At 40.3% G+C, this 72,089-nt stretch overlaps 1 protein-coding gene across 3 annotated transcripts; it reads right to left on the reverse strand.

Moving 5' to 3' along the window:
• Window positions 1–230: 230 nt before the first annotated feature.
• Window positions 231–53,251, reverse strand: SMC3 (structural maintenance of chromosomes 3). 3 transcript variants are annotated; one of them, XM_073354389.2, is made up of 29 exons: window positions 53,116–53,251; window positions 44,580–44,655; window positions 43,108–43,146; window positions 42,164–42,231; window positions 38,862–38,933; window positions 38,600–38,679; window positions 36,022–36,100; window positions 34,254–34,371; window positions 30,131–30,306; window positions 29,830–29,910; window positions 27,383–27,547; window positions 26,505–26,626; window positions 25,589–25,802; window positions 18,802–18,905; window positions 18,451–18,550; window positions 17,567–17,727; window positions 14,372–14,513; window positions 12,926–13,076; window positions 11,251–11,403; window positions 8,206–8,357; window positions 7,552–7,710; window positions 6,681–6,788; window positions 6,079–6,187; window positions 3,783–4,030; window positions 3,438–3,650; window positions 2,515–2,706; window positions 2,159–2,336; window positions 1,442–1,548; window positions 231–641 (listed from the first exon to the last, which is right to left on the reverse strand). In XM_073354389.2, the coding sequence occupies exons 1-29, from the start codon at window positions 53,128–53,130 to the stop codon at window positions 570–572; spliced, it is 3,654 nt and encodes a 1,217-aa protein (XP_073210490.1). In that variant the 5' UTR covers window positions 53,131–53,251; the 3' UTR covers window positions 231–569. The 3 variants fall into 3 exon arrangements, with proteins under 3 accessions (XP_073210490.1, XP_073210491.1, XP_073210492.1); XM_073354390.2 differs by lacking the exons at window positions 42,164–42,231; window positions 53,116–53,251 and having other exon boundaries at window positions 44,580–44,661; XM_073354391.2 differs by lacking the exons at window positions 38,862–38,933; window positions 42,164–42,231; window positions 43,108–43,146; window positions 44,580–44,655; window positions 53,116–53,251 and having other exon boundaries at window positions 38,596–38,657.
• Between the last annotated feature and the right edge of the window lie 18,838 nt (window positions 53,252–72,089).

Here is a 72,089-nt window from a genome sequence, read left to right on the forward strand (position 1 = left end):
CATGCAAAGGAAAATAAATGGGAAGATAGATGTATACAGAAGAGAATGAGAGACATTATTTTGCCTCCTATTTCCTATGTGCAGCCAGATCCTACATGTCTACAGTCTTTACCTGGACTGATGGAAAGGGAATCCTGTAAAGAGAAGACAACTTCAAACAGCACATCTGAATTACAGCCATAAAACCAACTGTTTAATTGAAGCTATTTAAAAAAACAAGTGAGGCAGTATAAATGATAAAATTATAATTAGGAAGGAATAGCTAGCACTTTTCAAAAAAGCTTTAAAACAGCAACAGGACACTTTACAAAAAGATTTGTAGGGATAAAGTTTTCAAACTACAGGTATTGTATAAAGGTAACATGTATCTTATAAAAGAATACAGCAACAGAGACAAAATGGGTACTCAAGCTCCTCTGAAACTAATAATCTTCGGTGGTCTTGGTTAAAATGTATGTTCAAAAACTAATTTTAACAATGACTAAATATTTCAGATTTTAATTTACAGTTCCCCGGTGTAGGCATCACATTATACACATCTTCCAAGCAAACTGGCAATACATTTCCATTTAACCATGAGTAGTATCATCTTCCACAAAGTCTTTGGCCATCTCTGCTGTGATCACATCAATATGACTAACCTAATGGGGGGAAAAATATATATATATTAAAAGTAATGTCTCCTAGATAGTGAAGGCCTCACTTTGAGAAAGTGCCAAATGAGACCCAGTGATGGGACTATAATAGTGTCAATTGAGATGAATGGCTCTAGAACACTGAAGATTGGGATTCTGTGAACTGCAGGGTTTAACTCCTTTTAAAAAGAGACTGATGACAACAGTCAGAACTGGTACTCTTCAAGCGCAGACACCAACAGCTCAAATGCATCTCTGTTGTGAATGTATTACAGACATACAACAAATGAATCCTTGCTATTTTAATCATAATTCTGTCATGCAGGAAGTGGAGACTTCCAACCATGCTGCACAGTCCCAAATCAAGCAGCGGCTATGTGATGTGGACACAGATCCACTAGACACTGAGTAGCCTAAGGTCTCTGTCTACCACTTTTCAGAGTAACAGCCGTGTTAGTCTGTATTCGCAAAAAGAAAAGGAGTACTTGTGGCACCTTAGAGACTAACCAATTTATTTGAGCATGAGCTTTCGTGAGCTACAGCTCACTTCATCGGATGCATACCGTGGAATTTCATCCGATGAAGTGAGCTGTAGCTCACGAAAGCTCATGCTCAAATAAATTGGTTAGTCTCTAAGGTGCCACAAGTACTCCTTTTCTTTTTGTCTACCACTTGTGACTCTAAACAAAACTGAAAATTTAATTTTCCACCCCACTGGGTTAACTTAGTCTCACCTAATGTTCAATATCAACAACATAATTTTATATATTATGTTTATTTATATAGACATATTTAAAAATATTTACCTTGTTTCTGAATTTTACACCATAGAACTTATCCGCTGACTCAAGCAGTTCAGGCCTAAAAGTTGTTGTAATAAACTGGGCGTGTTCAGCTAGTTCCATAATCATATCTGAAAAATAAAGGACATCCTTAAGCCAGCTATCTTTTCAATAAACAGGCCACAATTCTTACTAAGAGGCAAATAACAGCTGCTCTTTTCTTGATAAACAAGAGTGTCCAATTTTTATTAGATTTTACATAGTAACATCAATTATGTGTTACAAGAAATACCACCATTTGGTGTACCAATGAATTGACCCTTTATGATGAGTCACGGGAGTTTGATTTAGTAAGCATTTACTCCATTTCAGTCATAAGATACGCATGCTGCAAAAAGTTGGATTCAGAAAAATCTGTTTTCTACAAGTAATTTGCCAATTTCAGAACCAGAGTAAAACTTTTCCCCAATTGTAATCTTTTAAGCTGATCTTTTAGAAATTGTATGCTATATGTAGACATTTCCTAAAATTAATTTTGCAGTGACTTTTTGAAGATAACACAGCCAAAGAAATACAATTTATATTCTATATTCACTGCATGCTGTCAAGTACATGGATACAATAACATATGTCCCTTTACTATGAAAAAAATATTTTATTTGAATATGAAATAAACAAACAAACATACATCATTTTAACCAGATTATTCTTTATTGAGGAACAAACAAACAAAACCTTTACCTGAAACAGCCTTTCTGTGCTGAGCATCCAGAGCTTGGTCAATTTCATCGAACAGGTAAAAAGGTGCTGGATCACATTTCTGGATAGCAAAAATCAGGGCTAGGGCCACCAAGGACTTCTGTCCACCTGAAAGTTGCTGCATTTCTCTCATTTCACCCTGTTTTCCTGTAAATGACACCTAAGAACATGCCATAAAAGGAGTTAACTCTACCATATTAGGACATCAAATATTTCTGTATGGTGTTTGAATTTAATTATTCATTATAACTGCAGTTTCTAGAGCTCATTTTTAGAAATGTAATTACTGGTCTACTAAAAGAGTACCACAAATATTGAAATGCAAAGATTTTCTTTACCCTAATCCCAACTCCAGTGAACTGGTCTACAGATGGCACACTGCTCTGAGATCCAGATCCCCTCTCACTTTCAGCACTGCCTTCACCCTCATCCTGGGATTGACTGCCCTCCACATCTCCTTTCTTCATCACTAGCGTGGCTTTGCCACCAGGTACTAACTTCTGGAACACCTCACTGAAGTTTTTTGACACCTTGGAAAACAAAAAAGTTAGTGTCAATTCAGGTTCATCTATATGCAAATAGATACAGTCTAATCTGAAAAGCAGATTAAAACAGCTATTTTTACATATTATGACAATAGATTATCCTTAAAGAACAGAGATATGCTTGAATACTATAATCTATAGCATTTACTGTAGAAATCCAGTCAACCAGAAAAATTGGCTTTTTAAAGTTTTTCATCCTTTTTGGAAGGTCTATGGAAAGGGACAAGACTCATAATATTGTAAGACAGTAAATACCATAGGATAAACTTGCGGCTTCCCCAGGGCACGATCCAAAGCCCAGTGAAGCCAATGGAAACTCATGGATGTCAATGGGCTTTAGAGTAGGCCCAAATTAAACAGGGTCTGGGAGTGCTGTAGAGAGAGTTCACCTTGCATTGTATGCAAAGTATGCCCTCACATCCTTGGCCAATATTAGGAGCAGCTTTGATGAGTTCCAAAAAGAATCTTACCCAGTTCTAAGGTGAATTCTGAAGGTAGAGGATTTAAACTAGGGGATTCTCTATAGATGGCTCTTATTCGTAGTACATAACGAGGAGTACGAGCCAAAAAGAAAAAGGTGTTTTAAAGTGCTCTGAGAATCTTACTGGTTCTTAACACACTCAAGCACTGATCTATTCCATCCTACAGAGCTACAGCATTGCAAAACTAATTTTCTTCTGACTTCATAGTCTTTATCTAATGGTTTCCAGTATTACCTGTTTGAAAGTAAGTTGGATAGCTTCATATTTTCTGAGTTCAAGGACATTCATCAGCTCCATAATAGATTTGTAGCCCCTGTCCAGCTCCTCCTGTCTTTTTATCAGCTTCTCCTTCTGCTCTGAGAAGTTAACAAACTGGTCTAAAGCTTTTTTATTGACATGGCTGTATTTTTTCAGCTCTGTGTTGCACTGCTCCAGCTTACGGAATAACTGAGGAAAAAACAACAAACACATCACGATGACTTTGGGTTCTGTTCCAGTTTGACATTCAACACGCGTGGTGCTACACTCCCAGGCAAGATCATGTTATGCTTTTGCAATAAAACCAAGCACACTTGCTACCTGTTTTAAACTCAATGTCTGATATTTTTCAAAGGCCTCCTGTGGAAGTGAGCCCAATTCCCTGATTTTCTTCATGCATTCCTCCTTCTTCTTGAGAAGCATGCCTTGCCGATTGGTCATCTTTTCAAGTTCTTTTGTGTCATGGTTAATTGCATCCATGTGTTCCTTCTCCATGTTCTTCCAGCGTTCCATACTTTTTTGGAGATCTTTAATCCCTGCTTCTGTTTTGTCAATCGAGTTATCCAGATCTGAGATGAGAAAAAGCAAAGTGGAATATGCCTGTGTAAAATTAGCAGTTATCCAGCCACTGACCTATTAAAAAAAATAATCAGAAAGCCCACAGAGTAAACATGTTTTTTTGGGGTTGTTGGTTTGTTTTTTGAATATAAAATTACCCATGAGGTTAAAAAGTTGAAAAAAGAAAAAAGTTTCATGGGTATTTTATATAATTAAAAATCTCACTGAAGAAAGTATACAGAATTCTTAGTCAAAATGAACATACTATGGGACTATTTCTTACATTAAAGAAACTCTAGTGTAAGGCTGTGCTAAACTTGGCTATTTGGCTTCACAAGGATTTATGGGGGAAAAAATCTTCAATTTTGAGCCTTTGGGGTTTAACAAACCCAAAATCTTGGGGTGAAAGCAGATTAAATCGATGAATTCTGCATGAAAACCACTGAGATCTGTGACTGTCACATGACTTCATGCAAAACCCTAAGACAGACCAGGTTTGCCTGAAACTGAGGTCATGATCACAAACCTTAAAGAGGCACACAGTGTAAGTCAGGACCCAGGTTAGACCCTTGAATCATTTAAGTACAGTATCCTGTCTAACACTGGCTAATATTATATAGTTTAGGAGAACATGTCAAGACTCCATAAACAATTACGCAAGAATGTGCCCATAAGGAAGGTTTCTTCCCAACTCCCAGGAGTTAGTGGCTGACTTGTCTTTAAGTCTGACAGCTGATATCTCCTTCACAATTACTTACTAGGATTAAAATATCATACACATTTTTATCCTTTATTGATTACTACAAAATTATTTGCTTCAATAATATTTTGTTAAATGAGTTCCCCAGGTTAATTATATATTGTATAAAAATGTTCTTTTATCAGTTTGAAATTTGTTTCAATGTTATTTGTTGACTCTTAATCTCATGTTATGCTCAATTCTTTAACCAAAATGAATACCATTGTGATGTTACACCCCATATTCTTCATAGAAATATAGTTATGGCATATTCATATCATAACTAAGATATACCTTATGCAAGGTGGCTCATGCAGGATATCACTGGAAAGGTTATGATTTAATGAATGTGATTATCCAATCTGTATGCATGTATCATATTCTGTTAGGAATATTGACTATGTAACAATTACAAGTGTGTGTGTGTACTTGGGGGAAAACACCCACCAGACAGTAAGCAATCATCCTAAATGACCCATTTAAGAAAGACAATAGAACTCTGAAGATCCTAATCTCCCACTTTCCTGAGGTGCTTCCTGGGATGCTGCATTGACACAACAAGGTCAGGTGATAATGTCACCCGATGAAAAATACCCCCCTTGGACACTGCAGGTACTTTTCCACTATAGGGGGATGAGGATCAAACAGAGGATTCCCCCTTATGTAAATCCTTTTTAAAGGCTGGAGAGGTGGTTGATCTGGACTGTCCTTCATTGCCTACCCAAGAAGACAAACTGCTGAAAGTACCTGAGGGGAAAGGTAGGGATGAGTCCAGACTGAGACAGGGGTCCAGTCTGTAAGAAAAGGTAACTGGAACTCTAATCTACAGAAACTCTGCATCCTGCCTAATTCAACATTTAGGGTGAGAAATTGCATTTTGTAACCTGTTTCTTTAGTGAATCAAGCTTGTTTTGTTTTATTTGCTTAGTAATTTGCTTTGTTCTGTTTGCTATCCCTTATATTCACTTAAAATCTGCCTTTTATACTCAAATTTGTTTTATTATTAGACCCAGTTTGTGTGGTTTCTGGGGGTGGGGGGTGGCAACAAGCTGTGCATACCTCTTTTCACATTGAGGGAGAGGGAGAATTTGTATGAGGTTGCGCTGTGCAGATTTTTCTATACAGCGCAAGACAGTATTATTTTGCTGCAAGAGGCCAGAGAGCCTAATTCAGCAAAACAGGGAGAGGGAATCCAGGCCAGTGGAGCAGAAGGGGCATCTCAAAAGGGGGGGAGGGAGGGAGAGTCCAACCCATTACAAACACATTTATAAGTACTGTAAAGTGTAGAGTATCTTCATTCCAAGAATCAGTATTACCAACCATCTGATCGTGCCAGGGTATCCTTCACTCGTTTGTTGATGGCCTCAAGTTCTGATGTTGTGGCAGTAAGAACAGTGCCCCCTTCTGTCTCTCGTAGCTCATTCAACTCCTATGGGACAAAAAATAAAACAGTAAGAATAACCATAGCAGGGAATCAAAGTACAAGCCCACACTGCAGATGACATGGGTTAGTTTCTACTACACTGGTCAATATGTCTGACTATAGCCATTAAAATTCTTTTCATAGAGGAACAGATTTTGTTTTAAATTAAATCTAAACCCCCAAAAAATCCACAGCCAGTGCTGTACAGTTCTGTTATAATGTGAACTTGTGTTTAATAATATACACTGTACTTCTGCAAGCTTGGATACACTGTCAGCCACACCTCAAATACGTCCTTAAAAAATTCTGCTTCAATCCTAAAAAAACCCAAAAAACCATAGCTCAGGTTGCATGTTGAATAAACAGACGTAGAAAAGCTATATATAATTATCAGCAGTATATCCGGTGCATATTTAAGAGAAGAATAGTCTGCCAAATCTCTGAAGGTGCAAGGCAAGAATATTTTACAAAATGGATCTAAGAAAATCAATAATCTTACTTGTTCCACTTGGTCTAAGCGTTTTCTGAGATTCTCATTGAGGTACGTCTCTACTCTTGTGATGATGCCTTCCAGTTTAATCCTCTCATTCAAAAGCTGTCTATTTTCCTGAAAGAAAGAAGGAGAGAATCTTAATTGTATCAAACAAAGGCTCCCAGTGAAGGTTTATTTTTTGAGGGAAGAAAACTTTGTAGAATACCAAAAAAATGAAAATATTACACAATTCCTTACATGCGTGGAATTATTTTAATATGTAAGAACGTTTAATATTTAATATTTGTACAGCTATCTAGAATCAAAACAGAGCAAACAGAACCCAACTTTTACACTATTAAACATGGAAGGCTATGTGAAACTTTAGCCTTGTCCAATTCTTTACCAAGACCAAAACAGTTCCAATATTTTATGTCCTTAAAACGTCATGTTCTTTCAACTGACCCAGATGAAACAAAAACTGAGTTGGTTTGTTTATTTCATAGCACAGTTCTGTCTCCCCACACCCTGCAGGGTTTGCTGAAGGAGATGCTGCCCGTTTCAAAACCAAAGCATGGGAACGAGTCAATTTTAACATGACGACTGCATAATAAAAGGTCTTATTGAAAAGCAAAATATACCTAAGTTAAAGAAAAAGTCTAGACAGTATCTGAAAAAAGCATAAATATAGAACATACAAATATATAGCACAGACAGCAATTAAAGAAAACATCTCCCTCATACCACGCAAAGATCACAGATCTACATAGCTGTGGATTATCAATGACACCTCACTTTTCCTACATAAGAAGAAAAAATTTCAATTAAAAGAATGTCTTCTCAGTAAGAAATTTTCCACGTTTAGTGTCATGACATCTTTCCTCTTAGTTCTCCTTACTTGTTGCAGTTGTCGAATCTCATCATTAAGTGCATCCACTCGTTTCTGATCATCTAGGCTGAGCTGAGACAGCAAGTCCGTTCCCAATTCTGCTTTTAACGATTCTCGAGTTGATTCCATGGCATGTAAACTTGCCTCCAAGCTTTGCAAGCTGCGTTGCTACAGAACAGATTATTGTATTAAATTGGATCATCATTCATATAAAACTGCAGGCTTCTCTAAACTTGTCTTTCTACTTGTATGGAGTAAATCCAATGTGGTAGTTTTACAGACAACATGAACAGTCCAGGCAGACCAGTTCAACTTGTAACCTGTCAGAAATGCCAGACTACCAACTCTTTTCTAATGACACTTCTATCAGCATGCATGCTACAGTCTCCAATGAGAAACAATTTTTAATTTTTTAAAAAAGACAGCTTATAGAAAGGAGAAAACTTCATTTTTAATTGAAAATCATCCCCTTTGATTGCCCCTCCTGAGCCCTCCATGATACTTTCCAACATATGGTTAACTAGTGCATTGTGTGTACCAATTTTTTATTTGTCTACTCAGACTATAAATTCTTTGGGACAGGAAGTATGTCTACTCAGACAATGATACAATAACAATTAACTAAGAAGAAGTCACTAACAAGTTCTTACATATGCTATATACCTTTGGCATAAAGGTTTTTTCAGACTGCTGCCTCTTCTCTTTCAGCATTTTCATCTCTGACAAGATGCTGTCCCGGGAAGCTTTGAATTTTCTCTGTTGGGTCTCAATCTGCTGCATCTGATTCATCAGTTGGTCAATTTCATTATTAATCCATACAGTGGGCTAAGGAAAATTCCAAGTTTTAAATATAAGAGGTACTTTAAACCCACACTATTACTGCAGTTTCTCATTTTTGCTCACTTCCCATCATACCACAACTTCCATAGATATAGAACCAGTCACATTCAGCTGCTCTCAGAGGTCAACACAAAGCCTTCAATTGACCGGAAGAGATTAAATAGGTCAGTTTAGACTCTTGTGGTGCTTTATCCCATTTCCTCTCAGATGTCAAATATGTTGCCTCAGCAGCAACCCCAAGACAGACATATCAGTAGCAGTTTTATAGCACTGTAATCAGTAGGCTCTAGAAACAAATGCAAAGAAAAATTAGTGTGCCTGATTTATTAAGTGCTATTAGGATTAGGCCAAACATTGATGGGGGACAGATTATCCAACATCTGCCCATTGTAAGGTTTCTTGCAACTTCCTCTGAAGCATCCGGTGCTTGTCAATGGTCACAGACTGGAATATGGAGACCACAGGCTGATCCAGTATGGCAATTCCTATCTTCCTCTGCCTTAGATCACAAGGATGAAATCTTGACCCTACTGAAGTCAGTAGGAGCTTTACCAGTTTTAATGGGACCAAGATTTCACCTACGTGTCCACATTACAAATGCTACCATTTGTTAGTCAGAGAGAGAGAGGGAGGGGGTGCCCAAAACAAAAAGACCTTGGAAACATAACTAGACTTTTTGATCCCAGAAGAGGTCCAACACTTTGGTCAGGAATTAGGAACACAGTAGAGAATTTTAGCGCTCTTGAACAGGGCCAGTATTAATTCGTCTCTTAAAAAAAAAAACAAAAAAAAAACCTTTTCTATAAACTGTAGTGTGCTAGTCTGGAATCTGATGCTGAAAGCAGGTGTGGGGCAGACTGGGAGTCTACACATCATTAGAAGCAGGAAACACTGAGCATTAGAAGTTTAATCTTGCTAAAGCTTTTGATTCTACTCCAAGTCTTTATTTATGGCGTTTCCCATGAAACTAAAAGTTTTTAAAAACTTCTTCAATGTTGCCAGAGGTGCTACTTACATACAAATGTTATTTACAAATGAAAAAATTAAGTCACAATTATTCACTCTGGCCTTAAAAGTCTCACCAATTCCTTCTGAAATCCTCCTTCAATAGCTACAATAGCATCCATGTTGTTAGTCATGTAATCTGCATCAGTTGACATATATTGAGACAGCTTGATAACTCTCTATTCTACATATCAACAATTTGAGAAAGCTATAATTTACCTGCTTATAAAGAAACAGCTGTTCTGTCATGACTAAAGAGGTTTACAAAAAGCTAGTGAAATACAGAGATTTAGAAAACTAACTTCAACTTCTCCCCTTTTCCATATGATATTCTTCTGTATTTTAAAACATCTTACTGCTATCCACCTACATATTAGTTTCCTTTCTATTATTTTAGACATGTATTAAACATACCATGTTAACAACTGACCTAATTCTATATTTACCTTACGGGTGAACAGAATATATATCTTGGCTAAATAATTACTAAAATCAGAAAAGACATCTATCTCAAAAGCTTATTTAGAAGAATGCAATAGACACCGAAGGAGAGAAATAATTAAGGGTAGCACAACGGGGTAGAAACAGAAGAAACTGCATGAGATTAAGAAAAGACTAACGGTCAGAAAAAGCTTCCAGACCATGACATCTAGCAGACAACGAAACAGCAGGATGTGGTAGAATCCCCGTTACTTTGTGTAGTTTAATCCTAAATGCCCCAACACTAAAAATAACTCCGTATGGAACAACCTTGTAGTGACTATGGGATACATCTCAAGAGTTAACAGACCCTTCCCAGCTCTAATATCTATGAGCCTCTATATAAAATAAATAAATAAATTTATATAATTCAACATAGGATTGCTTTTACTTTACAGCACTTTGCTATAGCAATATCCTTTACAATGTTATAATGTTGCTATAAGAAGCAGAGTTATGAAAACTTCACTCCAAGCACTGAAAATACTGAGGATTCTCAAAACTAGACTAAAATATTTTATTAGGACTACAATATTATGCACACAGCTTATGGTTTCAAGATGATTTTTTTTAACAATTGTTATAATCTAGTAGAGATGTTCAGAAAACAACTTTACTAATTTTTCCCCCTTTTAAATCTCAGGATGCTAGAGCCATAGTAATATTTTCTGAAAGGACATCATGCAGCTGTCTTTAAGATCTAGTCGCTAGTATCTAATAAAATTAACCTTGCTGACATTTTTTTATAGTATAAAATCATGTTTTAAGACCTAGAGATATTGGTCTCTTTATGTTAAAAATACAGGTATAGTTTATAGAAAGTTAATAAATTGATAATAGAGGACAAAAGCATGTCAGACATGAGCAGTATGTGTTAAAGGTGGTTATAACTATATCAGTAAAGGTGTTATAAGTAACCTATTGATCTGTTGGTGTCTATATCACTTAATCATTTATTAAAACATCTCCTGAGCACTGACTAATGTCAAACTCTATTTACAGATGTACAACTAATCAAGGGTAATTGAGAGACACGTTATATTAGAAATTAAATTCTCCAACAATATAAATCTGGCATAAAATTTATTAACAGATTCATTTATGTGGGCTCTGTTGCATTTTTAATATAGTAATTTTCCTGTTTTTTGTTTTTTTTAAATGTTGACTCTACTCTCATTAGAGCCTCTATACCAGTATATAGAAGAAAGCCTGCATAGGCAGCAATTACAACTAATACCACAGAAAATAGACAATCTGTAAAAATAAAGTATTAAAACAATTTTTCATTGTGTAATGAAGGTGGGAGAAAATAGAAAGCTCACGAGGCCTTATTACCATGCAACTTTTTCCACACAACATGCACAAATACATCAAAAAGGATATTTTCAATGTTTCTGCGCAAGTTTTCATTGAGTTTTGCTTCAAGTTCACCAAGTTCTTCTTCTGCCTTTCTAACATCTTTTTGTAGTTCAAGCCGAGACTTTCTTGTGTCATAATAACCTCCAGTCAGAGCACCACGATGGCTGACTTGATCACCTATGAACAGAACACAATTAAAATGGCACTTTTGTACTGCACACCCATAGGACATGTTGTTCAAAGCAATTCCTAGAAGCTAATGATTATTCTGCTAATATGTACTTTAAGTACTGTCAATTTCCTAGAGAGATTCTATACAATTCTGAGGAGTCATGCATGCACGTAATGTTTGCAATTAATTTACAAAATGTCACTTTCAAATGTTAACAAGGCAAAAAAAATCACATTTATTTTTGTAAAGCTTTTAAAAAGTGTATTTAATGCCTCAAGACTAGCAGATTCCTAGTATGATGAACTGCCTTCTCTCATCATCAAGCAGTTCAATTTCTTTTAACAACTTCTGAAAACATGTAATCTACATGAAAGTCAATTTATAGGAACAATGGGGACATCCAAACACCATATCACCACCAGTTTTTTAAAATGCATCATGGTAGAGCACTTTTGAGAAAAGTGGCCAAAACAGGCAGACACAACCAAGGCAAACTGGGCTAACCTGAAACAACTAGTGTGCGCTCTATTAAAACACTCCACTCAAAAAGGAGCAAGATCCAACCTTCTCTTAACATTTGCTGTTACACTGCATCCTTTTTACCAAGTCTTCTGCTGTACCTTGATCTGTAATTGCCGGCCCGGTTGATCAAAACCTTAGTCTGCTTTAGGCCTGACAGATCTTATGGTTAACTGTTTTGCCCAAGAAACATTACTCGTCACTAACTGGGATTCTTAAAGAACTGCCTCTGAAGATGCACTCTGGATGAAAACAGCAACAATGCTGCTGGACCCAGAATCTTCTATAATGCAATGACTGTTTGGGTCATGCAAGTAACATGTGTGGATCCTAACATTTGGACTCCAGGATATAAAATGGACTGTGGCCTCAACTGCCCTTAGTTTGTTCTTACACACTGAAAGATTCATTAAAGTACTCTGGAAAAATACAGGAAAGTGACAGAGTGGATTTGCAGAAGACACCCCACCACAAGAACCAGTTACTGTTAAATAATCTTTTTCTCTCAGAGTGGGTATCTGAGGAACATCTCAAAGGAGAGAGAACATAGCAGCGTAGCCCATGGGGAGCCACTAAACAGAAGATTGCTCTCCAAAAAACAGGCAGATATCTTGTCAAGACAGACATGTGTCTAGTATACCAAAGTAGCAAACTGCACTTTGTAGTCATTAAGTGGTACATAAGCATGCCACAGAAGTTGTTTTAAACTGAGTGGAATAAGCTTCTCAATTCCTCAGGGACATCAATACCTGATAAAATTGGATACAAGTCTAATCCATTTTGTAAGTCTCTGGGATGAGGAGAAATTCCTACTGATTTGTCACTCAAGTCACAAAAAACCTAGAGAACTTCGCATTTAGTTTGTTTCATCGAGCTTACCCAGGTAAATTACCATAGCATCAGGTTTTGCAAAGAACACTAGGAAAGTAATAGACTGGTTTCAATGAACCTCAATCTGCCAAAGACCCTGTTTTTCCATTAAATTCATTATATAATTATGATACATACCTTCCAAAGTAATACAATCCATAGTGAAAGCTCTGGCCAACTGGGTAGACACCTCCATGCTACGACAAATGAGTGTCTTTCCAAAAACATGTTTGAAGGCTTTGTCAAATCTGGGATTGTATCTCAGTTTACTGATCATAGGAATAGCGTCCTAAAAATGTAGCAGTCACATCAATAAAGCAGTACATACCAACAATAAGAACAAAAAGTTGCACGAATGTGTCACACATAGCCTGAAGCATCCTCTGAGTGCACTGTGCAATTGCCAGAGAAAAATAATTTACAGAGAACCCTTGGCAACCCAACAAAAAGAACAAAATAAAATAAACACTCAAATTTACAATAAGAACTTTTGTAATCTTTTGTAATGTAAACATTAGGAACAGGTCATTCCTATGTACTGAAAATTAATGAAGCAAGTCCATTTAGAACTGTGCATCCCATCATAATTTACATAAATGTCTGTGACTGTGAACCCAAATTATTGTCTCTGTGTATGGCCATGGTGTTCTTTAAACTACTGCACAATCAATTAGGGGGTATCTTATTACAATTTCCCAGACACACCACAAAATATTGTACATGCAAGTTAGGCACAAATAATTCTGAAAATCTGAAGGGACTGATTTAAGGTTTGATCTTACTCTCACTGGAGCAATGACAGGTCTGCCAGTAATTTCAACAGAAACAGGATCAGGTGCTAAGTAGCAACTGAGTGAGTTTAAATGATTTTTGTTACTGTAACTGTCAATTTAACCTTTTCTGTACAAGGAATAAGATATTGTGGGTGCCACCAGAAACAAATGTATTTCCAAAGTAAACGTGTGAGAAGAATCAGGTTATTCCTATCATTTATGTTTCATTGTTTATGCAAAATTAAATAGACTGTGTAAAAAGTCTACCTGACCTACCTCACCATAGGAAATCAGTAATTTTCTAGCCTACAATTTCAAATAGATATTTACTGTAAGTATAGTATATATTTACTAGTGGAAATAATGGTCTTAACAAAATTTTCATAGTGGCAATAGAGCACAACTTATTTCAAATAATAAATTTTGCTGTCTTATACTACGTCATACCATCCTCTTGTCCAGGTCTTGTAAAAAGGCTGCCTTCCAACTTGAGGAAAGTACATTTGACAACTCTTATAACAATTACCATTTCTATTACGATAACAATGAAATTCTTCCTTTCATTCTCACCTCTGTATCTTTTTAAATGCATGAAGTTTAACATTATTTTTTTGAATCTGCCAGGTGTTAGAGATTCTTGAAGAAGCACAATACTGAAAAAAATATTTAGTTGGACATGGCCAGCCTGAAGAAAATGGCATTATAGAGTAGCACCAGCAAGAGTACGTAGCATCTATGTGACATAAACATGCGACTTATATGTAATCTACTGGAAGAAAAAACAGAAGTCAGTATCAACACAGTGACTCACATTGGTTTCAGGGTAAGCAGTATCTCTAACATCCAGCTTGTTGAGAGGCAGAAAAGTTACTTCTCCAGGAAGGTTCATTTTATTAAACTCCATTAAGATCTTTGTACTGACCTCATCGGAATCCACAATATGATAAAATAACCTAATTTAACAGGCCAAAGAAAAAAAAACACCAAGGTTTTATTATGCCAAAATCATTGATATTTTCTACCCCAAACTCAAATTTCCAGGAACCATTAAACAAGACAAAACCACGTTTTATTCTCTCTACAGGTTTTGGCATTACCACACCTTAGAAAATACAAATGGAAAAAATAATGGTCACAGAAATTTTTAAAATAGGAAGATAATTTACACAATACTAAAATCTGCTGAAACACCATTTAAGCAGTTGGGACAGGGGTGTTTTTTTGTACTTTTTTTTTTTTTAAATAGTCATCTTATTCAGTTTCATCCAGATGAAGCCACCCAAGAACTTACTAGCATTGGTCACAGGGAAAGCCCAATAAACATTTGACCTCAGGTCTTTTTTCTCATCAGCTGTGCATACCTGTCACGTACCCCTGCAATAGCAAGCCTATTCAGTCTACCTTTCTTCCCTGTAAGAGTTTACACAGAAACACCTTGTCCAAGGATAGGATCATGGGTAGACAAAATTAAAATACTCTGTTCCATGCAATCAACTTTCAGCCAGGTGCTGAAAGGGTAATAAAAAGCATTTTCCCAGTGGCAGTTAATCATTATTATCATTACTATCATCATTAATCAAAGGGAGTCAAAAAGTGTAATTTTAACTGCTTCTGAGATTAACTCTCTTCCTATTGTTTAGGACATCGAACACAGCATCCCACTACGCTTTAAAAGGAAAAGAAAAAAAAATGATAAAAATCACCATTGCCAATAATTTTTATTAAAAAGGTGTGTGTTTGGACTTAAAGAAAATAATCAGAAAGTTTACAAGAATAAATACTAGAACAAATTGTGTATGGCTAGGAGATTGTTAGCCTTCTTAGGAAATGTGGACTTCACCACCAATACTCATGCCTTTGCTACCTCCAGATTGGATCATTGTGACATACTCTCCTTGAGGCTATTAACCACTTGGAAATTTCAGCTGGTCCACAGACGGCAGTTAAATGCTTGGTTAAATGCTTACTTAGTATTCTTTCTGGGAGCATATCTCAAACTCCTACTCTAAAGACAACAGTGGCTTCCAATTAATTTCCAAGTACTATTCAAACGATAGCCCGATGGTTTTGAGCCTATGTATCCTACAAGAAAAGGAGTACTTGTGGCACCTTAGAGACTAACAAATGTATTTGAGCATAAGCTTTCATGAGCTACAGCTCACTTCTTTGGAGGCATTCAGTGGAAAATACAGTGGGGGAGATTTATATACTTAGAGAACATGAAACAATGGGTGTTACCATAGACACTGTGAGGAGAGTGATCACTTAAGGTGAGCTATTATGGGGGGGCGGGGGGGAGAATATCTTTTGTAGTGATAATCAAGGTGGGCCATTTCCAGCAGTTGACAAGAATGTCTGAGGAACAGTGGGGGAGGGGGGGAATAAACATGGGGAAATAGCTTACTTTGTGTAATGACCCATCCACTCCCAGTGTCTATTCAAGCCTAAGTTAATTGTATCCAGTTTGCAAATTAATTCCAATTCAGTAGTCTCTCGTTGAAGTCTGTTTTTGAAGTTTTTTTGTTGAAGAATTGCAACTTTTAGATCTGTAATCGAGTGACGAAAGAGATTGAAGTGTTCTCCAACTGGTTTTTGAATGTTACAATTCTTGACGTCTGATTTGTGTCCATTTATTCTTTTACATAGAGACTGTCCAGTTTGACCAATGTACATGGCAGAGGGGCATTGCTGGCACCTATCACATTGGTAGATGTGCAGGTGAACGAGCCTCTGATAGTGTGGCTGATGTGATTCGGCCCTATGATGGTGTCCCCTAAATAGATATGTGGACATAGTTGGCAACGGGCTTTGTTGCAAGGATAGGTTCCTGGGTTAGTGGTTCTGTTGTGTGGTTGCTGGTGAGTATTTGCTTCAGGTTGGGGGGCTGTCTGTAAGCAAAGACTGGCCTGTCTCTCAAGATCTGTGAGAATGAGGGATCATCCTTCAGGATAGGTTGTAGATCCTTGATAAAGCGCTGGAGAGGTTTTAGTTGGGGGTTGAAGGTGACGGCTAGTGGCGTTCTGTTACTTTCTTTGTTGGACCTGTCAAGAATTATAACATTCAAAAACCAGTTGGAGAACACTTCAATCTCTATGGTCCCTCGATTACAGACCTAACAGTTGCAATTCCTCAACAAAAAAACTGCAAAAAAACAGACTCCAAAGAGAGACTGCTGAACCGGAATTAATTTGCAAACTGGATACAATTAACTTAGGCTTGAATAGAGACTGGGAGTGGATGGGTCATTACACAAAGTAAGCTATTTCCCCATGTTTATTCCCCCCCTCCCCCACTGTTCCTCAGACGTTCTTGTCAACTGCTGGAAATGGTCCACCTTGATTATCACTACAAAAGATTTTTCTCCCGCCCCCGCTCCCGCTGGTAATAGCTCACTTTAAGTGATCACTCTCCTTACAGTTACTACACTTGATCTTAGCCAATGTCTTTGGTAACACCCATTGTTTCATGTTCTCTGTGTATATAAAATCTCCCCACTGTATTTTCCACCGAATGCAGCCGATGAAGTGAACTGTAGCTCATGAAAGCTTATGCTCAAATAAATTGGTTAGTTAGTCTCTAAGGTGCCACAAGTACTCCTTTTCTTTTTGCGAATACAGACTAACACGGCTCCTACTCTGAAACCTATGTATCCTACAGAGTACCATTTCTGTCGTACCCTGACATTTACCAGGTTATGTGGGCAAATAACCTCTAGATATTTACATAATGGACTATGGGAAGGACTCAGTGAAGAGCTCTTGAGTCTGGAATTTGCTCTCCTCCCCACAGTTTTGCTCAGTACAGCCCAAGCCTACTGAGCTTTTGGGCACACAGCAAGGATTTTCCTAAGGGGACAGGTTGAGAGAAGGAAGGGTGTAGTATACATCAAAAAATAAACCCTCCTATGGCAAGCTTGTCCCAGCAACTGGCTTTCAACATGCATGAAGTTGAACGTCTTCCTCTTACCCTTTCAAACTCAAGAAGAATTCAATACGGTATAATTTACCTGTTCCCTGCAGTAACTTCAACACAAGTGTAGAAAGCAGGCTCACACTCAAAATTATTCATCACAATTCCATGGTACCCATTTAGAACATGTTGGTTTATGCCTTTCCGGCGAAAGTGCTCCAAGACTTTGTTTATGCTGTCTATACCATTTAGAATGGCCTGTCATAAAAAAAATATAATGAATAACTCATATTACTAGACTTTAAGGATCACATGACCTACAAATAATGCTAATCTAGAATTTTTTGTCCTTTGTCTTGCCAGTTTAAAACATAAACTGACAAAATATTTGTAAGCTTATTGCTTGGATTTTAAGTTTGTTAGTCATTTCTAATTGAAATCATGGGTCATTCACGATCTGCCTCTCAGCTGCTCAGTGTCAGCCATTGGGCCTTATGAAGGCCACAGTCACTGATCAGTTCTTGTTAGGACTGCAGACAACACATGGCTACCCCATATGGGTGGTGCATGTGAGCTGTCACTGACTTCTCTAAGGCCACCACAAGTTCCCTCCCAGCCACTGACAGCAAGCTCCTGCTTTGGATACAGGAACCAACAGGCGCGGTAATTTGAGAGTCTGAGAGCCACCAGTTTTTCAATGCTTTGATAAACTCAAACTGAATTTCAACAAAAAATTTCTCCCTCCAAAAACTGGCTTTAGGCTGAGAATAAATAGGAGATATTTCAGCCCAAAAATCATTCTTTTTCAGAGAGCAATAAGTATTTGAAAAATAAGGCTTATGAAAAAGTTCTGATACTGTGATCTGCAGCCATAGACTGTTTTTTCCCCTAAAAGATGTGGCAATTATCTTTAAAAGATATGAAACCTTTCCTCATGTCAGATAATCAATTAGTAACTTTCACAAATGCACAGTATCTCACCTTTCCTGTTGCTGCTCTAAGAAGTTGCTGTTTCTTCTCCAAATCCTCTCGTTTTGCAGCAAGAGCTTGTTGTTCTGCATTCTCCTCTCTCCATAGATAACTACAAAATGAGACAAAAGCCAGGTTAACATTATTAAGCACTTTGATTACCAGAAAATTCTTAGCAAGTAAAACTGGGTTAAATTCCTTCTAGAGTAGTAATTTTTTACAAATTGAAATGTAGATGTTTAAACCTCCAAAACATGACTGTATTTAAAAATACTTAAGTAGTTATGCCAAGTTAACGACTACACAGCTGGCACTCTTTACATTTTACACATAATAAAACAAATTTTAAATAAATTTACTAACTTTCTTTCACTCTGTAGTTCATCTTTTTTGTTTTTCACCTCATAATACTTTCTGTCCAGTTCTTCAACACGAGCTTTCACCTCATTAAGATCTTGGTCCAATTTCTAATGCACATAAAAAAAATACATCTTTCAACTGTAAAACTCTAGCTTTAAATCCCTCTATTATCCAATTCTAGCTTTAAATCCCTATATTACAATTCAGAATTAATTCCTGTAACTTTTTCCATGATTTGCACTTAAATTACTCAAGTGGTAAGAAAAACAGATCTTCAGAGGTCAGCAGCAGCAGCATGGAGCCTATGAAGAAACTGGGTGCTAACAGCCAGGCAAGAAGGACAAAGAAGAAAACGAGATTTATTTTGTTGATTTGGATGTTCCAGCCACCTTTGGAACTAAAAGGATTAGAGAATTGGCAGAAATACTCAAAACCACCATAGGTTACACTATTAACTGGAATCAAAGAGACACATTACTCCCATCTGCTTGGAAGTTTGTTCCTTCACAACACAAAAGTAATAAGCCTCTGAGGCTAAGAATATATTGCATGTTAGCCTTCCATGCTACTCTTGCTATAATCAAGGTTCTAGTGTGTTCCCCAATAAAGTCAAGCACTGGTATTACTTAGCTGCAGGTACTCTGCTAATGCAGCATATCTGGAGAACTTGCCAGTGGATATTCCTCTGTCCCCATTGTCTGGGAATTAAGAGCTTTCATTTATTTCAGCAGCTCAATGACTAGGAATTTACAAGTAATAACTTTATGATTCTTAATATTAGTACTACTATTTTCTGCAGTCTTAAAATCTCTTATTTTTATTGCTCACTTTTCCAGTCTCCAGACCAATTTCTCCAAAACACCTCCATGTTACAAAAAAGCCAGCCAATTATTTCAGCTTGGTTAGAAGCATTTGTGTATATGCTGGAAAAAGGCTAATGTAGTGCCAATCTTTAAAAAAGGGAAGAAGGAGGATCCTGGGAACTACAGGCCAGTCAGCCTCACCTCAGTCCCTGGAAAAATCATGGAGCAGGTCCTCAAAGAATCAATCCTGAAGCACTTGCATGAGAGGAAAGTGATCAGGAACAGCCAGCATGGATTCACCAAGGGAAGGTCATGCCTGACTAATCTAATCGCCTTTTATGATGAGATTACTGGTTCTGTGGATGAAGGGAAAGCAGTGGATGTATTGTTTCTTGAGTTTAGCAAAGCTTTTGACACGGTCTCCCATAGTATTCTTGTCAGCAAGTTAAGGAAGTATGGGCTGGATGAATGCACTATAAGGTGGGTAGAAAGCTGGCTAGATTGTCGGGCTCAACGGGTAGTGATCAATGGCTCCATGTCTAGTTGGCAGCCGGTATCAAGTGGAGTGCCCCAAGGGTTGGTCCTGGGGCCGGTTTTATTCAATATCTTCATAAATGATCTGGAGGATGGTGTGGATTGCACTCTCAGCAAATTTGCGGATGATACTAAACTGGGAGGAGTGGTAGATACGCTGGAGGGGAGGGATAGGATACAGAAGGACCTAGACCAATTGGAAGATTGGGCCAAAAGGAATCTGATGAGGTTCAATAAGGATAAGTGCAGGGTCCTGCACTTAGGATGGAAGAACCCAATGCACCGCTACAGACTAGGGACCGAATGGCTAGGCAGCAGTTCTGCGGAAAAGGACCTAGGGGTGACAGTGGACGAGAAGCTGGATATGAGTCAGCAGTGTGCCCTTGTTGCCAAGAAGGCCAATGGCATTTTGGGATGTATAAGTAGGGGCATAGCGAGCAGATCGAGGGACGTGATCGTTCCCCTCTATTCGACATTGGTGAGGCCTCATCTGGAGTACTGTGTCCAGTTTTGGGCCCCACACTTCAAGAAGGATGTGGATAAATTGGAGAGAGTCCAGCGAAGGGCAACAAAAATGATTAGGGGTCTGGAACACATGACTTATGAGGAGAGGCTGAGGGATCTGGGATTGTTTAGCCTGCAGAAGAGAAGAATGAGGGGGGATTTGACAGCTGCTTTCAACTACCTGAAAGGGGGTTCCAAAGAGGATGGCTCTAGACTGTTCTCAATGGTAGCAGATGACAGAACGAGGAGTAATGGTCTCAAGTTGCAGTGGGGGAGGTTTAGATTGGATATTAGGAAAAACTTTTTCACTAAGAGGGTGGTGAAACACTGGAATGCGTTACCTAGGGAGGTGGTAGAATCTCCTTCCTTAGAGGTTTTTAAGGTCAGGCTTGACAAAGCCCTGGCTGGGATGATTTAACTGGGAATTGGTCCTGCTTTGAGCAGGGGGTTGGACTAGATGACCTTCTGGGGTCCCTTCCAACCCTGATATTCTATGATTCTATGATATGTGATTTTACACACACGTACGTTTCAGCACTGACAAGATCCTTTTCACTTCCAGAAGAAACAGAGGCTTGAGAGTGGTTTATTGCAGGAACTCTGCCAGTAAAAAATAGCCAGACTGGTATGCCATTTCCCTCACTCAACCAACTGAAGAGAATTGCTCGAGTAGCATGGCTCTCTTCCAAAATATGGTTTACACTGGCAGAACACCTTCTTCCTCAGTGTGACTATGTTCATAAACTTTATCAGGTTTCACATTTATCACCAAGTTCAGGAGATTTATTATGCAATAGAGATTGTAAAAGCTGCATCTGTCAGCACATCAAGCATATGGCATTAGCAGTGGGCATACTCCCTGCATGGCCATGTAACTGGTTAGAACTGATTCTTCATTTGTATGGTTTCTCCTGACATACTGGGGGGTGTTAAACAGTCTGGAAAAATCAACACGATTAGAATAGGCCACCGTTCAACCTTGATTAAAGGCTCCAACAAAACAGCCAGCATAGTGCCATCACAGCTGCTGTCAATTCTCCCATCCAGAATCAGCAACATTCCTTAACCCTTCATTAATACTCTGCAGTCTTGCTGAACCTTTAGAAAATATGCACGATATCTCAGTTGGACAGCAACACAGGACAGACCAATATTCTGCTCAACATATGTTCTGCAGTGGCTTTTAGCCACAGGACTCATAGGCCTGGGGTAAAGAAGAAATATTTGATCTTTGATCATACGATAAGACAAAATATAATGTCACTATGTAAATGCATGGTAGCCAATATAAATGCCCAAACCTTGAATACTGTGTGCAGTTCTGGTCACCCTATTTCAAAAAGATATATTAGAATTCGAAAAAGTACAAAGAAGGGCAACAAAAAAGAGTAGAGGAATGGAACTACCACCATCTGAGAAGAGATTAAAAAGATTGGTACTGTTCATTTTAGAAGAGAGATAACGTGGGGATACGATAGAGATCTATAAAATCACAAATGGTATAGAGAAAAAGTATTATTTACCTCATCACATAACAAGAACCAGGGGTCACACAATGAAATTAATAGACAAGTTTAAAAACAAAAAAAAAAAGAAGTACTTCATACAGTTCATAATCAACCTGTGGAACTCATTGCCAGGGATGTTGTGAAGGCCAAAAGTATAACTGGGTTCAAAAAATAATTAGATAAGCACATGGAGGATAGGTCCATCAATGGCTATTGGCCAAGGCGCTCAGGGATGCAACTCCATGCTCTCACTGCCCCTAAACCTCTGACTGCCAGAAGCTGGTACTGGATGACAGTAGATGAATCACTTGATGACGACCCTTTTCTGTACATTCCCTCCGAAGCATCTGGCACCGGCCACTGTCAGAAGACAGGATATTGGGCTAGATGGACCATTGGTCTGACCCAGTAGGGCCATTCTTATATTCTTATGCAGTGCCCCAGGTGGAGCATTTAGAAGGCATTGCTACCAATGCCTTCTGGAGTTGTCATATACAAAAAAGGGAAAACACCCATAGTTAGACCGCACAAAACAGTACAGAATATACTCCGCTGTATGGCTGGCCAGCTCCTGTGGCTGGTGCAAAGGAAGACAAAGTAACGATTCCTCTGGAAACCCTTCTAGGGAAGCTAAAGCCCTGTGGGACACTAACATAGTGAATAAGGAATATGACTATATTTTGCTCCTATGCCAAGTATTTAAAAGATGTGGGGGGGGGAGCAAAAATCACCTAATTTTTGAGCCTGTGTTTCAAATGCCTTGTAAAGTTTTCTAGGAAAATTATACCTTAACCTACCACATGTGAAACTTCAGGCAGATTGATTTAGTACTGAACAAAAAAGTTAGGTGTAAGTGTAAAAAGTCAGGTCTAAAAATAAATCCTTGTTTTGAAGTAGGTAGAAACTAGCTTCCCTCCACATGTGAGGGTAAAAGGTAATTTATAAGTGGTTCATATTAAATAGGCACACCCTTATAAGGCTGTAGGGCTTAAACCTGTGCAAAAACAATTACAATTCAAGAGAGACATATAAAAATGAAAATCTAACAAAGCACACAAGATTGCGGAGTGACAACTGATATTTAGCTTTAAACTGGAAACAGGAAAGCATGCAGTGCTAAAGGCCATAGGAAAGGAGAAACAAAGCAAAGAAACAGGCCTCAAGGACTAAACTTACACCAGACAGTAAACAAAAATATTCACAGAAGCTTTAAAGTCACAATGTGGAAGATAAGAATTTATTTTCATAAATAATATCCACAAAGTTATTATTATTAGGTGATAACGTATGCAGCGTGTCGTTGCCAACATTACACAAAAAAGGTTTTCCTCATGATTGCAAGCGCTTTGGAGGATAGGATTAAAATTCAAAATGATCTGGACAAACGGGAGAAACGATCTGAAGTAAACAGGATGAAATTCAATAAAGACAAATGCAAAGTACTCCACTTAGGAAGGAACAATCAATCAGCTGCACACATACAAAATAGAAAATGACCTCCTAGGAAGAAGTACTGTGGAAAGTGACGTACGGGCATAGTGGATCACAAGCTAAATATGAGTCAAGAGTGTAACACTGTTGTAAAAAAAGCAATCATCATTTTCAGATGTACCAACAGGAGTGTTGTAAGCAAGACACGAGAAGTATTCGTTCCACTCTACTCCACGCTGATTAGGCCTCAGCTGTAGTATTGTGTCCACTTCTGGGCACCACATTTCAGGAAAGATGTGGACAAACTGAAGAAAGTCCAGAGAAGAGCAACAAAAATGATTAAAGGTCTAGAAAACATGACCTCTGAGGGAAGATTGAAAAAATTGGATTTGTTTAGTCTGGAAAAGAGAAGACCGAGACGGGACATGATAATAGTTTTCAAGTACATAAAAGGTTGTTACAAGGAGGAGGGTGAAAAATTGTTCTCAACCTCTGAGAACAGACAAGAAGCAATGGGCTTAAATTGCAGCAAGGACAGTTTAGGTTGGACATTAGGAAAAACTTCCTAACTGTCAGGGTGGTTAAGCACTGGAATAAACTGCTCAGGCAGGTTATGGAATCTCCATCATTGGAGATTTAAGAGAAGGTTAGATGAACACCTATCAGGAACGGTCTAGGCAATACTTAGTCCTGCCATGAGCTCAGAGGACAGGACGAGATGACTTCTCAAGGTCCCTTCCAGTCCTATGATTCTATGATAACAGTTACTTAATGTATCCACTGCAAAGATACCCCACACGCTGTATTTAAGTTTGATCCTCCTCCACATGTCTTTCATCAGAGATTTAGTGAAGTGAATGATCAGACTCCATAATGGTGATAATTTCTTTATTTTTTTCTAGAGAACTTTTCCTTTAATACTACAGCAGCACAGAGTACCTGACAGAATTTAAGGAAACTTCTTCTGCACCAGTATTTCTCTTAGGCATTACGATTCAGTGTTCTCCAAATTCTTATCCTTCCCTAAAGCATCACAGAGAAGATTTTGAAAGCAGATGTTCTGAATAACAAAGGGCACACATTAAAACACAAGATAGTCCCTCTTCTCTTTTGTGCAGATGGGAACTGATTCCTATTGCATACAAAGTGCTTTGCCTATATTAAGACTTGTATAATTATCTAACAGGGTTCAAAGGAACACTCTCTCAAGCCAAATGCAAAATCCATGCAAGATGCAGTTGAAGGAACAGTGTTTTTGTTTTAAATAAAAAATTAAACAGAAATATTTCTAAGACTTAAGAAAAATTTTAGATCAAATTATCCATGAGTGTTGTTAACGGGCAGAAACAGTAATACACGGGCATGCTGTCTTAGAGGATGTTGCTGAATGCTGTCTAGCTAATTTTTTTCCTCCCTCCAAAATCAGGAAAAAAGAAATATATGGTGTTGAAGAAAAATATCTGAGAACAGGACTCTAAAATTAGTGTTAGCATGCAAACATTTACAATAGTGCAGGACACAATAAGACCCTCTCTTGTCCTCTAGATTTTAAATAGAAATAAAACTCATTCATTGAAACAAATCCAATTATGAACACAGAGTTTTGCCCAGTGGTGGGCAACCTCTGGCCATCAGGGTAATCCGATTGTGGGCCATGAGGCATTTTGCGGACATTGACTGTCTGCAGGCACCGCCCCCTCAACTCCCAGTGGCCACGGTACTGTGTTCCCGGCCAGTGGAAGCTGTGGAAAGCGGCACCTGCAGGCAAAGGGGCTGCAGGGACATACTGGCCGCCGCTTCCCACAGCTCCCATTGGCCAAGGAACAGAGAACTGCGGCCACTGGGAGCTGCAGGGGGTGGTGCCTAAGGACGGTCAACATCAGCAAAATGTCTCACAGCCCCCAATCAGATTACCCTGATGGGCCACATGCGGGTAATCACAGGTTGCTCACCAGTGGTTTAGCCTTTCCTCTCAAAATATCTCTGCAGTAATAACTCAGAACTCCTTACACTGTATTGCTCCAGATTCTTCTCTTTATTAGCCTCTGTATCTTCTAAATCTTTGTGTATTGCTGCAATCTGTCGTTTTTTGTCATTGATTGCCTGATCTAGAGACTTGAGTTCCTTTTTAATCCATTTATCCCTCTCTTCTTTGGAAGTAAACTGGCTTCCTCGGCCTTGTTTTGCATAAAGATCTGTTCTTTCCTGGGTAGCTTGTGCTAGTCTAGATCAGAGAGAGAGAGAAAAAATAAGTTTCTTTATAATATGTCAAACATATTTCATTTGAAGATTTTATTCAGAAGATCTTCAAGAACAAAGTGCTATCAAATTAATTTTAAACGGTTAACAGTGGTCAAAAGACACTTTGAATTATTTTTTGCAAGCTGTATAATCATCTCAGAGAAAGCTTTAAAATGAGCAAAGCAATTAAGAGGCACCAATTTACTGTTGTATTGAATTTTCATTTACTCTCCATGGGTTTTTTAAAACTTGAAAACAAGTTCCTTTTCACTTATCAAGTTTGCCTTTTTCTAATAAGTAAAAGAACCTCACTTTGTTTCTTCAAGAACAGGGCAACATGGCTCTGATGCCTCCTTGTTCACTAGTAAATCACTGATTCTTTGAACAAAGCTTTAATAAGGTTCTTGAGAAACAACAATTATCTTCAAACTCAGTGCCGCTCCAAGCAACAAGCAAATATAACACAGGGCCACATAAGCACCAAATGTGTGCGCTTTTCATTTTATTTTTTTAATTTGTTGGCAAAAGGGGTATTTCTTTGTAAATAAAAAACCATTTAGACAAATGCATTCTCTCACTTTATAACAGCTGTAATGTATGTACAATTTTCATTATATACTGCTTTGGCATTATTTTTCTTGCTCCTTTTAAAATGGTTTAATTCCTTGTACTGTGAGCCACAGACCTAGCAATTCCTCGCTCTTCTTTTTCTTTTACACTGTTGAATTTGGGTTCTGTTTCTGCTAGCTCTTTCTGCTTCTCCTCAATTTTCTCAAGAAGCTTCTGTCTCTCCTTTAAAAGTCTTTTCTAAAAGTAAACAAAGTAATATTTAATACCAGTAACTTAGTAGATCAACTTCGTATAATCATTTAATTAGTGAACTTAGTATGTCATTTCTGGAACATATTTTATTATCTGTAAAAATGCTAGATGCTTGTCTGACACTACACAGCTTTGTTACATGACAGAGGTAGGTTCAGGAGCAACCCTGAATCAGCAAGATTTGAGAAGGTGCAGCTACACTAGGAGGGTAACAAAGATCAGTACAGGCCGAACAGTTGTACTCAGTGCTGCTACACTGACTAATCTTCTTTCAGACAATTCACAACATCGTCCCTTTAGTATTTACCATATGCTTGAAAAAGATTAGGACAACAGCTACAGCTAGTTGATTTTACAGTATGGGGGCAGAAAGAAATAACTGATCTATTATCATGTTTTACAGCACTCAAAAGTACGCTACACACTTCAGGGCACAGAACTCTTGTATTGTTGTGAAGTTCTTCCAGTGTAATTAAATCTTACATCTACCCAGGGTTGTGAGTTCAATCCTTGAGGGGGCCATTTAGGGATCTGGGGCAAAAACTGAGGATTGGTCCTGCTTTGAGAAGGGGGTTGGACTAGATGACCTCCTAAGGTCCCTTCCTACCCTGATATTCTAGGATTCTATTAGTAGGTATCATAATACCTTAGTACTGATAATACACGCATAAGTTATAGCCAAAAATGTGATCCATACAAAATATTGAATTTGTACATTTTATTCTTGCAGCTGTTTCTCACCCTTTGTTCACTGTTGCCAGCTAGTTCATCTTGCAAGTCCTTAGCTTTAAGTTCTAATTTGGTCCTCTGCTTAATCTGCTCCTGTCGCTCAGCACTGAGTTGTTCCTTCTCCTCTTTCATCGCTGAAATCTTTGTTTTTAGTTCTCGAACTTGTCGTTCAATATCCTACACAGACAGAATTATGTAATTAAACACACACAAACACAGCTTGATCTAATCCATATTTCAGTACCTATTAAGGGAATTAGCACAAGACAGCTTTATTATTTAACCCTTAAGATTAAAGAGAATGTGAGAAGAAAAGAATAGTCACCACAATATGAAGTCCAAAAATCTTTAAAATTAACCTTAAAAATAAGTTGCTTCTTTAATTTGCTTTAAAATTTAGGAACACCCATAGGATAACTCAGATTCCTAGGCCAGAGGAGTCTGTTGTGATCAACTAGTCCATTGGTTCCCAAACGGCGGGGGGGGAAGGGGGGGAGAGAGAAGTGGGTAAAGAAATTCCAAGAGGGGCATAGGCTAGCTCCCGGCCCCTCCCCTCCTATCCACCTCCCCCGCAGCCATGCTGCCACGGAGGCAGCAGCTTGCGCCCATCCAGACTTTCCAATAAGCCTGTCCTGCTGCTCTGAGGGGCCTGTTAAGGGGGCAGGGAGAGCGGGGGTTGGATAAGGGGCAGGCGGTCCCGGGGGGTGGGGGCAGTCAGGGGATAGGGAGTGCTTGGATGGGATGGAAGGTTCTGGGGGAGAGGTCAGGAGACGGTGGGGGGGGGGGAGAGCTGTGGATAGGCGTGGGAGTCTGGGGGGTCCTGTCGGGGGTGGGTGTGTGGACAGGGGTCGGGGGCAGTCAGGGGACAAGGAGCAGGGAGGGTTGGATAGGGGGTGGGGTCCCGGAAAGGGGTGGTCAGGTGACAAAGAGCAAGGGGGTTGGATGATGGTAAAGGAGAAGTGTGGGGTGTGAGGGTCTCTCAAAAGTTAAAAAGGGGGCGTGATGCCAAAAAATTTGGGAACCACTGATCTAGTCTGACCTCCTGTAAAATACAAGCCATAGAACTCCCTCAAAATAATTCCTTTTGAATTAGAGTACATCTTTTTAACTATACAGCCTTGATTTATAAATGGTCCGTGATGGGGAATCCACTATCACCCATGGTAAACTGTTCCAATGACTAATGACTGTTTCAAAAATGTACATCTTATTTCCAGTCTGAATTTGCATACCTTCAACTTCCACCCATTAAATTGGTTTATCCCTTTCTCTCCTAAACTGAAGAGACCATTATTAAATATTTGTTCCCCATGTAAATACCTGTAAGATTGAACAAGTCACACCTTAATCATCTCTAGGTAGACTAAATTCTTTGAGTCTATCACTATAAGGCATGTTTCAGAGTAACAGCTGTGTTAGTCTGTATTCGCAAAAAGAAAAGGAGTACTTGTGGCACCTTAGAGACTAACCAATTTATTTGAGCATGAGCTTTCGTGAGCTACAGCTCACTTCATCGGATGCATACCGTGGAAACTGCAGAAGACATTATATACACACAAAGACCATGAACTATAAGGCATGTTTTCTAATCCTTTAATCATTCTCATGGTTCTTCTCTGAACCCACTCCAATTTATCACTATCCCTCTTGAATTGTGTACTCCACAATTCAGTATAATATTCCAGCAGCGGCTGCAACAGCGCCAAATACAGACTTAAAATAACCTTTCTACTCCTACTCGAGAGTCCCCTGTTCATGCATCCAAGGATCACATTAGCTCTTTTGACTACAGCATCACACTGGATGCTCACATTCAGCTGATAAAAGTCCACGAACTGCAAATCTTTTCCAGGGTCCTGATTCCCAAGATAGAGGCCCTCATCCTGTAAGTATGGCCTACATTCTTTACTCCTACATGTATATATTTGCATTTAGGCATATTATTTGTCTGGGCCCAGCTTACCAAGCAATGCAGATCAGTCTGTATCACTGACCCGTCCTTCATTATTTACCACTCCCCAATCTTTGTGTTGTCTGTAAATGTTATAAGTTATGATTTTATGTTTTCTTCAAGGTCATTAATAAAAATGTTAAATAATGTAAGGCTAAATACCAATCTCTGAGGGTCCCCACTAGAAACACACCCGCTCAATGATGATCCCGCATTTACAACTACATTTTGAGACCTAGATCAACACTACTACCTTTATAAATCAAACCTGTGATCTCATTTTATATATATCAAATTGGTTTGACAGGATTCATTTTCCATTGATCGGCATTAAATAATCAAATAACTCCAAATTCTGTGTTTAAATTCACTCAGATTTGAGATATCTGACTGAAATGTTCACACACACAAAAAGTGACCCAAAAGACTTTTCAAGGCAATTAGACTATGTATAGTCAATGCAAAAATCTTGAGTTGCTCATGTTAGTACACTGCTTCTAGATTTTACCTCCATTTTATCTCTAGCATCTTGTTGTGCATCTCTCAGCTGCCTTGATTTTTCTCCACTTGTCTCTCGTTTGGCAGAAAGCTGTACAGAAATAATATTGCTTAATGAATAAGTTCCATTTTTGAAATCACTCATTGATTCAGAAAGAAAATGTTAATTTGGTACATTAACGAGCACAAAAATTTCACAATTTAACTATTCTATTTACAGTAAGCAAATGTCCATACAAGACTATGTACGTTTAAATATTAAGTGTTCGTCACAAAGGAAATATGTAATGAAGGGTAACAAGATGCTTTACCTCATCAAGTTTAGCACGTGTTTCATTGAGTTCCTGGTTATAAATGGTGTATTCTAATGCTCTCCTCATTTTATCCCACTTCTGATACTGAGCTAGCTCTTCTTTCTCCTCTTCCAGGGTATGTAATCGCTCTTCAATGTACTTCAACAACTCATTGATTTTCTCTCGTTTACCCTCTTTAGAAAATGAGAAGCAAGACAAAGACAGCAACTAAATTATTATTATATTCAGAATATTTGTTTTTCTTTTTACATCATTCTCTTATCTTTGATTCATAAGTAAAGCTTTTGATTTGAAAAAACAGATGGACTGAAATGAAGATCTAGGTCTGGACACCTCTTTCCAAAAATTCCCATCTTCCAAGGCTCATGCTATTCCAACTCTACTTCCGTTTCTCAGTAGGGGATAGTTAATGGGCAACTGTTCTGAGCATAAATGTAACAGAATGAAGCCATCGCTGGACTTTGCCAAAAATATTATATGTGGGTATTTTCTGGAATCAAATTATCAAAAATTGAAAGCTCTATTTATAAAGCTACTGCACTCTAGTCTCTGCTCTACGTCTAATATAAATTCCATGCCTCACAAGTACAAGGTAACTTAAGTCAATTCAAATATGTGCTCTACAAACTCACACTCCAGAAATCTAACAAAGATAATTAAATTGCAAATGAAAGTTTAGTCAGAAGACTACACAAACCACAGCAACAGCCTTTTATGGACATCCTCTTCCATAAAGTAAAGGGGATGTAAAGGGACTCTAGGAGCCCTGGATCCAGCTGGGGGACAATTTCACCAGTGCAGAAACTGTAGAATACAGTCACAGGCTGCCTTCCAGGGACCTCCTCACAAACTCTGGCAGAAGGACCATAATGGGGTGGAGAAGTGTGTCACTGCAAGGCAAATGGGTATGTCTTCTAGGTAACAAAGACAGCAGACTCTCAAGAGTCAACAGGTTCAGTGCCTTTTACACTTCCCATTGTGAAGAGCAAACAAATAAAACCACTCATTTAAACAGATCTCTAAAAGAAGAGCAAAAGTGGGTGCTAGAATATTAATGCATGCCACAATGAAGTGCCCAAGATACAAGATTCATTCCAATGAAGCTAAAGCAGTTCACAGAATGCATAACATAGGTCTAGAAAAGGCAGCTGGTGTGCAACTTGCTGCTCGATCCATTAAACACCAGCACCAAAGGAAAAATATCTATCCACTTCTACAGAAGCTAGAATACGGATAAAATTTACTACACTAAAGAACATTTTGGAGATACAGAGGGCAATGGGTTCCAGCAAACTAGTTTACACTACCAGAAAGTGACAGCTCCTGAAAGAGGCAAGAGAGTATGCTAACTATGCAAACAAAATTTTCATGGGAAGTTGATTACATACATAACCATAATTTCCCAAACAGTTCCCTTGAGCAGTTGATGAGGACTTTGAATAATCATGTCAATATGTTGCTATTAAACAGAATGTTTTACAGGCTTTCCTGAATGAACATGAAGCTGCACTGAAGAGTCTTGTTTAATACACTGTTTTTGAAGCCTGGTATAAATACAACTAAATTACATAAATGAACCAACCAACTTTCAAAATCTTTAAAAAAAGAGTCAGGAATTTTCAGTAAACTAGATCAGTATTTTTGTCTGTGTTGGACTGTATGACTGCACAGACTGATGCTTTCTAAAGGCACTCTTGTCATCTACAAATTAGCAACATACATACATCAAAAGTATTGGGCAGGTACTATTTTGGATGATGTAAGGATCGTTGTGTTTAAATTGACTTTGGTGTTAAATTCTAATACAAATCGATACCATAGGTCATTTTCAATGCATGGCAATTTTTGATACGTCTGAAAAATAAATGCTAATTCTACTTATAGCAAAGTCTTTTGTAAGTAAAAAAAAAAAATTTACATTTAGTCAACATGAAGATCATGAAAAGACAAAGGCCAGACAATTTGGAGATAGAGCTGTCTGTCCATTGAGTATTCCTGAATTGTTGGGGATTGTGTTTTGGATGTAAAGGTTGAACCTCTCTAGTCCGGCACCCTCGGAACCTGATTGGTGCCGAACCAGAGAATTTGCTGAACCACAGCAGGTCAATGCAGAGTGCCAGTGGGTCTCCATAGGCACGGGAAGTGGAGGTGCGGGGGGGTGCTACAGCACCCTGAGGCTTTGCAACCAGCGTGGTCCCCCGCCGCCACCCAGGGTCCCAGCCACTGGCCCCCTGCCTGGGGGCTCTACTGCCAGCCCCTGGTCCTCGTCCTCCCTCCCGGAGCCTGAACACTGCAAATCAGCTGTTTGCAGCGCTGCAGAAGTGCTGGGAGGGAGGAGGAGGTGGTGGTGGTGGTGGTGGTAAGTGCAGGGTCACCAGCGCGCAAGAGGCATGGAGGGAAGGGGGAGCTTGGCACCGTTGGATGCTCCACACCTACTAATTTTTCCCCATGGGTGCTCCAGGCCCAGAGCACCCATGGAGTCGGCGCCTATGCTGGAGCATAGATGTTGCCAGACCAGGGAGTGACGGATTACAGAGGTTCAACCTGTATAAGAAAATGGGTAAGATAGGGAGATGAGAGGGAGAATGAGATAAAGATATCAGAACGTGAATTGAAAGTGTAACTGTTGCCTTAAAACCAGGGGCCATGTACTCCCTTGCATAATGAGACCAAATTCCATGACAACCACAGCTAAATCCAGCTGCAACATTGATCTATTCTCTCACCACTCCCCACCACAAATGCACACAACTATGGCTCTTAGCTGAAGTCATCCATTGCTGTAAAAGCAGTCAATCATTTCCGAGGATTTTTTTTTTGCACAATGCTCATCAGGCAACCTAGCTCCAGTTCCCAGGCCTTGAATACTCTGATATGGTCCAGGCAGCCAAAAACTCAGAATCCCCCCGCTGCATGTATACCAGTGAAGGGGTCAGCTAGAAGCCATTTTCATAGATTTGGCTCCTGGGCCTCAGCTGCTGCTGTTGTGCTTTTCAGACAGTCCAACATGCCAGCCTGCACTTCTAGCTCCCCCACTCCTTAAGTGCAAATTAGGCTCCAATTCTGGCTCCATGGAACAGTGCAGGGAGAACATACAGTAATCCAATTACCTCCCACTCATGGGGAAAGCTAGAGAATAAGTGACAGCTGCAGCCAGGACCAGCTAGGACAGGGATTCTCAAACTGGGGGTCGGGACCCCTCAGGGGGTCACGAGGTAATTACGTGGGGGTGGTTCCGAGCTGTCAACCTCCACCCCAAATCCCGCTTTGCCTTCAGCATTTATAATGGTGTTAAATATATGAAAAAGTGTTTTTAAATTTATAAGGGGCGGGGGGTCGCACTCAGAGGCTTGCTACGTTAAAGCAGTCACCAGTAAAAAAAGTTTGAGAGCCACTGAGCTATGGAAAGAAGAACCAAACACTGGAAGTCTGTTTATAGCAAGAGTGAATTCCATTGTAAAAAAAAATTTTTTTTATTTCTGTGGCATCTTGGGAAAAAGTGTCAAATTCTGCATTTGTGGAGTCCATAGGTGCCTGACTGAAATGAACGGGGAAGTTCACAAAATTTAGAGGTATTGTTTCAGGATTCCTCAGGAAGACATCAATGCCAGTTTGCATGTACAAGTTATGTCCACAAATAAGGGCTAGAAATGTAACTTTTAGGAAGTGAAAATTGACTCTGGAACACAACCCGGTAGCAAATTTCATAGCTGAATATATGATACTCTAGCCCTAACTCTGAATTTTCTGGCTTTTTTAAGTTTGTAAGCATCATAACCCAAGCTTTTTTTAAACGTTGTTTATTTTAGCAGTGCCAGTGGATAAATATTTCCCCTCCCACTGTTTTGGTGCAGCATTCTGTGTACTGGTTAACTGCCACCTGCAACCTAGCAGTAGGTTACATGTGCAGATGTTCTATAGAGTTTGTAAAGCCCTTTGGAATCTTTGGAGTGAAAGAAAAAAATTAAAATATTAAATTTATCAAACATTTACAAATAAAACTAAAGAATTAATTTTAACAAGCAAGTTATAAACCCTGAAATTAGTGGAACGATGCTAGCATGAACTAGGACATTCCTTATATAAAAGAAACACAGGGGATAAAGATAACTATTTTTACCCGTTTCTTTCATTAAGGAAATACTTTCTTCTTTACGCTCATCATACACTCTAGTACCAGCTACTTCTCTTAACAACTTCAGTCTCTGAGAGTCAGGAGCTGTTGCCATCTGGTTGATCTAAGAATTCAAGAAAACAAAGTTACAAGATTACATTTTGAACATCATGTTCCTTATATAGTAATAATGATCAACATCCCATAAGAGATCTAATATGGCGCATGTCTCTTATAATTGTTTAATTACAGCAGAACTTCATTAATTCTCATTTAGTTTACCAACAGACCTGATAACTCTTTTCAGTCAGGTATCATATGCTTAAAATCAAGCTAGTATGAAACATTCAGCTGAAAACCCACCCTGCCCAATTTCTGATATATACTTGCTTAAGGATACAATTCTTCAGGACTGGGTTTTTTCAGGAAGATTAAAAATTCTCATTTACCCTACTTTCCCCCTTTTGACACATGAATTACTTTTTAAGAGACAGGAAGTTGTATACTTTTATGAATCTGCTTGTAATTCATTTTTATTAATTTTCAAATGCTAGCAGCATCAGTCAGTATTTCTTGGACTTCAAAGGGAGAAAATACATCAGCTTAACGGATTTTCATAGAAACTTAACTATGCGCATTAATATTCTGCTGCAGCAAGACTACCTCTTACTTTCCCTATCTCCATAAGGCCATGTACTTCAACACATCATGTCAAAAATAAAAAAACACAACCACCAGCTCACACTGCTGTCGTCCTTCACACCACCAGCACCTGGCGCTCTAACATTACTGAAATGGTGTATGGGCTTTAAATAATTAATACCATGCCAGGTTCACTATTCTTCTCTAGAACTTTACCATTCTTCATAAGAATTTTAGTTGTTCCATCTTTATGGTATGCTTGTAGATAAAGGTTTTCAATTTATGCAGAGCATGAAGACTAGTCTATCTACTTCGACTTTTAACCGGTGATAGGATCCACGTTGGCTGACTCCTGCACTAGCACAGAGTTACTTTCTAACTCAAGTTTTTTATTTGTTCCTCAATTTGGCAAATTCAGTGCATAGCAAAAACATATCCTGTGTTGCTAAATGGGAATTATTAATATTGCTCTTATTTTTTCAGTTTTTCTGGTCAGTCAAGTACTTGCAGATAAAATGAGTTTTTCAGTAATTGGTCAAGAGAACTATGTTTAGGATTGCGAAGTCAAATTCATGAATATAGACAATTGGCAGATTCAGCCGTTAGACATGATATTAAACGGGTCTTGCCCCACAGTGAAAGTCAAACAAGTTCAATACTGACAATTCTGTAAAACGTTCTGAACTGGAAAATATAACATAGAAATACAAACAAAAAATGGTTCTAATTATTTTCAGGGTTCTTCTTGGAAGTCAAGGATTTCGAAAGCTACACTGATACGCCTGTTATGATTCAGTTTTCTCTGTACTTAAATAAAGCTGGTAGATTACAGCAACATTATATGTGGGAACACTTATAAAATAGGGGCTTCTAATCAGAATGATGGAGGAACACAATTACTTTTCTTTATAATTACAACTACTTTATTTCTATATAAAGGAGCCGTACCTTGAGGAATCATTTTCAAAATAAGAATGCACAGGAAGAATTAGTCATTTCTACATTGTTTAAAAGTAAAAAGAAAGCCTGATTATTCATTTGCAATAATTAAGTTAAATTATAGTCCTCCAAAAAGTCTGAACTTTCTTTATAAATGAGTGATTTAATTTTGCTTTGTGATAACCAATCTTACCTTTCCTTGTTTGACAATATAGTAGGGATTACTGCGAGAAAACCCAGCACTTTCAAGAAGGTTCATCACATCATTTTTCCTGTAAATAATTTCTCAAATAGTAAGTATATTTTTAAAAAACTACATATGACAAACATGACCACTCAACAAATTCAGCAAAACAGTACTAAACCTACATATATGAAAATTGCACGTGGTGCACTCTCCCCATTACGGTATCTCTTCAAATAAGTTTCTGTATATGATCATGTCTAATCATGTACTAAAACCTAAACTGATAAACAATCAATGAGAAAATAAAAGCAGAAAGAAACTAAGCAAGACATATGGGGCTGGGAAGAGATTACAACCAAGAAAGGTACCCCACACCACCAACAGACTAGTACAGGTAACTGAGAAACTGATGCCACAAATAATTTGGAATTTAGCATAAGATTTTGCTTCTTTTCTTCTCATTTTCAGTTATTAAAAGCAAGTTGCTGAGGATTATATAATTAATGCAACAACATTAACACTATCCAATAATTAGTTAGGTCAGCTGATGACTCCTAAAACACCGAAAGGAAGTGATAAAGTAGTATGACCATTTGGACGAGTGGAGACATCAGCAAGTATTAGCCATACTGAGAAGAGCTGAGTTGTCAGAAAAATTGTAAAGCCATAGTTTAGTTTAACATAGGTATTTTAAAATAAAGTGTCATATGTCAAGATAGCTCATATTAGAATTTTACAATTAGTTTCGTTCAATTTTGGTGAAGAGGAATCTACCAGTTTTACCGGGCAATTTAAACATGAAGAGGTACTAAGAATAAAAATATACTTATCTCTGGCTCTGTTGGCCAACTTTGTCTTCGTGCCTGAACAATAAAACTTAAACAAGAGAAACAAGATACTATATTTTCTTTTCTGTGAGCCAAATTTTAAAAAGGATTTGTATTGCTAATGCATTACTGTGGTTTAACTCACTAATCTTTCGACTCTGAAGGCTAAGATTCAAATTTTGGTAAAGTCAAGTCTTTTCTAGACTGTACTTATTCACATAATCCCTTGCCCCATTAATGTAGCAAGATTCGAAGTGTCCAGTCATGAGAAAGAGATGCCTGGAATAGTTGGTGAGAACTGAGGACTACTGGTAAAGCAAGTTTAGAAAGAATACACAGTGCCCATGCTATGACTGCCTTAAGCTAGTAATATTAATCCTCATTTTCATGAGCATTCAAATTCATCTTTAAGTGTAAAAAAAGTTTCAGAGAAACTTTTCAAGTTTACAGGTGATAAGAATGGCCCTTAAACTTGACAGCCTTCAATCTCTAACACCAATGCGGGGGAAGCTGAATTCAGATAAATGAAAAAACTCAAGTGATTTATCATCTAACCTTCCATGAGTAAATAAAGTTTCATGAAAAAAAAAAATGTGCATATACACATATGCACTCCCATAAAATCTCTCTACTGGATTCAATAGGAGGAGGGGGAGGAGTATTGCTGTTTGCATGCAAGTTGGAGTGTGTTTTGAAATACTTTTATCACTGTATAAAGGTTTGTTTTTTCAATAACTATTTTCTTCATACACAGATCATGTACAGGAGTTTGAGAGCACAATTGGAAACACCAGACAAGGTGCTCCACATCGCCACCAATCATACCAAATATGCCTCTCTCTCGGCAGCTGTACATTCCTGGTGACAAAGGAGGATAAGAGAAGGCTTCAAGTGCATAAGTGGTTGGGATCAGAGGACTGGGAATGAAATTCTGTGCTATTTACAACAACCTGTACAATTCCACTAACTTCACAAGGTAGTTGTGTGGAACAGAAGTAAGTGCAGTTTGGTGCTAAAGCAGAAAACCTTGCCTTTGAGGAGATGGGAATGGAAAGAAGATGGAACTACTTTGTGGAAGTTTGAGGTATGCTAGTTATATGTAGTCTTAAAACTACTGAATGCCATGTGCCTAGGAATAAAAAAATTAGTTAAAGGAAAAAAAAACTTGGCATATAAAAAAAGTTATTTCAAAACAGATTCCAATTTAAAAATAGAAAAGTATTGTTCCTTCCATTGAATCTAGTGGAGTTCTTCTCTTCCTGTCCTTCGGCCTCAACATACAAGCACTAGCAGGAATAGTGAACTTCCTACTAGGCCTAGCCCCACTGAACAGGCCTAATGGTAAGAATTACTCTTGAAGAAGTATTTATAGAATCAGACCCCTAACTTGTCATGCAGGAAATGGCATCTTCATGTTCAAACTGTACAAATGGTAAATATTTAAATTTCAAAATAAATGTCAATTTAGTTTTTTTTAAAAAGAATGGTGACTTTTGGAAATACACAGAAGTTTTCTTTTATGAAATTAAGTGGGTATCAAATTCAGCCCACTCACACAGTTCAGATATTATATAAGGACTAAAAATAAAGTTTTATTAGCAGACTCTATTAGTATTAAATATTGCTGACAAAGGAACTCATATGTTATAAATTAATTCAATCTAAAGGTAGGAATAAATACACATGCTGAATGATTCCACCAAACTTCACAATATTATGTATTCAGTTCATTTTGGGGGAGGAAAAGTAGTACCTACGTCACCATTTTCTTGTCTAAGAAATACTGGTCCTTTTTGGCTCCAATAACTCTGCGAAGTGAAACTTCCTCTTTATCAATCTTAAGAAAAAGAAAAAGCACAAACTCAACTGCCTGTGATAGTCATTTATGATTAATCCACAGTATTTACAGTATTTTCCACTAAGAGTGAACCAAAAGGTAATTACTTTAACGAAGATTTGAATAACTAAGGCTGCAGTCTAATGAGAAGATGTGTTTTCTAGAAAAGTTTTTAAACTTACTGGTAACCTGTTGTCTGAGTTGTCAAAAATAATTTCCACAAATGCTGAAATAACACGAGGACCTGTGCCTTCCTAAAGAAAAAAAAAAGATATTTATTTTGGTTAGATTACTCCCTCTTTAAATTGATTTTAAAATGTATATTTTTCTTGATTTCTCAAAGACTCCGAAGTAATTTATATACACATTACTTATCTGACAATTTTCAAACTTACATTTCTGAAAATAAACTTGAAATGTATACAGCTCAAAAGGTCATATGGACATTTTGCCCTCTGTCTATAGTGCAGAAATTATGTAATATGTATAATAATCATGTGCCAAAATGACAGGTTTCAGAGTAACAGCCGTGTTAGTCTGTATTCGCAAAAAGAAAAGGAGTACTTGTGGCACCTTAGAGACTAACCAATTTATTTGAGCATAAGCTTTCGTGAGCTACAGCTCACTTCATCGGATGGATACTGTGGAAAGTGTAGAAGATCTTTTTATACACACAAAGCATGAAAAAATACCTCTCCCCACCCCACTCTCCTGCTGGTAATAGCTTACCTAAAGTGACCACTCTCCTTACAATGTGTATGATAATCAAGGCGGGCCATTTCCAGCACAAATCCAGGGTTTAACAAGAACGTCGGGGGGGGGGGGGGGGGGCGCGCGGGAACAAGGGGAAATAGGCTTGAATAGAGACTGGGAGTGGCTAAGTCATTATGCAAGGTAACCTAAGTTAATTGTATCCAATTTGCGAATGAATTCCAATTCAACAGTTTCTCGCTGGAGTCTGGATTTGAAGTTTTTTTGTTGTAATATCGCAACTGTCATGTCTGTAATCGCGTGACCAGAGAGATTGAAGTGTTCTCCGACTGGTTTATGAATGTTATAATTCTTGACGTCTGATTTGTGTCCATTTATTCTTTTACGCAGAGACTGCCAGTTTGACCAATGTACATGGCAGAGGGGCATTGCTGGCACATGATGGCATATATCACATTGGTGGATGTGCAGGTGAACGAGCCGCTGATAGTGTGGCTGATGTTATTAGGCCCTGTGATGGTGTCCCCTGAATAGATATGTGGGCACAGTTGGCAACGGGCTTTGTTGCAAGGATAGGTTCCTGGGTTAGTGGTTCTGTTGTGTGGTATGTGGTTGCTGGTGAGTATTTGCTTCAGGTTGGGCGGCTGTCTGTAGGTAAGGACTGGCCTATCTCCCAAGATTTGTGAGAGTGTTGGGTCATCCTTCAGGATAGGTTGATAGGATAGATCCTTAATAATGCATTGGAGGGGTTTTAGTTGGGGGCTGAAGGTGACGGCTAGCTTACCCATAACTATTTTACATTTGGGGACAATGTATACCTTCAGATCAGCGGCACTGATATGGGTACCCACATGGCCCCACAGTATGCCAACATTTTTATGGCTGACTGAGAACAACGCTTCCTCAGCTGTCGTCCCCTAACGCCCCTACTCTACTTGCGCTATATTGATGACATCTTCATCATCTGGACCCATGGAAAAGAAGCCCTTGAGGAATTCCACCATGATTTCAACAATTTCCATCCCACCATCAACCTCAGCCTGGTCCAGTCCACACAAGAGATCCACTTCCTGGACACTACAGTGCTAATAAACAATGGTCACATAAACACCACCCTATACTGGAAACCTACTGACCGCTATTCCTACCTACATGCCTCCAGCTTTCACCCTGAACACACCACACGATCCATCGTCTACAGCCAAGCTCTGCGATACAACCGCATTTGTCTCTGTCTGAGGGGTTGGAGCAAACGCCTACAAGATCTCTATCAAGCATTCTTACAACTACAATACCCACCTGCGGAAGCGAAGAAACAGACTGATAGAGCCAGAAGAGTTCCCAAAAGTCACCTACTACAGGACAGGCCTAACAAAGAAAATAACAGAACGCCACTAGCCGTCACCTTCAGCCCCCAACTAAAACCCCTCCAACGCATCATCAAGGATCTACAACCTATCCTGAAGCATGACCCAACACTCTCACAAATCTTGGGAGACAGGCCAGTCCTTGCCTACAGACAGCCCCCCAACCTGAAGCAAATACTCACCAGCAACCACGTACCACACAACAGAACCACTAACCCAGGAACCTATCCTTGCAACAAAGCCTGTTGCCAACTGTGCCCACATATCTATTCAGGGGACACCATCACAGGGCCTAATAACATCAGCCACACTATCAGAGGCTCGTTCACCTGCACATCCACCAATGTGATATATGCCATCATGTGCCAGCAATGCCCCTCTGCCATGTACATTAGTCAAACTGGACAGTCTCTATGTAAAAGAATAAATGAACACAAATCAGATGTCAAGAATTATAACATTCATAAACCAGTCAGAGAACACTTCAATCTCTCTGGTCACGCGATTACAGACATGACAGTTGCGATATTACAACAAAAAAACTTCAAATCCAGACTCCAGCGAGAAACTGCTGAATTGGAATTCATTTGCAAATTGGATACAATTAACTTAGGCTTCAATAGAGACTGGGAGTGGCTAAGTCATTATGCAAGGTAGCCTATTTCCCCTTGTTTTTTCCTACCCACCCCCCCAAGACGTTCTTGTTAAACCCTGGATTTGTGCTGGAAATGGCCCGCCTTGATTATCATACACATTGTAAGGAGAGTGGTCACTTTAGATAAGCTATTACCAGCAGGAGAGTGGGGTGGGGGGAGGTATTTTTTCATGCTTTGTGTGTATAAAAAGATCTTCTACACTTTCCACAGTATGCATCCGATGAAGTGAGCTATAGCTCACGAAAGCTTATGCTCAAATAAATTGGTTAGTCTCTAAGGTGCCACAAGTACTCCTTTTCCATGTGCCAAAAGAGTATCATATCCAATTTTCTGCTGCACCGTTGTAGACATTTAATGAGGTTGAAGATATGGAATTTCAAATATTTTTTAAAAATCAAATATTGATTATATCAGTAAGTTGTAGTACTGCAACTTTTTTGACTGACTGTATTATGGAATAGTTAGGTCTATAAGCTGAAAAGGTAATTGCCTACTAAACAGTGAAATGCATATGAGAATTTTGTACTACTTAATTAGAAAATCAGTGGTTCCCTTGCCATGTTACAAAAAGGCAGAATTATGTTAATTTATAGCAAAATAACTTCTGCCAGGAGGCAGTGAGGAAAAGCTGCTATACACACTTTCAACAAGAGCTGTTTTTAAGTCTTTGCTTTTCAGTGAGTTGCCTACTTTACAACAACAAAACACATATTACATAATTTTGTTTTGTTTTAAAGTATCTTCACTTACATGCAACAAAGCCAGTCTCTGCTCTGGGCGAAGATGACTAAACTCATCACTGAGGACAAACTGAATTGCTGTAATTTAAAAAAAAAAAGAGTAGTAGTACAAAAGGTCTGTTCTTTCTTTTAAGAGCAGTACTCAGTATGTTTCTTTATAACCAAATTGTATCCTTCTTTAGTTCATATATTAAAAGTAACATAGAAGCATTAAATCAGTGTCTCACTTTTTAAAATAAACTGTTCTTGGGTCTTGGTCATTTGGCCTTGTCTATGCTAAATGTTGCTCTGAAAAATTTTCCATTGTTGCCAACCCCAGATCAATGAACTGTTGAAATAACAGTAATGTAAACAGTCACCAGGATTTGCACCATGTCATGTAGACCTGCTCAGAGCAGGTTTAGAATACACAGTACTTAAAAATGCAGGAGGCACTTGGAGCTTTGTATATACTACCTCCACCACCACCACAGCTGCTATCAGTCAAGCAACACTGGTGTTAGAAAAGGTGATAAATATTTCCCAAAAAGCCACATGTAGATGTAGCCTTGAGACAGCATAAGTGATAGTAAGCAATCTACACTATATTGCTCGTCGCACAAGTTACAGTCAAAAATGATAAAGCACAATGGGGAAGCATCACAACTGCCGAAGACTCACAGAACAACTACCTGATCTCACCTAAAATACTCTGATGTTTGTTTTTATGACACAGACAACTTAGAATTTACTCAATTAAAAGTATTAAAAAAAGTCGCTGGTATTACACTTGCCTGATTTTCCTGTCTTCTTATTTTTAAAGACTTCCCCACCCCTTCCCCCCTCTTTTGCAATGTGAAAAAAATACACAAAGGAAACTTAATATTAAATAAGTGCATAATGTAAAACTGAAAGAAAAAAAGTTTACAGCTTTTCAATCATTTAGTTGTTACATGTAGCAACAGTAATACATACCATAGAAAAAGTTACTTTTCCCAGATCCATTTCTTCCCACTAAACATGAAAGGTAACAGGTATAAATTCAGAAGTTTTCATGAATTTAAATAAATTAAATGGTATGGCAATACATGAAAATTCAGCAATGAATTTAAGAATCCAACTTTAGTAGATCTAGACAAAATACAACCTTCTAGGAATCAAAGCATCTTTTACAGGATGGATCAGGGAGTCATTACCTGAACAAGATAGAATGGCGCCTAGCCCCAGTTCCCTCCTGCCCCAAAACAGAGACATTACTGTGATCTACAAAACCTATGATAGAGCATTTTATACCCCAAACATTTATGATATTAAACCAATCCAGATTATTATAATAATCATTCTCTGTATTTTTACTACTAACTTTTGGCCAGGTTACATCAATTTTAACCCTGGATCCATTTCTTAGATCCTTCAGTTTCAATCCCTCATATTTTACAAGATCTTGAGACTGATCCACACATACAAATATTTAAGTCCTCAACTTGCTGATGCATTCATTTCTTTGCACCTGACAAGAAGAGTACAGCTTTAATTATATTTAACCAGCATTGAAACTATTAGTATAAGCCAACAGGTCTACACCAATACATATACAATAGTTTCCTATAATCAAATCAACACCTGTGAATATTCCTATCACATTGATATGACATTTTAAGAGAGAAATAATGGTAAGACAACATTTTTCTTTTAAAAACAAATGTCTGGATGATTTTTTTTTAAACTCTCATTGAGGTGAGACTCAAGATGTATGTGACATAAGCAGGCACAGTGTCATTTAACAAATTTTTTTAAATGTGCACGAATGAATTCACTTAGCCCTTTAAATATACAATTAAATTACCAACAGCTCATTTCTGATAGATTTTGCACTTTGGTATATATTAACACTTGAAGCATCAAATATTATTTGACCACAATATTACTACTTATTTTTTGACATTTTTCTTTCAAGTCTGTCAGTTTTTAAGTGGCAGAATACGTAACACCCCTCAAAGTATTTTAATCAAGCTGAATCTTAGAAGGTATTACCAGACATCCAGAATGTAATTCACGAGACACAGTTCAAGTATTCCACAACCCTGATCCTACAACAAGCTCCATGCAGGTGAACCTCTGTGTCTGTGTGGCGCCTCACTGACTTCAATGGAGCTCTGCACAGGTGGAGGGGTCCACCTATCCTATACTGAAGCTTATTGCAAGATTAGAACCAATGAACAATCATTATGGCAAAATTAAAATTAAATTATCTGCAAATTATAATAATTCTTCCTGTAATACATATCTGACATTACTGGAGAGAACAGTTTCAAATTTAGTTAATATGTACACAACTGCCTCTGAAATCTGAAGGGCTCTCAAAAATCATAAAGACCACTGACTTGACCCTTGATAAAAAATGAGGTAATGATAGTTCATACTGTAATATGTTTATAAGAACTTACCAATGACATTGTGTTTTGAACTGAAAGGATCTACAATTGTTTGATCTCTGTAGCTTCGAAATCCCTGAATGATCACCTGATGGATAAACAAATAAAATAATCTTAAAAATCAAGAAAACTAAGTTAGGTTTGTTTTTTTTAAAGAGGTACAAGATTTTAAGTTTGTAACTCAAATGAATAGGTTTCTATTTTTTTTAAAAATCACAATACATTTAGTCATTTTTTCTTTCCGGTCTTGCAGTTCAGATCCAAGTACATTTTAAGAAATTAAGGGTGAGATTTCAAAAAACAAAACAAAACCAATGTAAGTTTATGAGTAGCTTTTCTCTATCACAGAAGGTACACTTGTACACATTTAGGTCAAAGAATAATAAATAAGGAAATATTCAAATAAACTCAACCTTGCTGTCACAGCATAAAGCAACATGAAAGGATGTACTTACAATGACAGATTAGAGTAAAAAAAGTAAAGGGCTCAGTTCTAGCAGGACAGGAATGTTTTTTTTAAATTAATTTCATACCCCAATTAGCATATTTAGCATAAGAGTTCAACTTGCAAGCTCTAAGCAGAGCAGTGGCTGCATGTAAAAATTATAGACTACAGACGTATTTCTATATAGGAAGTAGACAAACATGCTCAGTAAGCTTTTTTGGCGTGTAGTGCTAAAACTGGTGAGTAAGATCAAAACCTCTCAGTGTTAAGAAGGCTGCCAGTTTCAAATGGAATAAAATCAGTCTTCCTTTTCTACCATTTATGTTAACCTTTTTGTGAAAATGTGCATTTACATAGTGCTAATAGTCCAAGTATTTTCCAGCCAGGAAGAAAAAGGTCTTTGTCCCAATGAGCTCACTTAGTACATACGCACAAAAACTACAGGAAAGGGATTAACTGAAGGTGAGACACAAATCGGTAAATTCAGAAATATCTCTCAGATCTATTAGAGACACAAGGCGGGAGCAGTAATATCTTTTATTGGACCAAATCCTGTTGGTGAAGAGACAAGCTTTCGCTGCACAGAATGGTTCTCCAGGTCTGGGAAAGGTACTCAGCTTGTTATACATAAATATTTAACATATACTCTAAAGGACCATTCAAGGAGAAGTTGCCTGTTAACATCCCGGCAGCCATAGGACAAAAAGGGGAGTTAATAGGTTACAGATTATTGTAATAAGCCATAAATCCAGTGTCGTTATTAATCCCATGATTTTTAGTATCTACCAGAGAATTATTAATTTAAGTTCCAAAGCTCATCTTTTGAAGATGTTGTGCAGGTTTCCTTTGAGGATGAGGACTGAGAGGTCAGATACGGAGTGATCATTTTGTGAAAAGTGTTTGCCCACAGGTGACATAGTGCTTTTGTCTTATATTTCTGTGTGAGTTCATTCAAGTGCATACTGACTGTCTGGTTTCACCCACACATTTTTTATTGGGACATTTAGTGCACAGGTAATGATAGGCATATGTAGGACCCATGGATCTTGAAAGATCATATTGAACTGCTCCGTGTAGGAGTATGCTACTGGTAGCAGTTACGGAGAGCAATTTACTACACTACACCGGCACAACGCTCTGGGCAGCACAGCTGTAGCACCGCCAGCCACCAGTGCTCTGTGTTGCATGGTAAGGGGGCAGGAACCGGGGGGGGGGGGGGTGGATAGAGGGCAGGGGAGTTCGGGGTGGTAGTCAGGGGGCGGGGATGTGGATGGGGTCGGAGCAGTTGGAGGGCAGGGAATGGGGGGGTTGAATGAGAGTAGGAGTCCGGGGGGGGGGGGGGCAGTCAGGAAGGAGGGGCGGTTGGATGGGGCAGTCGGGGCAGGGTCTCTAGGGGTGGTTAGACGGGGCAGGAGTCCTGGGGGGAGGAGGGGGCGTCAGGGGGCGGAGGCACAGCTTGGCACAGCCTCCCCTAACCAGCCCTCTATACAATTTCTGAAATTGGCCAATGTGGCCCTCAGGCCAAAAAGTTTGCCCGCCCCTGTGTTACAGGGTGTATCGCGGACTTTCTCCTTGGAGATTATTCTGTGGTATCTCAGGGCCAGGCTATAGATGGCAGATTTTCTTCATGAATGGTCCCTTAGACTGCGTGTTAACTACTTATGCTAAACAATCTGTTCCATCTTCTATTTAGCTGTGACACTCTGGGCTCGTCTACACTGGCCACAGCGCGGCTGCAATCGATGCAGCGGTATCGATTTAGCGGGTCTGGTGAAGACACAATAAGTCAATGGGAAACCACTCTCCCATCAACTTCAGTACTCCGCCTCCCTGAGAGGCGGAAGCTAGGTCGGCGGGAGAGCATCTCTTGCCAACATAACGCAGTGTAGACACGCATTAGGTCGATGTAAGCTACGTAGCTCAGGGGGTGATTTTGTCACCCCCCTGAGCGACTTAATTTGCATCAACTTAAGCGGCAGTGTAGACCAGCCCTCTGAATACCCTTCCTAAACCTGAAGAAAAGCTCTGTGTAGCTAAAAAGCTTAAATTTTTTGGACCAATTTCTACAGGTGAAGGACATTACTTCATTCACCTTGTCTCTCTCATATCCTGGGACCAACACAGCTACAACAACACTGCAAAATTCAGATACTCTGTCAGTTCCACATTTTTTTTCTTTGTATGTAGTAGAGATTTCAGTCTGGTAAGCTAAAGTAAAATATAGTGCATAGGGTATTTGTATCTTAAAACTGGCTCTGCATACCAGAAAAACTCAGTTAGCTTTTGGAGTATATGTCTATCTCAAGCAAACCCCTCCAATCACAAAAGCACATAAGAACGGCCACACTGGGTCAGACCAAATGCCCATCTATCCCAGTATCCTGTCTTCCAACAGTGGCCAATGCTTCAGAGGGAATGAACAGAACAGGTAATCATCAAGTGATCCATCCCCTGTAACCCATTCTCAGCTTCTGGCAAACAGAGGCTAGGGACACCATCAGGAGACTCCTTTAACTCTCCCCAGTAAGCCTAATGTCTTTAACTCTCCCCATGTCTGCCTAATACAAGACTGGGTGAAGTGAGAGACAAAAAGGAGGACATGAGGGAAAACTATAGAGCCCACTTTTAAAAAATTACATTTCTCCAGCCTAGTTTTTAGGGAGAATACTAGTAGGAGAAACAGCGCTGGTGTTGTTTTCATCTTCCTCCCTCTAGCTTATTCCCTCAATTGAAAATTGTAATTGTGTCTCAAATAGGTAATTATAACTATGGGTAGGAGCTAGGGCTGCCAGATGTCCAATTTTCGACCGGAAAGTCCAGTTGAAAAGGGAACCTGATAAGTGTCCAGTCAGCACGGTAACCATCTTCTGCTGCCAGAGGGCGGGAAGAGCAGCAGCTGCTGCTGGAGCCTGGAGGAGCACACAGGAACGGCTCTGGAAGAGAGGTACTGGAAGCTCCCGCGTCCTGCCCCAAGCATGGCTCTCCCTCCCTCACCCTGCCGCAGTTACCCCTCCACCCCTGTAGCATGGCTCTCCCTCCACCGCCCTGCCCCAGTCACCCCACCCCCAGAGCTCTGCTCAGCTGGCAGGGGGAGGGAAGTGGAGAGAGCATCGACTAAAGGTGAGGGAAGAGGAACGGGGGGTGGGACTGGTTCCAGTGCTCAGTGTCCGATTTTCACAAATGAGAAAGTTGGTCACCCTAGTAGGAACAGATGAGCTATTAAACACCAATACTGTTTTCCTACTAACATTCTCACTACTGAAGAAAAGAAGAAATAGATTATATAAGCAAAACTGCTTCTAAGCAGAATAGTTTTGTCGGCATCTTCCTTTCCAGTATTCTGACCCCAGCATCCCTGCGTATTTATTCAAAATTGATAAAAAGCACCTATTCTGGGACTTAGGCACCATACATACAATCATCAAAAACGCATACAAATTCATGAGATTAAAAAGACTAGAAAAATCCTCTTGACATGCCAAAACAATCTTTCCTTCTACTACAAAACTCCCATTCAAATTCTACCCTGAAAAATCCTGATAAAATACAATAAATGCTGCAAAGCTCATGTATTCCAGTAGCACCTAAAGACCCCATTGTGCTATGAACTGTACAAACAGAATAGAAGCTTATAGGCTTAATAGACAAGACAAAGAATTGGGAAGATGGGGGAGGGAAGAGAATGGCCTAATTCATTCTTTAATTATTTTTTTTAAAAGCCTCTGTCAAACAGCAGGGGTAAGTCTGAGTTTATGAATCAAGGACTCTTCATGGAAAACAACTCTTGTTTAAACTCATGTGCTGTAAGCTTGGATACTTCAGATTACAACTCCACTGATATCAGACAAAGTGAAGCAATCCCTAAGGCAGACAGGACACAACACATATAGGGGCTTAGAGGTTAAGACCAAAACTTCACAAGAAATCAGATAGTTGGCCCTCTCACAGAAGAAATGTATTCTTCATCTGCAGAGCACAAACACCACACATCACTACTGGCAACTACAGCTAGTTATCTGGATATCCAGAAAAATTGGTGATACCAGACCATTAAATTGAAAACCTGAGAAACAGCATGTATACCCTTCATTCAGGAAAAATGACACAATCTTGACCATTCCTCTGGCTACATCTCCCACTGTATAAAGTCTTCTATGGATTAACATACAGAGATACAGACATTCAGGCTTCAATCACTGTTAAGCACTGAGTAAGTCACTTTCTCATCTGACCCAGTCAATGAAGTTTAAATATCAAACTAATATTCTCCAAAATACTAAGACACCATAGCCAGTACCTCCTTATTAATAGCCACATACAAAATGGGAAGGGGAGAGGTAACAAAATGGAACCCTCACACAACACATCCCTCAGGGAAGATGGGAAATAGCTCAGTACTAACTACTCTTTGGCCCATCTCAAAAAGAAAGAAATGTAGCCAATAAACATCACATGTCCCTGTGCTAGGGTAACAAGTGAATCAACACCACAACAGTTGCAAAGGTAACGGATAGATCTGAAATATTCTTTTACAGGGTTCCTGGCCAAGTGGATAGGGGAAAAGGACTAGATTTCAATCAGGCTTTTTGACACAGCCCCATAGGACATTCTCATAAGGAACCTAGGGAAATCTGGTCTTGATGAAATTACTATAAGGGGGGTGGATTTTAGTAAAGCTTCTGAGACTGTCCCACATGACCCTCTCATAAAACTAGGGAAATGCAACCTAGATGGAGATACTAAAAGGTGGGTGCAAAACTGGTTGGAAAACCCTTCCCAGAGAGTAGTTATCAGTGGTTCACAGTCATGCTGGAAGGGCACAAGCAGGGTCTCGCAGGGATCAGTTTTGGGTCCAGTTCTGTTCAATATCTTCACCAATGATTTAGATAATGGCATACAGAGTACACTTATAAACTTTGCGTATGATACCAAGCTGGGAGGGATTTCAAGTGCTTTGGAGGACAGGATTAAAATTCAAAATGATCTGGACAAACTGGAGAAATGGTCTGAAGTAAGTAGGATGAAATTCAATAAGGACAAATGCAAAGTACTCCACTTAGGAAGCAATAATCAGCTGCACACATACAAAATGGGAAATGACTGCCTAGGAAGGAGTACTGCGGAAAGGGGTCTGGGGGTCATAGTGGACCACAAGCTAAATATGAGTCAACAGTGTACCACTGTTTCAAAAAAAAAAACCAAACATCATTCTGGGATGTATTAGCAGGAGTGTTGTAAGCAAGACATGAGAAGTAATTTGTCCGCTCTGGTTAGGCCTCAACTGGAGTATTGTGTCTAGTTCTGGGCACCACATTTCAGGAAGGATGTGGCCAAATTGGAGAGAGTCCAGAGAAGAGCAACAAAAATGATTAAAGGTCTAGAAAAGATGGCCTATGAGGGAAGATTGAAGAAACCGGGTTTGTTTAGTCTGGAAAAGAGAAGACTGAGAGGGGACATGATAACAGTTTTTAAGTATGTAAAAGGTTATTACAAGGAGGAGGAATAAAAATGGTTTTTCTTAGCCTCTGAGGATAGGACTAGAAGCAATAGGCTTAAATTACAGCAAGGGCAGTTTAGGTTGGACATTAGGAAAAACTTCCTAACTGTCAGGGTGGTTAAGCACTGTAATAAATTGCCTAAGGAGGTCGTGGAATCTCCATCATTGGATATTTTTAAAAGCAGGTTAGACAAACACCGGTCAGGAATGATCTCAATAATTAGTCCTGCCACAAGTGCAGGGGACTGGACTAAACGACCTCTCAAGGTCCCTTCCAGTTCTATGATTCTGTAACTGAAAGACCACACTCAAAGAGTAGTTATCAATGGTTTGCTGTCAAACTGGGAGTGTATCTAGTAGGGTCCCAAAGTGGTCCGTCCTGCATCCATCAGAAGTCAATATTTTTATTAATGACTTGAATAATGGACTGGAGAGTATGCTTATAAAATTTGCAAATGACACCAACCCGAGAAGGATTGCTAGCAAGCACTTTGCAAGACAGGATTAGAATTAAACTGCAAAGAATTACACTTGTGCATCTGATTTTTCCTTCTTAATTACAAAATGGGGAGTAGCTGGCTAGGTGGCAGTACTACTGTGAAGCCTCTGTGGATTCCAGGGGATCACAAATTGAACATGAGTTAATGTGATGCAGTTGCAAAAAAGGTTAATATTCTGGAGCGTATTAACAGAAGAGTTGTATGTAAGACCCGCTCTACTCGACACTGGTGAGACCTCAGCTGGAGTAGTGTGTCCAGTTCTGGGTACCACACTTTAGAAAAGATGCAGAGAAATTGGAGAGAGAGTCCAGAGGGAAGCAACCAAAATGATAAAAGGTTTAGAAAACTAGATCTACAAGGAAAAGTTTAAAAAACTGGCATGTTTACTCTTGAATTTTATTAACCCAGATAGTTTGGTTTTAGAACTAAGGACTCCAGGTTTTGCTGGATTTGCCTAATAAACAATCCCCCCCCCCCCCCCCCAAATCTGAGACGGCAACAATTTAAGAATTTTTCAGTCTGAATAGATGGTTTTAATGAGAGAAGGCCTCTAAACACTTTTTTTCTGAAAGAAGGGGGTTTATTTTGCACTCCTGAATGGAGAGCTTGACAAACATCAGCAATGATTCTAGCACCTCTCAATGTCCTTAGAGAAGTCTTGGCCCACAAATCCCCCAACCAGCACCAGACCCTTAATGAATGACACCAGTGAACACTCAAATACGTAACACATTGTTTGTTACCTCCAAACAATACTTTGTTCCCAATGAGAATAGGGTTGTGTTTTTTTAAAAGATGGTTAAAATTATTAGCTAGTATATTTTGTAAAAATCCACCTTTTTATCTTAGTCTATCATATTTTGGAAGAATAACTCCAATCTAGACATCCAGCTACTTTATCTATAAAGTAATCTGAAAACACTCACGGTCGTCATACAGACTAAGCAAGTTACTTGCCATCTGGAATAATTCCCCAGTCAAGACTTCACGGACTCCATGGGAGACGCACAAATATTCTTTAGCTCTTGCCCAGTCACATAAAATTTCAATCACTGTCATGCTCAGAACAGAACTTGTCACCAGTATGCCTCACACTGAGGCTTCACACATCTCTATTTTCAAGGGCCTGAATGATTTTGCTCCCACTAACATCTGATGTTCTTTTCTCAATGTCTGCCTCCTCTTCACCCTTAGCTTTGTGCCCTTCTTTTAAACTGCCCTAAAAAGCTTGTCTCTCTCACCCACAAAAGTTGATCCAATAAATCACCAGTTCTCAACCAGTGGTCCGGGGCTCCTGGGGGGCTGCGAGCAGGATTCAGGGGGTGCTCTAAGCAAGGCCGGCATTAGACTCACTGGAGCCCAGGGAAGAAAGTCAAAGCCCCACTGTTCATGGCTTAAGCCCGCGGCCCCACCAGCTGGGGCCCCACCACCTGGGGCAGAAGCCAAAGCCTGAGCAACTTAGCTTCATGAAAGCGCTCCCCCCCCACCATGGTAGCGGGCCCCGGGCAAGTGCCCTGCTTGCTACCCCCTAACACCGGCCCTGGCTTTTATAGACACAGGTGGGCCATGGCGTTTTTATAACATTTCGGGTGGGCCTCAGAAAAAGGTTGAGAACCCCTGCAATGAATACCATTACCCCACCCACCTTGTCTCCCCACTGCACGGGGCACAGTCGGCCACAGCTGGGCCACCTAGCATCCTCCTTATCCCTTCAAAGGGGCATCTTGGCGGCTGCCCGCCCCGCCCACTTCTCCTTCTTTTCGCAGACGTTAGTGACATCGAGCTATGGGGAAGGGCTGAGCTCCGGGCCCGGGTACAATTCCCCCCTCTTCCCGCCAGCCCTACCTCCCTGCCGAGCAGGCGTGCAGCAAGCTCTGAACCGACCCACGCGGGCTTCGGCACCCGGTGGGCCCCAGCCGGCAGAAGACACTGGGAGGGCCCGGAGGCGCTCTCCCCTGCCAACAGCCCTCCAGGCCCCCACAACAGGGCCCGGCATTCACCCCAGAGCCGCTCCCCCCTGCTAGGGCCTGGGCCCCGGCTCCCCAGGCCAGGCCAGGCCAGGCCCTCTCCCCGGCAGGGGGGGCCGCGCGGAGCCCGCCGCCTTACCTGCTTGATGTACATGTCTCCGGAGGATGGGGGCGGCGGCGGCTGCCCCCGCCGCGCTCGGCCTCCCGGCTCCCTCCCCGCAGCCTCCCCCGCCTCCTCGCGGCGCGGCAGCCCGAGCCCGCTCGTCAGCCCACACACAAACAAAATGGCCGCCTCCCCTCGGAGCGGACCACTCGGGATGTGGAGCAGGGGCGGCAGGGGCAGGGCCGAGACGGGCACGGCAGCGAAGGTTGCGGGGGTGCCGCTCACTTACACCCCAAGACTGCGCTCCCGTCCCAGCCCAGCGCTGGGAAGCGAGCGAGTGGACACATTCAGGTCCGCTCCTCGCACCCCCGCCCGGGTGCGACAGGTGGTGCCGTCCGCTTGGGTCAGGGTTGGGCGCCAAAGGCAAGTGCAGGCGGAGCCGGGGGCTGAGAGAAGGGAGATGGAGATAGGGCGTGGGCGGGGAGGTGGCAGGAGATGGCTGTAGGGGACGGTTCCCCCAGGGGGCGCTATGGGGTGGGAGTGACAGGGGATGGCTGTATGGGGGCATCGCCTATGGGGTGGCAGGGGGATAGCTGTATAGGAGGGTTCCCATAGGGGGGTACTATGGGGTGACAGGGTGGCTGTATGGGAGGGTTCCCATAGGGGGGTACTATGGGGTGACAGGGTGGCTGTATGGGAGGGTTCCCATAGGGGGGTACTATGGGGTGACAGGGTGGCTGTATGGGAGGGTTTCCATAGGGGGGTACTATGGGGTGACAGGGTGGCTGTATGGGAGGGTTCCCATAGGGGGGCACTTTGGGGTGACAGGGGGATGGTTGTATAGAAGGGTTCCTATTGGGGGGCCACAATGGGTGGGGGCTTGGCAGGGGGATGGCTGTATGGGAGGGTTTCCACAGGATGCACTATGGAGTCACAGGGTGATTGTATGGGAGGGTTCCCATACCGAGTGCTATGGGGAGATGGGGATGGCTATATAGAAGGGTTCCCATAGGGGGGCACTATGGGATCACAGGGTGGCTGTATGGGAGGGTTCCCATAGGGCTGCTATGGGGTGACAGGGGGATGGTTGTATAGGAGGGTTCCTATGTGGGGGCACAATGGGGAGGGAGGTTGGCAGGGGAGTGGCTGTATGGGAGGTTCCCACAGAGGGTGCTGTATGGGAGGGTTCCCACAGAGGGTGGCTCTATGGGATCGGGTGGTAGGGGGATGGCTGTATGGGAGGACTCTCACGGGGGCGCTATGGGGTGCGGGTGGCAATAATAAGCAGGCACCAGTTAGAAGTAAACTGAATGTTTGACAAAAATGGGGCACATTAAAGGCACTTGACTGCCTCAGTTACTACCGAAACCCAGCAGTGAACTGACGGATGTGACTACTAGAGTGTTAACATTGGTTCCCGTAAGCCCATGGTATGGGTTGGTAACAGCTTGTCATGTCTATGACACTTCAATGAAGTTTCACTGAATGGAAAAAAAAAATAAATAATGAGTTTCAGCATAAATGCTATCTAAGGATTGTATACTGCTGCCCTGGTCTCTGATATCTGAGCACTATCCATGCAAATTCAATAGCAATAGCCAAGTCCATAGTGAACTTCAGGGAGTCCCTGCCACTTCTCCTTTGCTATGAAAGCTTTGCACGCAGCTGCAGTAAAATGTATAAAAAAAGATGAATGAGTACCCACTGTTGAAAACTACACTTGTTTCATTACAGTGGGTACAAAATGAGCCCAAGTGTTACATGTGGCTGTAGAAGGACAGAGGCAACTCACATTTGATACAGTGGAAGAGTAAGTACTAGGTGTGCTTGGCTTGAACAGAAGGCTCCAAATACACATGGTAAAGTGTCTATAACTTGTCTAGGGAACAAGATGCAAGATAGATCTGCTGAGGTGTTCAGTGGAATATCTACAAACCACTATAACTCCACCAGGTTTATAGGATCCTTCCAGTCAGTGATGGCAGGTTTGTATAATTTTTGGTGGTGCCCCAAAAGGGTCCAAGTCCTGCCCCGCCCGCCTTGTAAGCTGATATATTTTTTTTATATAATGTAAAAATGGACTGGAAACAGTAAGCATGTAACAGTTTCTTATATTGCACAATATCACTATCGTAAGAAAAAATTATTTAACTAAAAATATCAACTTTATTAATACTCTTGAATACGGAAACAACCAAGCACTTAGATCAATAACCCTCAAAAGCAAAAAGCTCTAAGTAGCTATTGTACCCCAACCACGTAGATCTTGATAGCCAAGACTGATGAAAACTCCTTATCTTTTAGATTTGCTGTATCTTTCTTTTGTATAACTTCAGCTTGCAAGCTGGGTGTCGAGCTCAGGCTGTCACTTGATAACGTCGCTTTTGTTCTTTTTCTCTGGGTAACTTTATTAAGAATTTATCCATTGATTATTATTTCACAAAATTAATGGGGTGAGGCTGCAGGGTTTGGCGTGTGGGAGGAGGCTCTGGTAGGGCAGAGGGTTGGGATGCAGGGGTGAGGGGTTCACGGTGCAGGAGGGGGCTCAGGACTGGGGCAGAGGGTTAGGGTGCGGGCTCTGGGGTGGGGGTGGGGATGAGGGGTAAGATTCCTTTTCTCTCCCAGGCGGGAGAGCAGGCAGAACTGGATTATTGACATGGCGGTGCAGAGCATTACTACTGGGGATGGACACTGATTTAACTGGATTTGTTGTTTTAACTATTATACAAATATTTCAGACTAGTAACCAAGATGAAAGGAATCTAAAATTTTCATTAATGTGCACAGGGAGGTAAATGCGAAACTGTTATTGGGGACATGGCCAGCTGAAAGCCATATATTGTAAGCAAGTATTTATTTGCCTATTTATGACTCTCTCACAGTCTGCGCATCTTTTATCTTGGACAATGAAAATCAATTAAGGTGCTACCAAGTTCTCAGTTCTGTAATTTTTGGGTTGCGAACACTTGATGGAAATTTGACCTTGCTGTAAAACCAGTGTTTTCAGTGGAATTTAAAAGAATAATAGGGGGAACATTTTTCTGGCTGTCTTAAGGGTTTCTTTTTATAAAACTAATATTTTAGATAAAGCGAAGTTGTCCCCTTACTAAGGGCTTGTCCACAATGGGGTTTCATGCTGAGAAACTGTGCCAGCACAAGTCATGGTTAACTGGGCATGGATTGTCTACACTAGGGGCTTGCACAAATGCAGCTATGTTGGTGTAAAATAACCCAGTGCAAGCAAGGCCTACAAGTCAGATGGGGTGCATTGCTGTGGGTGCTAGACTAAGAACCACTTATAAAGAACAAAGGAAAGAAATGCCAACTCCTAAGTAAAGAATGGGGCCAGGGATGAGGGGTTCACAGTGGAAGAGGAGGCGGCTCAGGGCTGGGGCAGTGGGTTGGGCTGCAGGAGGGTGAGGGCTCTGAGGTGTGGCTGGGGATGAGGGGTTTGGGAGGGGCTCAAGGCTAGGGCAGAGGGTTGGGGTGCAGGGGTGAGGGCTTTGGGGTGGGGCTGGGGAGGAGAAGTTCATAGTGCAGGAAGGGGCTCAGGGCTGTTGCAGAGGGTTGAGGTGCAGGGAGGCGAGGGCTCTGGCTGGGGGTGTGGGCTTTCTTTCCTGCAAGTTTAAACACTTTAATAGGCTTTAGAATCCTTTCCAACTCCTACTAGATGTTCCTCATGTGTTTGATGGAAAGAAATTAAGTCATCCAAGTTCATGAGGATGTCTTCATTTCTCTGAACTTGGGCTAGATCATTTACTACCCTCTGAAGCATCCCTAGTGCATTCATGCGTCTAAAAAGCATGCTTCAGAATTGAAACAATCCACAGGGTGTCAGAGGGTCTGTTTTTTCTTGATAGTCAGTTGCTACTTTCATCTGATGTTATCCAGGTATCAAAATGATACTGGAGTATTTGCTCCTGACATTTTATCCAGGCTGTCTACTATGTGAGGAGATGGGTACCTATCTTGACTACAGGAGACTTCATTTATAGCCAGTTCAATGCCTATCCTCCAGTCTCCATTGGGCTTTTTCACAATTACAACTGGGGATGCTTACGGTGATTCAGTCAGGCAATCCTGCAGCATGTGATTTACCTTCTTTCCTGATATGCCAGGGGAATCTGACAGAGGGCTTGCCTCACAGGAACACACTCTGGCTTAAGTACAGTCCAATGTTGCACCTGATCATATCTCCCAAATTCTTCATCATTCCTAGAGAACACGCATGCATACCATAAGAGCAGCTATTGTAATTGCTTCCTTTTGTTGCCTTCTACAGATGCTTCAGTCAAGTTACCCCCTAGCTCTTTTAGTGACTGGTCTGCTTCACAGTTCTTGACCTCTGCCCCGGCGAGAGGGTTTGAGACACCAGCAACTACATTGATCTCCAGTCTCCAGAAACAAGTAATCTGCAAAGACCTTCTCCTCATGGTGTAGCTTCAACAGGCAGGATTTTTGCATAACCAGAAGTGGGGAATTTACATTAAGCTCCCCCTAGGTATTCCCCAGGAAATCCATTTACCATGTATTATTCCAGAAGTCTATTATTGACTATCACATTTTCAATATTTTAACCATGTTTTCAGACCTGAAGGAGAGCTGTGTGGCTCAAAGGCATCTCTCTCTCTCTCTCTGCAGAAGTTGGTCCAATAAAAGATTCACCCACCTTGTCTATATTGAAAAATGTGAGACCTTTTAACTTCCAGGCCTTGGATCACATCTCCCCCGCGAAGAGGTTACATACTATCCTGGCCCACAATAATACATAAGCTTTGCCTTTAATACAATGTACCCCCAAAGATATTTAAATGTAATTCAATTAGGTTTTTCAAGGATATTGCAGGAAGTTGCCATCTCGGTCACAATCATGATATCGAAACACTAAGAGAAAGATATAGCACCACTTACTGGTGGAGCTGCTGTCTGCATGGATCATTACAATAATACATCACATTGACAGAGCTGTCATTGTTCCACCGAAGTTTTATGCCTCAAAGACCCAAGCCTAAGCTTGCATACTTTATTTGTGCACCCAGATATCTCTGAACTGAATGGAAATTTTGAGATCCTGATAGAAATTTTTACCTTTACTGAGTCATTGGCTTATGCGCTATAAACACAAAATATTTGGTACCAGTATAACTTTGTTGATGAGAGGCATGTTTTTTACCAAAATAATTATATGGGTAAAACCCTTAGTGTATAGGTGCCTTATAGCAGTATAGCATATTGCCATATAGAAATAAGCCGCTCCAGCATAACTGAATCCACACTAAGGCAGCTGTCCCACTTCAACCACACAAATAGGGTATAGTGTTTAGACAACACCTTAGTATCATAGGAAACTATGTAGCCTGTAGTGTATTCACATTTATTTTATAAAAGGTAAGAATGAGAGGAAAATACGACTCCCTTTCCATCTCCTACAAAGCGTTCAGAATTCTTCACTAAATGATTCTGAACACAGAAGAAAGTGGTAGATCTGTAAGTATCCTTCTTTGATCCTATACTCTCCATGTAGCTAGTTAGAAAATACCGTACAATTTTAAACCAATAGCATAAAATACTTTGAATTTATACAGAAGCTTTCATCCAAGGATCTCAAAGCATTTATTAAACACACACACACACACACACACACACACACACATTCTCTCTCTCTCTCATTTACTCGTCAGGCCTCTAACATCCCTGAAAGATAATCATCATCTCCATATTACTATTGGAGAAACAGAGGCACACCTGTTAAATGACTCACATTCGTACAGTGTATCATTAACAGGCTCAGGACTAGAACGCAGGAGAACGGCATATATCTTGCTCTGGCCAGTAGTAAATACTGCTTATCTGAATTTCAGACCCTAATACAGTTGAAACTGGATACTATGTTGAGAATTTCTAACAGCAGTACTTATAAAGAATGAGAAAAATCTATTAGATCTAAAATCTATTAGAATTTTTTGAGAGAGTATCAACAAACATGGACAAGGGTGATCCCAATGGATTTAGTGTGTTGTATTTTCAGAAAGCCTTTAACAAGATCCCTCACCAAAGGCTCTTTAGCAAACTCATGGGATAAGAGATAAGGTCCTCTCATGGATTGGTAAATGGTTAAAAAGTAGGAAACAAAGGGTAGGAACAAATGGTCAGTTTTCACAGTGGAGACAGGTAAATGGCAGGGTCCCGCAAGGATCTGTACTGGGACAACAACATATTCATAAATGACCTGAAAAAGGGGTAACCAGTAAGATGGCAAGATTTGAAGACAATACAAAATTACTCAAAATAGTGAAGTCCAAAGCAGACTGTGAAGAGTTATAAAGGGATCTTACAAAATGGGGTGACTGGGCAACAAAATAGCAGATGAAATTCAGTGTCAATAAGTGCGAAGTAATGCGCATTGGAAAAATATAATGCCAACTATATATACAAAATGTTGGGGTCTAAATGTTACCACTCAAGAAAGAACTTGGAGTCATCTTGCTTAGTTCTGTGAAAACATCTGTTCAATGTGCATCAGCAAATCAAAAAAAAAAGCTAATAAATTTTTCGGAACCATTAGGAAAGGGATAGATAGCCAGAAAATATCATAATGCCACTTTATGAATCCATGGTACACCCACACCTAGACTACTGTGTGCAGTTCTGGTCACCCAAGCTCAAAAACAGATATTAGAACTGGGAAAGGTTGAGACAAGTGCAGCAAAACTGATTAGTGGTATGGAGCAGCTTCCATGTGTGGAGAGGATAAAAAGATTGGAACTGTTCAGCTTGGAAAAGAGATGACTGATGGGGAATAAAATAAAGATCCTTAAAATAATGAAAAGGTATGGAGCAAATGACAAGTTATTTACTTCTCATAACACAAGAACCAGGAGTCACTCAATGAAATTAATAACCGTTTAAAACAAACAATGCACAGTCAACCTGTGGAACTCGTTGCCAGACGATGTTGCGAAGGCCAAAAGTATAACTGGGTTCAACAAAGAATTAGATAAATTCATGGAGGATTGGACCATCAATGGCTATTAGCCAATCTAGTCAGGGATGCAGCCCAATGCTCTGAGTGTCCCTAAACCTCTGACTGCTAGAAGCTGGGACTGGACAACAGGGGATGGATCACTCAGTAAATTGCCCTATTCCATTCATTCCCTCTGAAGCATGTGGCAGTGGCTACCACCATAAGACAGGATACTGGGCTAGATGGACCATTGGTCTGACCCAGTATGGCCATTCTTATGTTCTTCAATGCTTGTAGTTGTAAGCAGCTTCCCTTCTACAATAGGAATAAAGTAATAATACATTTTCAGAGAACAGTGCATTAAATTTAGAAGTTTTGCAACTTCTGATTTGAGAATACTACCATTAACACCAAGAAATCAGACTCCCTGGGCTAATTCTATCTTTGTAACAGCATTAACTATTCTGGGATTGCATCTACTTACCCCAAGTCTTAAATGAGGTACTCAAGTTATTCCAATGCCAAGGTGACAGAAGCAGGATAAGATCATCTTTAAAACAGCCCTTTTGGCTTTTCTGGGTTCTTAAAACCAGAAGTCCCTTTTTAATGTAATAAGTTTAAAAATATTTACTACAGCAAGGCTAGGATCTGAATGGCTAAAGAGAAACTCCGGAAGAGGCCCAGCATCAGCAGCTCAGAGCTCCCCCAGAACTTTCTGAAGTACTAGGATTCTTGTTAAACCAAATACAAAACAAAGTCTGACTATAACCATATTCATGCATCTCAACAGGCTGTATATTCCCAACAAACAATATAAAACCAGACAACACATACCAGACACCTGTTAGGTCTCCACAGCTCCCTTTCCCTCCAGGCCAACAAATCCCCAATTCCCACATCAAAAACAATCCAGCTCCACTCTCCTCTTCCACTGCCTTAAAGGGTTGAGTCCAAGTTGTCACAGCTGCACCTTATTGATTCAGCTCAAGAAAGTACTCCCAGCTGAGACACTGAACAGCTCTTCCTGAATAACTCCATGTGTGGGCACTCTTAGTCCAGAATAAGAGTGACCTGCTCCTGTTTCGCTTAACACATATAGATTGAGCAAAACAGGAACAAGGCACCTTTATTCTGGAATAAGGGTGTCCACATGGAATTATTCAGGAAGAGCTGTTCCTGAACAGCTCCGAGTGTAGACAAGCCCTTAACCCCCCTGCTGTGATTTACCCTCCCACACAGCCGCAAAAACTTAAAACATACTGCTGTCTGGATCAGTGGGATTTCCTGCTAGGAGCACTACTGGTGTGGGATGAACTGGACTGGAACCTCCTCCCCAGAGCACTAACAATCCATATACCCTGTCATAGTTACACAATGGCTGCAGCTATACTGGCAAGTTTCAGAACAGTAATTCAACAGTAGGTGTGTACGTGTAAAGATATTGTAAAACTAACTTTGCATTTCCTTGATCCTGGGCAGCTGCATGTTGGGTCAGCTCCCTTGACATAAATTAGAACAGTGTAATCTACACACGCTGATAACACAACCCTAGGAACCGATACAGCAACTAAGCATTGCCAGCATCCCAGAGAAGAGCTGGCTGAGGAGCTGCTGCACCATCTCCATCCACTAGAGGATCCCCTACACAGGGGTGATCTTCCATTAGCAGGTTAGGCTAGCTCTACATTCATGGTCCTCCAGTTGTGCACTGAGAAGCAATGCAGAATATGATATTTTCCACGGCATGCATCCAATGAAGTGAGCTGTAGCTCACGAAAGCTTATGCTCAAATAAATTTGTTAGTCTCTAAGGTGCCACAAGTACTCCTTTTCTTTTTGCGGATACAGACTAACACGGCTGCTACTCTGAATCCTGAGAATATGATCTGGTAACTCCTAGGTGTTTTGAAAGACAGTCCAAATGCACATTCTTGGGAAAGGATTTTTTATGTGTTGGGGGTTAAGACACTCAGAGCTGGAAGCAGTGACCTTCAATAGTGTGGATAACCAGATTGGTTGACTGAAGATGTTCAAACATATTTGCTTTTACCAGTGTTCTGAAATTGAAGCTCTACATGTGAATAGCACGCTTGGCTTTGCTGCAGCATTTGCTGTTAATCCGTCTTTGTTCAAGGCAATAACAGGAATGATACGCATATTCTTCGGAAAAATAGATCAGGCAAAACTAGCCTGAGACTATATCCACTCATTTATCTCCCAGAGAGCAAATGATCCACTCAACAAAGTGTTGTCAAATGCACAAAGTAAACAAACCGAAGAAAGAGAAAAAATAGTTTTCTTCTAATCTCTTTCAATTACAGTAATTTTAGACGTTACTTGTAACAATGGAGGGGGGGCAGATTTTCAGAAGGAAATGTCATTTGCAACTTGACAGTGCCCCTTCAAAAATTATAACTATTATCAAAATTAAAGTATCTGTATAACAGAATCCCTACTGCTATCCTCTTTCTCATTAATAAAAATTTGTTCAAAACATAATTGGCTGGTTCCTGCCGCTCCTAGAATAATAGTTTGGTAAATTACTTCCTCTGATCAATGTCAACATCTCCAGTGCACCTAGCCATCTTAACTTCCCCTTAATTAAGTGTTTGTTAATGAATATCCATCAGAAGTACATTTTACCTATTCCTTTTAAAGAAATTGTCTATTGCAGTTTCTGCAGAAAATAGAACACATTGCCCAATAAACAAAGAACGAACAATTACAGAAAGAGATGTTAGAAAATGACACACTCAGCACCTGTGCACTGCATGCTCCTAACACACTCAGATTACTACTAAAATCAATGGGACTAAGAAGCAAAAATTAACTTTGCACAAGTTGCACTTGCGGAAGCACCTTTCATTTGGATTTCAAAGGGCTTTAGGTACATTATTAAATTCAAAGAGTCTCACAGAACCTCTCTGAGGTATGTGCTACTATAGTTTTTAATCCTTATTTTACAGAAGTGTGAACTGAACTACAAAGAGGTTAAGGGATTTTGCCCGAGGTCAGTGCCAGAGTCTTGGATCCCAACCCCCTGATCAACCCAACAGATCATACAACACTAGAGCTGGTTGGGAGGTGGCGAAGGTTGCAGACAATACAAAATTACTCAAGATAGTTAAGTCCAAAGCAGACTGGTGAAGAGTTATAAAGGGATCTTACAAAACGGGGTGAGTGGGCAACAAAATGGCAGACGAATTCAATGTTGATAAGTGCAAAGTAACGCACATTGGAAACCATAATCCTAACTATACATACAAAAGGATGGGGTCTAAATGAGCTGTTACCACTCAAGAAAGAGAATGTGGTGTCATGGTGGATAGTTCTCTGAAAACATCTGCTCAATGTGGATGAGCAATCTAAAAAGCTAACAAATTGTTAGGCAGCATTAGGAATGGGTTAGATAATAAGACAGAAAATATCAGTGCTATTATATAAATCCATGGTATGCCACACTTCTGGTCACCCCATCTCGAAAAATATACATTAGAATTGGCAAAGGTAGAGAGAAGGGCAGCAAAACTGATTAGAGGTATGGAGCAGCTTCCATGTGTGGAGAGATTAAAAAACAGGTACTGTTCATCTTGGAAAAGAGATGACTGAAGGGGAGTATGAGAGGTCCTTAAAATCATGAATGACATGGAGAAAGTGAATAGGGGAGTGTTATTTACCCCTTTATATAACACAAGAACCCGGGGTCACCCTATGAAATAGGCAGCAGGTTTAAAACAAACAGAAGGAAATACTTTGTCACACAACGCACTGTCAACCTGTGAAACTTGTTTGTGAAGGCCAAAAACTGGGTTAAAAAAAGAATTAGGTAAGTTCATGGAGGATAGGTCCATGAATGGCTATTAGCCAAGATGGTCAGAGATACAATCCCATGCTATAAAATTACCCTATTTGTAAAAGAGCGTGATGAGTGATAACTGGAGTAAGGGCGTGGTGGGTGTTTCAAACACCTGGGGAATACAATTTTTCTGCTCAGTGCATGGAGCTTTAGCTACACACCTCCCATTAAGATGAACTGGAGGTTTGTGACTAAATTTTGTTTGTAGAGCATGCTGGAAATGTACCCACCCTCCCCTCCCCCCGCACTCCCATTGAAATATGGTGTGTCACTTCTTTATTCTGTCACGCTGCTGTTGCTGTAGGAGTACAGCAAAATGGCAGCTCATACTACAACACACTTTAATAAGTACCTGAAAACATATAATCAGCGCTTACTACATGTGGAGTTCACATCAATGCAGCTCTTTCAATACATGCTGTGGTGCATACATCTTTTTTCATGGTCCTATTTTATAAGTGGTGGTTTTCTATAAATATACTAGAACTAAACATTAGCATTAGAAAGGGGACAACAAGTAGGCATGACAATTTAATTCATTCGGATTCCACAAGTGAAAAACATACACTCATTATCCCTTTCACCAATCAAGTTCAGTGCAAAAGAATGTAAATAGGATTTCTCTTTTCCTGTGTTTATTTTTTTCCCAGTTCTGGTTTTTATTGTCAAATGTTTGAGACACAGTAAATATCTTATAAAAACAGTTGATTTTGTGTGTGTGCGTATTTAGATAAAAAGCCATCAAAATTCATTATTCATACATTTTAAACCACCTAAGATATTAAAAAATTATTTTAAAACATTGATTTTAAAAGTCAGAACTTAATAGTGTCACTGAACAATATAAAGGGTTAAGGCTAGATTATTCAACTTTGTTAAAGCCAATCATATTTTTAAGGGAGTCTTTAGTCAATCTTGCTTTCTCTTTATTCATTAACAACAGATTAGTTTTAGAAATTCATCACCCCATGAAGGCACTTGATACAGAAAGAGTTAAGATCCTCTGTGCGCAATCCACCAACTCTGGCCAGCAAAGATCTGCAGTTCAACACTATTCAGAGAAAACTTAGCAAAATAGATTAAAAATTTTAAGAGCACAATATTAGTCTCATTAAAATGATCAAACAGAAATATTCAATTTCCATAATTATAGAAAATTCTCCCTGCTGAAGAGTGTTAAATATCTGAATACATTACCACAATGAAGCTTGATTGGCAGCACAGGGCATGGGCAGTGATGGTACACTGTTATGGGGCATCATTGCTGACCATTTATCATGCCCGATGGAAAAAAAAGAGCAAAAAGTTTCCTCCAGGAGCTGCTGCTTCTTAAATGGCAAGCAGACCACTGAAGCACACGTTGATGAAACATACTTACAAAAATTGCCCTTAAGGTTGCTCTTAAGCAATAGTCTGGTATGCTCCCCAACCATGTTAAAAATCTGATGTACAAAGATGTATTCTCATTCTAGCTGCTTCTTACTATCCATAGTGGAAGTCATACTTTCGGTTAATTTTTCATAGAATATAGTATACGGTTATTCCTTTTTGTCCAGAGCACTTCACCAAAATTTGGGGTGCTGGGGGTTGTTCTGGTTTGGAGGAGAAATTGATGATGGAGACAGATATCTTTGATGCACTCTTGTTTATTTACAATAAAAAATGTTCATAGTCCTGTTTCCCTTAACACAGGAGGAATCAAACAACAAGAGACAGTTTCTTTGCTCACCATTCCAAATCTCTTTTAGCCAGAACTTAGTCCAAAAAGTTCTCTCTCCGATTTTCTCAGGGCCATGCTCCCACTGCTTGGTCAGGTTGTGTCTTTGGCTTTCTACTCCTTCTTTATCTCTGTCTCTATGGTGTTTCTCAGGGTTTCTCACTCTCATACACACCTCTATTAACACTACCCAGTAAAACCCTCTCCACCCAGGTGTGTGCCTTGAAGGTATCTTTGTTTTGGGTAGAGGCTCCTATTTGTTTCAGCTATCGGGTTCCATAAAGAAGCTTAACAGTTTCTTACATTCATCCTACATGAAAGATGGTTGTTGCTCCCCGCCCCCACCGCCCCACCCAGTTTCAATGAGGTTTAGCCCAACCTATCACGGCATTTTTCTTCAGCTGACTGTTCAATGGCAGGGTAAATCTTCCCACTTCTTTCCTATGGCTGCCTCCCTTAGTAAAAACCTTAGAAACTGGGCTCCACACAGCAATTTGTTTAGTGCGTCCAGCACAGAAACTCATGTGTCTGTGAAAACTAGTGATATCACTATTATTTTGCCTTCTCCCCTGCTGGGTGCATACGTATGAGTTCACGTGTGTAGTTAAGTTAGTGCCCTCGACTACATCAGGAAGTTAAGTGTTTTTTGAAAAAATGGAAATTATTGCGATGCAGACTTAAAAATACCATCCAGTAGATAGCAATGGGCCACACAACAGACAGGGTTGGTATTAATTTGAATTTCCTCATGTGGTTTTCTGAGTTGTGGCAAGTGCAAGCAATGTCTTCCCAGTTATTCCCCCTGGTTTGGGATTACCTGGGTTCCAATTCTGCTTACACCAGTATTTACTTCTAATGCTTTTTAAACAACATTTGCAATAGCATTTAGTATACTTTGGGAGGGGTTGAAATAATAATTAATTACATATTAGGGAAATAGTTACTTTTAAAAAATGACATATTGTATTATCAAAACAACGTGGAGTCCTTGTGGCACCTTAGAGACTAACACATTTATTTGGGCATAAGCTTTCATCTGCTAAAACCCACTTCATCAGATGCAACCCACTTCATCAGCTGCATCTGATGAAGCAGGTTTTAGCCCATGAAAGCTTATGCCCAAATAAATTTATTAGTCTCTAAGGTGCCACAGTACTCCTTGTTCTTTTCGCTGATACAGACTAACACGGCTACCACTCTGATTGTATTGTCAATGTCCAAATGTTTTGAATGTTTATTATGGGGAAAGCAATGTTTCTGCGCATTGCCTTTGAACACAACCTCTTTATAAATAAAATATTGCTTGTGGATGAATTAAAGTATTGCATGTTTCCCTAATTTTATGAGGCAAACCATTCACCAGTAAGAAATTAAATACAGAGCTCAGAGATAATTCTGAACACATTTAATGGATTTCTACCAGCAGGTGGCGCAGGTGAAATCTCACAGCATATTCCCTGCACAAAGTTGATGTTTAAATGACATTAGAAGACCTGATGTTAGCCGGCAAAAACCAAAGGCGTTTCTATAATTTTTCTAGACTTGTAAATTAAACATGGACAAAAAGTTTGCAGCTTTGGTGAAGGCGAAGCTATTGCTCCAAGTTTTGACCCAGAGAAATTTTTTTCCACTTAGAGCTCTATAAAAAAAACAAACAAATGAAGGCCTGATCCTGCTAAGTGCTGACTAAGCCCCCCCCCAACACACACACACACACACTTTCCCCGACATGATAGTGCATTGAGTATACACAAGATCCTCAGCACCTCATAGGATCAGACCCAAATAGTATTAGCCCCTACAACAGTGGTTCTCAACCCTTTTGGTCATCTCTAGCAGATGATCGGACTGAGGACTTATCTTCCCTGCAAAGTTAACTTGCGTTATATCTCAGATGCTGCCCCTAACTTGAGGCCCACCCACACCTAAAACCTCTTAGCTCAAGTGCGGTGGTGCTTTTTACTCAAGTTGCCTGGCCCAAGGAGGTTACAGGCTAAAACCTGAGTGGATACCACTCATCAGTGGCTAGCACAACCATTCAGTATAGAGACACTACGCTAATACCTTACCACAATTCCTCTTATGTGCGAGACCGGAGAGACAAGCTCTCCCACAATTCTCTGGGAAAGAATTCATAAAGCATCTCAGCTGAGCGGAGAGCTAAGAACCACGGGTTGTGCCCACGTGTTTTAGTATCACAGTCAGTGTGAACCCAGCAGCTCGAGTGTTATTTCACCGCATGGCCACTTGAGCTAATTCAAGTGAACGCTGCTGTGAAGACATGCTCAAAGACTGCATCTGCATGAGCTATTTCCTTCACTCCTCCCATTCATTGTCTCCCCCACTACAGAGCCTGGGCTGCGCCAACCACCTCTTCTGCCATTTGCGAGACGTATGGCTCATGGGAGAGGCAGTGTGGTCCAGTAGCTAGGGAACAGGACTGGAACTCAGAAGACCTGGGTTGTATTCTCAGCTTGGCTGTGAGTCCTGGGGCAAGTCACCTCACCCATCTGTGCCTCTACCCCAGATGGGAGGCATGCAGCAGTGCATTGAGCTCAGCCCGGAGGCCTATTATTAAGGCAGACAGGAGGCGCCTAGAGTAACATGCACAAAAGACTGATGTATTTATGCATTCAGCAGTGTACCAGCATCCAGGCAAATATCTGCATTACTGACAGGTCCTATATTTCTGGAGATTGGATTTGTACATCCGCCATTAACTTGAGTGTACTCAGGGAGTGCCCCGGGGCTGGGAATGGGGATGAGCTGTTCCTTGTCAGAATAATAATGATGCTAACAGTAGCCTTCTTCACTTACAGAGAATTTCCCCACACTAAGGTGCTCAGCAAGCTGAACAAGCAATAACAAGTCTTCCTGGTATAAAGGAGAGAACTAGTGAACATGAATGAAAACATTACAGAGGCATGATCACTGCTTGTACTGAAACCACGTCTGGGAAAAGACTCATTTTCAGAGACTGGGGAACGGTGGGCGAAGGCCTGTGGGAAATCCAGTAACTATTTGAGGGAAGGACAGGCACATTTCAAGGTACTGTAGGTGTCTCCTCTGGGCTGATGTCAGCTGAAAAACCACCGGACAGTGGGCAGTTTAACCTAAGAGATATTTTGAAACCCCTATCCCCCATTCCTGGCTGCACAGGGATATTCTCTAACAATGGGCTGCGGTGACACCTCAGCCTGTAAGGAAACCAGCATGTTTCCAGAGAAGTGTCTGAAAATCCCTAGGAGTCATATGTCGTAAGCTGAGCTGTGGGAGGAGGAGGAGGAGGAAAGTTTATGTGCATGAGCTCAACTGGTGCCATATAATTAAAGGGCAGAGTTTTGATTGTTTGTTTGTCTTCAGGTGCCAGCTCATTCCTTACTGATTCACTAACAGGGCATTTGACTTCCACAAAAAGCTAAGAAACACAGAAAAGTCCCTCTTCCCATCCCAGTGCCCACTTACTGGCCCCTTGAATGGAAGAATTTTGTATTAAGGTTAAATCTGAGGTCCCTCACCAGAAGCTCTTAAGCAAATAGCACTCAGGGATAAAAGGGAAGGTCCTCTCATGGGTCAGTAACTGGTTAAAAGATAGGAAACCAAGGGTAGAAATAACTGGTCAGTTTTCACAGTGGAGAGAGGTAAATAGTGGGATTCCCCAAGGATCTGCACTGGGTGGGACCACATATTCATAAATAATCTGGAAAAAGGGGTAAACAGTGAGATTGCAAAATTTGCAGACAATACAAAATTACTCAAGGTAGTTAAATCCAAAGCAGACTGTGAAGAGTTACAAAGGGATCTCACAAAACTGGATAACTAGGCAGCAAAATGGCAGATGAAATTCAATGTTGATAAATGCAAAGTGATGCGCATTGGAAAACATCATCTCAACTATACATATGAAATGATGGGGTCTAAATTAGCTGTTGCCACTCAAGAAGAAAATTCTGGAGTCATCATGGATAGTCCTCTGAAAACACCTGCTCAATGTGCAGCAGTGCCAAAAAAGCTAACAGAATGTTAGGAACCATTAGGAAAGGGATAGATAAAAAGACAGAAAATATTATAATACCACTATGTAAATCCATAGTATGCCCACACCTTGAATACTGCACACAGTTCTGGGCACCCCAGCTCAGAAAAGATATGTGAGAATTGGGAAAAAGTACAGAGAAGGGCAACAAAATTTATTAGGGGTATGGACCAGCTTTCCTCTGAGGAGAGATTAAAAAGACTAGGACTGTTCAGCTTGGAAAAGAGACAACTACGAAGGAAGAGACGTCTATAACATCATGACTGGTGTGGAGAAAATGAATAAGGAAGTGTTATTTCTCTCTTCACATAACAGAATAACCAGCGGTCACCCAATGAAATTAATAGGCAGCAGGTTTAAAACAAATGTAAGGAAATACTTCTTCGCCCAATGCACAGTCAACCTGTGGAACTCCTTGCCAGGAGATGTTGTGAAGGCCAAAACTGTAACTGGATTCAAAAAAGAATTAGATAAATTAATGGAGGATAGCTCCATCAATGGATATTAGCCAAGATGGCCAGGGATGCAACCCCCATGCTCTGGGTGTCCCTAAACCTCTGACTACTAGAAGCTTGGACTGGACAACAGGGGATTTATCACTCCATAATGGCCCTATTCTGTTCCTTCCCTCTGAAGCATGTGGCTCTGGCCACTGTCGGAAAACAGGATACTGGGCTAGATGGACCATTGGTCTGACCCAGTATGGATATTCTTATGTTCTGAGTTTCAACTTCAAGCCCAATATTGGGTCACCCGCTTATATCCACCAGAATGTCAGATTGGCCTCTACATTACATCTGGAATCATGTTATTCCACCTGGATCTAACTCCCCTTTTGATCAAGTGATGATCACTACACCCAGATCCATAAAATCACAAGCTTCCCAAATCAAACATACAGATGGTACCAAAATCAGCATCATGAAAGGGTAGATAAAGTTTTTTTAGGCGTTTTAATGCCAAGGCAGAGGCGCCATTTTAAAATTGGCACTAACTGGCTCCCACAAACAACAGCATCCTTTATGGGCAGCTGAGTGGCCCTCCAAATGAGTGAAATTTATTTTCATCCTTTGAAGATCAAAGGGAAACAAAGATGACTTGCAGTCTGATCCTTGCAGCTAACTGCCACACAGTGTTACACCCAGGAGCGCTTGGTCCTCTCTCTCCCTGGGCCCTGAAGGCAACATTACTTAGCACTCTTATCTCACTACTCCTTCTCATGGAAGGCAATGGAAAGAGCAGCTTCCTCTCTTATCATGTGAACATTGCCCCTGTCTTACCAGTACTGCTGAAAGTGACAAATTTCATTCAATCCAATTCATCATAGGCATCCAAATTACTTTTTCTGGTCACTCTTTCACCTCTGCAAGGAAGTGAGTTACCACAATCCACCTGTGTTTGTACATTTTTCTATAGCTAACTGGTAATACAGCTTTATTTTATAGAAAGACTCTCACACAAATTGTATCTCAGAATGCTTTACAGAGTTAACTGGGACAAGGCAATTTTTGGTAATAAATTACAGAAATCAAAAGGTGTCCGCTCCGAATTCTGCCCGCTTTTACACCGACTTCCGTGGGGTCCCCTCTGGAGTCTACCGCGGAGTTATTGATGCCTTCCAGCATTGCAATATTGGTTTTTTCTATAGGAATTGTCTCTCTGCTGAGTTAGAGCATTTCAGGGAGTCAGGGATTGCTCGCTTTGTCTTCTCACTTTATTGGTTTTATTCATTGGTTGTTGCCTCATTTTCTGAACCCCTTTTCCCACTCCTTCCTCTCTGCCTCCATCAAAATTCCCAGCCTCCTTCCCAAAGCAGGAATTGCCACAAAAGGGGATTCTCTGTTCGCTCTCAGGAGAGGGCTGAAGAAGAAGGCAGTGGGAAGGGAGGCCAGATGGGAAAAAATATCTGTAGTGGAAGACTTGGCACCTTTCTACTAAAGTCTGTAGGCATCTCTCACTCGTCCTAGTGACCCTTCCCCACAAACCAGCAAGTCAGACATTCAGGCGATGCAATGCAAGGTTACTCAAAAGCATTCAATTTCTCTCCTCCTTGCAGGTTCCCCGCCCCCACACACACTTTCTCTCTCACACATTTTTTGAAGCACATCCTCACCAGCCGTCATGCTAAACGCCAAAAAAGCAAGTACTCTTCACAGCTGGATTTAGTCATCGGAACCGTGAGAAGCCACTTCAAGCTTCATAGCTCACAGACTAATACACTCTCCCATTTTAATTCCCCCCTACAAGTGGCCCCCTGATCAATTCTCTGAAGCATATCCGCCTGCGTATGTCATGCTGACAGCCAGAAAACCAGCTGCTGTTCACAGCTGGATTTAGGAAGCTGAACCATGTCCATGCTTTAGCACTCTATAGCCCACAGACTTTTCACTACCCACCCAGGGCTTTGCACTGTCTACTTACTGGTGGAGTGGTTGGCA

This window comes from Lepidochelys kempii, chromosome 7 (assembly GCF_965140285.1).
Source record: "Lepidochelys kempii isolate rLepKem1 chromosome 7, rLepKem1.hap1, whole genome shotgun sequence".
In the NCBI taxonomy this organism is placed as follows: Eukaryota; Metazoa; Chordata; order Testudines; family Cheloniidae; genus Lepidochelys; species Lepidochelys kempii.

Bases quoted from the DNA above. Each gene is read 5' to 3' on its own strand.
- SMC3 (XM_073354389.2), bottom strand. The intron at 18,906-25,588 runs GTAAGGAGTTCT...TATGTGCATTAG, and splicing joins AGAATCTGGAGCAATACAGT to AAATTGGACCAAGATCTTAA. The intron at 13,077-14,371 runs GTGAGTCACTGT...CTACATTTTTAG, and splicing joins CTGCTTACCCTGAAACCAAT to GACGCTATTCCTATGATCAG.